This window comes from Azolla caroliniana, unplaced genomic scaffold, assembly GCF_043228905.1.
Source record: "Azolla caroliniana isolate FFs.n. ecotype wild unplaced genomic scaffold, voAzoCaro1.0.p SCAF_2, whole genome shotgun sequence".
In the NCBI taxonomy this organism is placed as follows: domain Eukaryota; kingdom Viridiplantae; phylum Streptophyta; class Polypodiopsida; order Salviniales; family Salviniaceae; genus Azolla; species Azolla caroliniana.
In genome coordinates this window covers 19290575-19362663 of record NW_028230437.1, presented here as the reverse complement: position 1 = coordinate 19362663, position 72089 = coordinate 19290575, and the positions used below count along the sequence as shown (strand labels likewise).

The following is a 72089-nucleotide window of genomic DNA, read 5'->3' as shown; positions in this document are numbered from 1 at the left end:
CTACAACATGAGCAATGTCTAGTCGTGTCATGACCATCACGTACATTAGGGAGCCGACAACCGGTGCGCAAGGTACCAACTTTATAATTTCCCCCTTCGGATTAGATGTTGAACAGTCTCGCTGAGATAGCCGAAGGCTAATGGGGAGCGGGGTCCAAGCCGATTTGGCTGATTGCATGTTGAAGCGTTCCAAGAAATGTTGAATGTAGTCGGCTTGAGACAAGAATAGTTGTCGTCGATTCTGGAGCCAACTTATCTTTATACCCAAGATATGTATTGCCAGACCTAGGTCCTTCAATGCAAACTTCAATCGCAGTTGCTGAACGAGATCGACAAGAACTCCGACATTCTGGCCGGAGAGAAGCATGTTGTCCACATAGAGGATGAGGAAGATGGGTGACCCATCTCGAGTCGTTTTCGAGAAAAGGCACTGGTTCTCATCACTCTTGAAGAAGCAGACTGATTGTATGAAGTCGTCGAACTTCTTATACCATTGTCTTGGGGCCAGTTTTAGACCATAGAGATTGTTCTTGAGTCAATAGACTAGATGTTCTTGGCTAATAATAACAAAGCCTTTTGGTTATTCCATATAGATCTCCTCCTCTAAGTCACCATGGAGGAATGTCGTTTTTACATCTAGCTGAATTAGCTCCAAGTCGTCAGCTGCCACTACACCGAGCAAAAAGCAAAGTGTCATCATTTTCACCACTAGTGAAATAACTTCGTCAAAGTCAACGCCATATTCTTGCCGGAAACCCTTCCCGACTAATTTGGCCTTGTACTTGGGACTTGCCGAATCTAATGTCTCTTTAAGTCGATAGACCCATTTACACAGAAGAACATGTCTATTTTTCGGCAATTCAACTAGGTCCCAACTTTGATTTTGCCTGTTGGGGTTCATCTCTAATTCCATTGCCAGATGCTATGTGGTAGAATTGGCACATGTTGATGCTTCTTCATATGACATTGGCTTGCTGGCGTCCGTGAAGAAATTTCCTGGAGAATATCTCTTCGGAGGCTGCGACAGTCTCTCAAATCTACGTGGTATGATTGGTCTAGCCAAATCGGGTAACGAAGTCGAAACATTCGATTGTGCCGAATCGGGATGATCTGAATTAGTGTTGGAGGATTTAGCTAATCGTGAAGCCGACCTCGTGTTTTGGGTTGGTCCATCAAAAAGATCCGACACGTCTGAAAAGACAACTCTTCAGACTTCGATTTGCCTTTTGTCTGTCTTATGCATGACCGGCTTGTTGAAAACTACGTCCGAACTTCGGACGATCTGTCTGTTTTCAAGGTCCTAGAGTTGGTAGCTGAAGTTGTCATTGTTGGAGTTTGAGACCGTCAGTATGGAAACAAGAACAACATCTATGCTAAGAAGATCACCAAGTTAACAAGTTAAAGCAAGATCAAGGAGACAGTGTGAGAAAGAGAGACAAGGAGGCACACAATGTAACAATCTTATTCCCAAAAGTTACAATACAAGAAATGGCACTATCAACCTCTAATGTTAGGTTACAAGTGTCAGTTTAAATACCAACTGAGTTAGGGCAACTGTCCTTTCCACTATTTACAAAAATAGCCTCAAACCTAGTATGTTCAAATGGGACAATGTGAATACGTCCAATATTTTCTAGATTTGACACTCCCCCCTAATGGGCGTATACAACAAAAATCTATAATCAAGAAAATAGACCAAAAATACAAATTTATACAAAGGGTTTTCAAACAAGTTGGGTTTTGTCCGAACTGTCAACATCTAGGAACAAACGATCGGGTCGACCGAGGTCGGAAGAGCTGAAACCAAATCAACTAGTCCAAAAAGGGAATTCCAATTGGAGAGTATGAAGTCGAGTCGGCTATGCCGATTGCCGATTGCCCGAAATGATCCCGTTTGTCCAACTCAATCAGACTGATTCTTTGTTACGCCCATCTGGTGTTGAAGGGATCAGAATAGATCCGTTGGGAGACACTTGGTCATCCCACCTGCAACATTATCGGCTGTAGGTATCTTCTCAAGGCCGATTTTCCATGAAATGATGTAGTACCGAATGAAGTGATACCTCATGTCTATATTCTTTGAGTTGTTGTGATGGACCGGATTTTGTGACAAAGCGATTGCACCTTGATTATCACTGTAGACAACTGGAGCTGAATCAAAGTCGGCTTGTTGAAATGTGCATGCTAGCCAACCGAGCCATAGAGCTTCCTTTGCTGTGTCGAAGGTGGCTATGTATTCGGCTTAAGTGGTTGAGGTCGCCGTGCACTCCTGGAGTTTCGACTTCCAAGAGATTGCTCCATTGCCGAACTTAAAGTAGTATCCATTTGTCGACTTTCACATGTTCACAAAACTGGCAAAGTCCAAGTCAGTATAGTTGACTATGCTTGAAGTATTGTTCAGGCCAAATAGGATGCCATAATCTTTTATGCCCACTAGATATATGAACACATGCTTGACTGAGTTCCAATGCGCTCAGCCAAGATTGTGTTAAAGCCTTACCATTACACTAACATATCATGAGTGTTACAAAAGTAGATATCTCACATAGAAAGATTATTTCACGCATATTTTTTTCTAGGAAAAAGCTTTAGTTAGAAGAAAAATGCATGATAGAAAAAAAAGTTACACATGCACATCTAGTGTGCATGAACACTATAGTCAATAAAAAACGCATAAGGTTAGAAAAAACATGATAACTTTTAGAAAAAAAAATATGTTAGAGAAAGCATATAGTCTATATAGATAGAGAATGCATGGAGTCCATAGTTAGAGAGATTGCTAAGACTCTCTCATCACTATATAAGGATGGGGAGCACAATGTAATAAGGAGGGTGGTGAATAAATAAATAAATTATGGGGTGAGATTAATATAATACTCGTGGGATTCACGAGGTTTTTGATTTTTCTTTTTCCAATCTATTCCAAAGTATAATTAGGGTTAAATATTAATAAAACTAAAAAACTATATTTGTGGGATTCAAGAAATTCTATCTTTCTTTCTTATAATCTATTTATATTCTTATTAGCCTTAAAATTCTTCCTCCTAGTCCAAAACCCCGGTGGTTCCCACCCGACTCATGCAACGATCCGGCGCCGAAAGGCACGACAATGCGCCTGTTCCACATGTTCGTCGACACTATTGGAAATCGGACCCATTGATCCACAATAAGATATGCTAAAACGTTGTCATGAGGATTTTCAGCTACAGTGAGAAACCCTAGTGGGAAGAATAAAATGGGAATGTGCAACATTGCACATGTACTTAATAAATTTGTAAATGGGAATAAGAAAAACAATGTATAAGGAAAGGGTAAAATGTAAGGTGCTAAAAGTGCACTACAAAGTTCGTGAAGTACAAATGTGATGTGCACTTAGGTGCACATGTACATTTAGACAAAGGGGAGTGCATGGGAGTAAGGGTGTAATAAGTAGGGGGCATAGTGGTGTGTGTGTGAAAATGAGAGGAGAGGGAGTTAAGGCCCCATCAATCTCTTCTCCTAAAATCAAGGCAAATATTCTTCTTCGAAAAGAGAGGAACATTAGGCCTATCCTTTTGTAATAAGCCTCACCTTTTTCCACTATAAAAGGGGGTGAGGGGGTCGCCATTTTGTCGTTTGAGGTAGACCCTTATGGCTTTAGTTCTTCTTTGTCTTATCCCTATTTTCGTTTTAGGGTTTTGGTTTTAGGTTCCCCTCCATATCGTTTCCATTTCTCTTGATTAGGGTTTAGGTCTTCTTATTCTTCTCCCTACCCAGTTAGGTTTGTTTCTAGTTGTGCTTGAGTCTGGCCTACGTGGCCGCGGTTGTAATCATATTGTGGCTTTCGTGCCCTATAATGGAATTAGCTTGATGAACCTTGTCTCAATCTAACTCTTTATCTTGTTAATCTTCGCACATTGTTCTTCTCATTTTGTGCTCGGAAGCTCGTAAGGTTAAGCTCCCATCCCCCCTCTTTTAGTCCCTAGTCCAAGACCCCCGTGGTCCCGCCAAAGCTAACATGCACTCGTGGATTTCCACGACCACGTACAAACGAAATGCAAAACAACAAAGTAGACAATGATGCACACGGTTTTACCCAGAACCCTAAACTGGGAAAATCACGGGGAACAGAGATCCACTATACAAGAGAATACAGAAAACAATTACAAATCTTCTCTGATGATCTCAGAGGATAACCCGTTCGGGGTTCTTAGCAAGTTCACTGAACTTTGCGACCGCTCTCTCGTTCACACTACTCTCAATTCTTTGTCATGGTCTACTACAGAGGCTCACACAACAACATTCTATTCTATAACTTTTCTGTTCTGTTCTACTCTAACTCGTATGTTTGCCCTAAGTCTATTTATCCTTATACACAATATAGGCTATTTACAAATATGTCTAGTATTATTATTATTTGTTAATAACACTAACAATCGATAATTAGCCGATTGATCGATTGGTCGATTCAACTAGTGGATGCTAGTGTCGACTGTCTAGTCGGCCTGACTAGTCGGTCATGTCTTCGACTTGGATCATTTGCAGTCAACTCTTCATGTCGACTCTCCCTGAGTCGACTCACCACGACATCGATTGTCGGCTCTTGGCCCGACCAATCAATTACTCCTTGTCTTCGACTGTCGGCTCTTGGCCCAACCAATCGACTACTCCATGTCTTCGACTGTAGGCTGTCGGTCCGACCAGTCCGCTCCTCCTATAGGAGGGAATTGTTCCTAACAAACTCTCCCTTCACTCCTATGGGTGAAGTCAGTTAGCCCTATCCTCTGTCGATAGATTCTAAGCCTGTCCATTTCTAGGTTCTTCGTCAACATGTCAAATCCATTGTCATTAGTATGGATCTTCACGAGAGTAAACTCTCCCTCCTACACTTTCCCCTGCAACCAATGGTATCTCCTCTGTATATGTTTGGTTTGGGAGTGGTACACAACATTCTTGGCTAGATGTATGGCACTTTGGTTGTCACAATGAAGCAAGACCTCCTTTTGCTTCATTCCCAACTCACTGAGAAAGCTTCTAATCCACATAAGCTCTTTTCCGGTCTCTACCGCTGCCATATACTTTGCCTTGGTGGTCGACAAGACCATAGACTTCTATAGTCGTGACTGCCACGACACTGCTCCCCCTGCATAGGTCATCACGTACCCTGAAGTGGATCGACTTGAGTCAACATCCCCCATGTCCGAATCGGTAAACCCTTCGAGCATAGGTTTTTTGACACCATACCTTAGGCATACCCTCAAGGTGTTTTTCAAGTACTTGAGTATCCATTTGACGACTGCCCAGTGTTCTCGTCCAAGATTACTCATATATCGGCTTACTGCCCCCACAATAAATGCTATGTTTGGTCTTGTGCAGACCATAACATACATTAAACTGCCAATAGTCAAGGCATATGGTACTTTTCTCATCTTGGCCTTTTCTTTCTCCCCTCTCTAGCATTGCTTTGTATTCATCTGGCAATTTGTCGGCAACACAGAGCTGTCTGACTTCGCTTTTGACATGTTGAATCTCTCTAAGATCTTTGTCACATACTTCTCTTGTGACAACCATAACACTTTCTTAGCTCTGTCCTGAACTGTGTGCATCCCTAAGATCTGCTTACTCGGTACAAGATCTTTCATGGCAAATGACTAGCCTAATGCTTTCTTCAAAATCACGATCCCCTTCATGTCTTGTCCAACTATCAACATGTCATCCACATATAATAAGAGAATTAAGAAGTCGCCTTCATCATACCTTTTGACGAACACATACTGATCTGCTTGTGTTTTTAGGAACCTATGTTCCACCATGAAGGACTCTCTCGAACTTCTTGTACCATTGGCGTGGAGCTTGTTTCAAACCATACAAGCTTTTCTTCAGTCCAAACACCAGGTTCTCTTTTCCTTTCTCCTCAAAGCCTTTGGGTTGGTGCATGTAGATTTCGTCATCCAACTCCCTGTGCAAGAATGTTATTTTGATATCTAACTGTTTGATCTCCAAGTCCATACTAGTAGCTATGCTCAAGACAATTCGGATTGATGTCATCTTCACGACTGGTGCAAATATTTCATCAATGTCGACACCCTTTTTCTGCTGAAAACCCTTCACCACAATGCGGGCTTTATATTTGGGTGTGTCGTCGACTTCTCCAACCTTCACCTTGTAGACCCATTTATTTCTAAGTGCTCTCTTACCTTTCGGTAATTCAACCAGGTCGTAGGTGTAATTCTCATGCAAGGGGCCCATCTCATCTTGCATTCCTGCTCAACCATTTCTCTTTGTGCTCGTCGCCAATGGCTTCATAATAGCACTCAGGCTCACCTTCATCAGTCAAGAGGGCGTATTGACTGGCATTTGTTGTTGGTGCTCTCCTTTCTTTGAGTGGGTATCTCCTTTCACTCGTCGTCAGCTCCGGTTCGGATGTCTCTACTGACTCTTCTCTCGGCTCGGGTTCATATGTGTTGATCGGACGTTGAGGGTTAGCCGATGTGATGTCAATCTTGTCGTACAAGAGCAAACGGAAAAGAAAATCGCAAATCCGGGAAGTAAGCACCAGGCTTCTTGTCAAAGAAAGAGGAGAAACTAAAATAGCTTATATTGATAAATCAAGATGATTACAAAAGTATAGCTTGTCTGTGTCATTACAATAGTATTTCACCTCTATTGTTATTCAAGATGATTACCATAGTATTTCTTGCCTTTTTGAGTACAATAGTATTTCTCGTCTACTCTTATCCCCCCCCTAATAAGATTACTCACCCCCCTTTTATACATGAGGAATGTGGGTGCATGAGTGCCAAGTGTCACCCATGCATGAGAAAAGTGGATGCATGAGTGCCAAGTGTCACCCATGGATGAGAAAAGTAGGTGCTTGAGTGGCAAGTGTTACCCATGTATTAGGAAGGTGGATGCATGAGTGCCAAGTGTCACCCATGCATAAGAGGCACCTACATTAGTGGATAATAGCTTTAATAGCTAAAATACTTGATAAAAATGTTCTTTGAATAAGTATTTAGCTTAGAAAGTGTGCAATAACTTTAATAGCTAAACTAGCTAATACTGATAATAACAAAGTGTGTTGATAATAGGTATTTACCTTTAAAAGTGGGTAATAGCTTTAATAATTAAAATAGCTAAAATACCTGATAGTAATAACCTGGGGGCTCCACTATATATAAAGAGGTTGTATCACGTGCGTTCACGACATCTTTTATAAACCCCTTATACATATATTTTTTACTATTTTAGATACCCTTCTGTAAAAAAACAACTAATAAAAATATCCCTTAGTGCCAATATATCTTTTGACAACAACTCATTTTAAATGCCCTTAAATAGAACACATGTATGTTTTATACATGTGTGTATGTATGTATTATATTGTATAGCATATGTTATATATTTGATGTATGGGTTGTGTGTATGTATGTATTGTATTGTATTCCATGTTTATTTATATATGTATTATATTGTATGTGTTGTATATCTTAGTTGTGTGGCATGTGTGTATGTATATATTGTTATGTGTATGTGTGTGGTGGCTCGCGTCTATTTGCACCTAAATCATAAATATCCTTTTACTAATAAAGACTCAAGAGTTCATTATTTGGTTTGATAGCTATTCTCTATTTAAACTCTATAAAATTTCATCAACAATCATGATTAATACTCCATCACTACAAGAAGTTCCTTCAAATGCTCAATAATTTCTCATATCACAACATTATTTAACGAGGAAGAGATTAATATATGACTGATTCAATATGTGAAGCTTATCAAGCAATATATGTGGTACATGGGTCAAGCCATATTTGACATACATATCAATCACACAATTGGCAATACAACATCTCTTTCTAGTACACCTTTTCCTTAGATTATATAGTTCGCAACAAACAAACACATGCAAAACCAACTTGTTATAATAAGGAAACACCTAAGGTTCAAATAATGTTTCAAACAAACAATAATTCAATAGACGAGAGGAAAGCAATGGAAATAGTTCTATATTACAACACACACGATTATTTATTTATCAATCTCCTCCCTTTACAATAAGTAGAATTTAGGACCTTGTATTCTCGTATGATGTAGCACCAAGAAAGATGAACACAATTTCATGTGATGATAAAAATCTACAAACACAATCACTGAAGAGTGAAGTGGGTGTGATTTGATGAATAGACACCCACTTGCCTCACAATGTAACATCTACTCCAATCGAGCTTGGTAGGGTCCTTCCCAAATAAAGCACCGCTGCCATGAGCTCCCCATGAGGCTTCTCAAGACCAAAGCGCTGAAGATCGGAGGAAGAATTAGCAGATCCCTCGAGGCAACCTCCATCCTCAAAAGTAGGGTGTTGCTTGGCACTCCAAGAGTCATTGTCGCTTCTGCAGATGGAGGTGAAGACGACCATAGATACAACTAAACCTTGTCTCTCTCTATCTCGTTCCTTCTGTGAGAAAAAGGAAAAGAAGCAACTACAAAGAAGAATCTCTCTCTCTCTCTCTCTCTCTCTCTCAGGCAGATTCTCACAAACAACTCATTTCAAAAATAGCTGAGAAATACACAGTTTGAATTGGGCACTTCTCAATGCAATCACAAATACTTAAAGAGTGGTCTAAACAGATAAAAAAAGACCTTCTACTTATGTAGCAACACCCATTTTCTTCCCTTTCTTCCTTTGAATCTTCTGTTGGTAGCACTCCAACTCTTTGCCCTCAAGAATATAGCCATCGGCTCTACCACATTGTCCAGGCTGAGAAGAAATGCAAGCAAGCAAACGGCCACTCGCAAATTGATCCTCAAGATGTGGATCTAGTTTTCGATCCTTGACACTCTCAGAAATTTTGTAGGCTACATGGTTGCTTTGCTTCCCCTTTTCTCCCTCACCAGGTGTCTCTCCTTCCTCAGATTCCTTCTTGCTGGCTCCTCTAGCCTCCTTAGGAGCCTTCTTCTTCTTCCTAATTTCAACACCATAGTGCTGACTATACCAATGTCTGAAGGGGGCAGCATCAATCTGGACAATTGCAGACTTGACGAGTGTCTGCGTCCGCACAAGCTCATTGTTCGAAGCATTGTAGTCGACATCAAGGATGTGTGCCTTCCATGTCATAGCCTAAGGATGATTATGCACGACTTTGTTTGTATCAAGGGCACCCAATTGGCACGAGATGAAGGACCAAAGAGAGGATTCTCGTTGAGAGGTTGGAATGAGAAATGATGAAGAAACTTGGTGACACACTTGCCATCTACGGTGTTCTTGGGGCAATTGTTGATATACATGGTGAGCAGAAATATGATCACATTCACGATGATAATGAGGGGAATGAGAAGGGATATCTCCTCTCCTTCGTCTCTTCCGGGAAATGCAGGGGCACACCAGAGTCTTGAACAAGGTATACATCTTTCTGACTCGTGAGCGATCTGTGGGTCATGGCTACTTTCTTCTCAAGATCTTCTCCTTCGTCTCTTTCGGGAAATGCAGGGGCACACCAGAGTCTTGAACAAGGTATACATCTTTCTGACTCGTGAGCGATCTGTGGGTCATGGCTACTTTCTTCTCAAGATCTTCTCCCATGCCGCTCAAGGGAATCCAATTCAAAGAGAAGCTCTCTCTCTCTCTCTGTTTGCTAGAGAGATTGGCAAAGAGCATGGGTAGGCTATGGGGTGCCTTAGAGCTCACTCTGCACCCAAAATAGAGTATCATCCATGGCTGGCAGAACCTCTCTCTCTCTCTCTCTCCCTTCCTTCCTCCCCCCCCCCCCACTTTTTGCTAAAACACATTGCAACGATTTTAAAAACATGTGTATGTTAAAAAACCTGCAATTTAACTAGCAATATGCTCGTCAAATATATGAAATGGACTGTTAACTCTTCTGCCATCGGAGGAAAACGAAGGATGAAGAGAATGTTGCGCAGATCACTGTAGACGAAGAGGAAGAGATGGCTGACACGGTACACCAGGGGAACTCTCACGCAGCGCCCCCGACAACTCCTCCACGGTCGGCCTTCATTGTCGTCTTCACACCGGAAGAAGAAGAGATATTGAAAAGAGAGGTAAGTCGTCTACATTCCTACTCAATAGTGTGTAGGATTATAGGTTTAAGGCCAAATAGAGGAGATTTGAGAGATCTCCTACAAGCGGCTTTCCAACATAGGATCGGAAAAATCGTCGATGTGCAATTTCTTGGACATGCTTTCTATCATTTAGAATTGGATACCGCTGAATCCGTTGTGGTAATGTTGAATGCAAATACGATTAACATTCGAAATGCAATAGCTTGTTTTATGCCGTGGAAACCGGGCTTTGATCCCGTCGAAATGTTGAATTCGGGGCATCGTTTGACCCCGATTTCCGTGGTTTTCCCAAGAATCCCTAAGGAATACATGGCTGTACTCCCATCAATTGCAGCAAGAATCGGCACGATTCTTCCTCCTCGAGAGGAGACAATAGGAATGAAATTAACGGGATACCCATCAATTCGAATACTAGTTTCCTCAATAGAAAATTTACCTACTCAGGTACTTTTACCATCGCTTACCGGGAACTCGACATTCATGCAAAAATTGGAGTATATAGGTATGCCTGGACAATGCTTTTATTGTAAACAGCAAGGCCATGTTTTGAAAGATTGCCCAAAAAAGAAGAACGGGGTTAGACCCCAGAATGGTACAAATAACGTGTATACAGACGTTAACCATGTTAATCTGGATAAGCAGCAACAATCTCATTTAGGTGGAGGAAGAGGAAAGGGGAAAAATGTTCAGCCATCCAAGGATGAAAAAGGGAAAAATATCCAAACATTCGAGGATGAGATATGGAAACCAATTGAAAAACGGCACTCAATACCCAATAAATGCATTGAATCTAAGGGTGCTCACGTAAGTATAGGCCGTTATGATGCCATACAGGAACTAGATAACTCTTTGTCTCAAAATGATGTTCAGATATGCCAAATTAGTAATGTTTTTGAACAATCTACTCCTAATAGAGAAGGGACTGAATCAGTTAATAATCTTGTTATGGCCACTCAGAGCAAAACAATGGAATCAAGTAAACAACATTTGAACTTGAGTAATGTATCGTGAAACCTTCACAGATCTACAAAACGTTCGTCTAGCTTGAGAGGGTTAAATGCGAACTTCATTCGCACAATCCCGATAAATTCTCAAGTAGAAAGTACTAGTGATTTTGCAATCAATCGATGGAATGCCACATATGGGTTTGAGTTTTTGAAATTTTTGGGAGACATAGTTGATAATGGCAGTGCATCAATACGTGTTCATGTTCTTTTCAAGACTATGCAATCTTTTGTAGGATTTTCTTTCCCTTTTTGTGGATATGCTAAACAAACATGGGTGGCAGCGGATGTTAGATTGGTTATTAGACAACAAACACTACACTTCGCAAAATATGTTAATTGTGACAATTTTGGGGAAGTATTATTAAGGGGACTAGAGGCAGCAACTATACAACTCTTGCCAGTGTCTGATGTGATGGGGCGAAGGCAAGTGGTGGTATCCTTAGATGCTGAGATCCTTCCAAATTGTGGATATACCTATATCCATGAAGATGGACTATCGGAAGGTCAAATATTGGCTAAAGCTCATCATCATTATAGAATGGTACGCGATACGATACCTTTACAATCGAAAAGTGGTGAACAAGATGGTAGTGAGGCCAATCTTGAGCCGTTAGCGAAAAACATGAAAATGGCATCACAGCAACCTAAGTTCCCTTAAATGCGAGTGATGTCATGGAATGTTCAGGGGTTAGGGGGCCCCTTATATAGACGATACAAGTATCGTCTCCGTCAAGAAATTAACAAATGCATAGTGGGTGGATCCCTCGACTTTCTTTTAATACAAGAACATCATTTAAATACTTTTAGAATTTCTCGGTATGGTTCTATTTTATCTGGAAATTGGGACATGTTTTGGTCCCCCGCGATAGGCAACACGGAAGTCCGTGGTGGGGTTTGTATGGCTATTTCTCAGAGGTGGATTCCATCCATTATACAAAAACAAGTGATCATTCCTGGAAGGGCTCAATATGTTATTATGCAAGAGGGGGAGATTATATGGGGACTCTTGAATATATATGCTCCTAATACTGCTTCTGCTAGGCAACAATTTTGGAAAGAATTATTAGAGCATCTGCCTCCCCTTGATCATTGGTGTATCGCTGGTGACTTCAATATGCTTGAGGACCCCATTGATAGAATGGGAGGTAGCTCAACTACGATACATGGCCATGAATTAGCAATGTGGGAACAATTGGTGTTCTCCTTACAAATTTTAGATGCTTCGCATGCTCCTTCGATGGTTCATACAAATACCTCTCTTTTATTTTCAAGATCAGATAGACGTGTAAATGGTACTAACTTAGCTCGATTGGATAGATTCTATGTATCTGGCAAATTTATTTCAGCAACTGGTACAATACATATAATGCCAGGGACTACCTTCTCTGATCATGCTCCAATGATTCTTTCAATATCAACCCAAAACCTTAAAGAATTCTCCAATATGAAGATTCCTGAAAATCTGCTGTTAGACAATAGCTTTTCCTTACAAGTGGCTCAATTATGGTCACAAAAGGATGTTGTACAGGAATCAATGGCGGTGCGGGTAGCTAATGGCTTACGATGTATTTCATAATTTTTTAGGGGTAAATCTAAGGAGAGGTTCTCTATGATCCAAGAAAAGGAGAAACGGTCTCGTACTTCTCTTGTTTCTCTACAACGATTACAAGAACGTTATCCACATTGTACTTGGATTGCTGAGAAAATTGGGTCAGCAAAACAAGAACTTGCTGTACTATTAGAAAAGCGTGCAGAATTTCAATACCATAATAGGGCATCTAGTTGGACCCAAATGGGTGATAAATGTACAACTGAATTTTTTCATGCAATGAAACCCAATCATAATGCGGTTTCAATCAAACAACTACAAGATGAGAATGGGACCATCTCATCTGACCCTAAAGTGATGAGAGAAATAGCCACACGATACTATTCCAGCCTACTATCAGCTATTTCATTCTCCGATGAGGATTTAATAAGTCGGTCTTGTGTATGGAATAAACTGAGTTCAAGAATAACACAGGGTATGAATGCCGGTCTTCAAGACGTTCTTACTCATGAGGAATTGAGTGAAGCACTCCAAGCTTTGCCTAAGAATAGTTGTCCAGGTATGGATGGATTAACCCCATCATTTTTCATTAAATATTGGGACTTGTTTAAATCAGATTTATGTACAGCATTCCAACAAATTCTTCGAGAGGGCACTATGCCTTCACATTTTACAGAAGGAATAATTTACCTTATCCCTAAATCAGAAGGTCCTTCATTGGACATCAAGAAATGGCGCCCAATTACATTACTGAATACGGTGTATAAAATCCTAGCTAAAGCGCTTAGTATAAGACTTGGTACTATAATGCCTATAGTTATACATCCGTCGCAAACAAGATTTATTCAGGAAAGGAGCATATTGGATAATGTGTATACATTTTGGGAATTTGCTGCCTTGGCAGCCAAATCTAATCAAGAGTTGGCCATTGTTATGCTTGATTTTGAGAAAGCTTATGATCGTGTTGACTGGGAATTTTTACAAGGTGTACTGGCTCGTTTTGGTTTCTCGAAAGAATGGATAAAAGGTATTTCTTCATTATATAATTCGGCACAAAGCAGAGTCTTACTGGTTGGGAATTATGGACCTTTGTTTACTATTTCTCGATCAGTTCGACAGGGTTGTCCTTTAGCTCCTTTCTTGTTTCTGTTTTTTGCTGAGGCAATGATTTCCTTTTTGAATGCTGGTGATATTGGTATACGCAGAATACGCATCCCATTCTCACATATAGAAGTAAGGGACGCTGAATTTGCAGATGACACTGCCCTATATTTAAAAGGTGATTTGGAAAATCTGCAGAAAACAGAATTGGCCATATCCACATTTTGTAAGGCTTCGGGTGCACTGGTTAATTGGAACAAGTCCTTTGCATTTTGGGTGGGGGATGTAGAGCCTCCTCTATGGAGTCCACACCCGCAATTTCGATGGATACCATCAGGTTGTCCAGTTTGATACTTAGGGTGTACGATAGGTATTGATCTTTCAATGGAAAATCAAGTGGCACCCCTCCTATTGTCACTGCAGAAAAAGTTGTTGTTATGGAGTTCAGCCAAGCTATCTTTTGCTGGTCGGATTGTAGTGGCTAATCAGGTTTTATTGGCTTCAACATGGTATGTTTTGTCATGTTGGATATTCTCCAAGTCATGTATTCTGAAAATACGTAGATTGGTTCGTAACTTCTTGTGGTCCGGTAAAACAGAAGGCAATGCTCGGTCCAAAGTGAAATGGGATGTTATTACCTTACCTCGCTCTAAAGGAGGATTAGGTATTATTGATCTAGTGGACCAATCAAGAGCATTGTTAAGTAAGTTGCTCGTTAGAGGATTTATGCCGGGGCAAGAGATATGGAAAGTATTATTGCTTGACCGTTGCTCAGATTGCTTTCCTCGCTTAGGTGCTCCCTGGTCGAAGGATGTGAATTGGATATTTAGGGAAAATTTCCGAGTACCTTCAGCCACTAGATGGGAAGACAAATTTATTAGGACATTATTTGCAGCATGGAAACAAGTACTACCTGGTTTGCTTCGCAATAAACCGAACCCCAAACATTATCTTGAGTATCTCAGACAAAAGATAGTTTGGAACCCGTTGTTTACAACATCAGATGGTTTTGTGTTGGGTTCTAGACAATGGTTATCGTGGGGAAAAATGACAGAAGGTCCCGCGAAAACAGTTCAGACTTGGAAAGAATTTTTATCGCGATCGTTGGAAGAACAAAAAGAAATCTTACGTAATATGCCTGGCGGACATATAATGTACCAACAAATTCAAGAAGCTATGAGTAGACAACCCATACCACCCAATAACACTAACCATAGATGGATTGGGGTTTTTTCAAGATTGGAAGTACTCTTGGCTGTTAAGGGTTATTCAAATGATAAGACATACCGGTTGTTTGAGGTGGATGAAACAAATCAATTGTCTCAGTCCGGGGAAATGGTGATAGATTACCCCTATGCCATTGAGCACAAGATAAGGATAATTGGATATGCCGATCGTAAATGGTATATTGATCCAATGATAGAGGAAATAAGGACACATTGGAAGCTGTGGGTGTTAGCTAAAAGACCGGTATTCAGATTAGATTGGGACCCAATTGACTATCATTGGACAGATCCTTACACGGGTAACAAGTTCAATTTTTTCCAATATTCTGTACAGTTGGGAAGACATGTACTTTCAGATACACGTGATGTGGTACCAGCTGCATCTCAATATTGGAATCAACAAGGTATTACTCCCCAATTCCTTGCAAAATTCTGGGCTATCTTATGGGCAAGAAAACAGCAACACAAAATATTACATGTACAGTGGTTAGTTGTACACAAGGCGTTGCCGGTTGGCACATGGTTGCATAGGATGGGAGTGTCTTCATGTTGTACTCGATGTCATTTACAAACGGAAACTCAAAAACATTGTTTATGGGAATGCATTGATTCTCAACAGATATGGCAACGGATCCTTAGAATTTTCGCTAATTATTTTCCCCCGTTGGTTCTCACTTGGGGCATGGTCGTTTGGACATCACTTGCCCGTGATGTGTTCCATTATGGCATCGAATCTATGGACCATGGGTTTTACACTAAAAATGGAAGTGTTCGTACATTATCACTGATGTCATTACAGTTTTCAGGAGTAAGGAAGGAAGTTCAGCCAATATGGGAGATATTGAGTAGTACCACTGTCTATCACATTTGGAAAGCTCGGTGTTCTCTCGTTTTCCATAATCTGAAAACACCACCTGCTGAAGTGATTTCAAATATTTGGTTAGAGATAGTTCATGCTTTGAAGGGTCAATGGGATGGTATAGTGGGAGATTCTAATGCTAAAATTGCTCAACGACATGAGTTTCTTATTATCTGGACAACTACTCCATTTGTGACATCCAGGTACACTACTCCTTATTGGCATTTTCAGCCACCGAAATGGTTGTTTCCCCCGCCGATTACATAGAGGTTTAAAATCTTGTAATTTGTTTATACTAATGACAGGATATCTTCTATAAATAAATAAATTAAAAAAAAAAAAAAAAAAAAACATGTGTATGTTGTATATATGTGCATATGTATATATGTATATGTTGTGTGTATGTATGTATGTATGTATGTATGTATGTATGTATGTATGTATGTACATATTGTATAATTGTATTGTATATATTACATGTATGGCATGTGTGTGTGTATACATATTGTATTGTATGTATTGTGTGTATGGCATGTTAGTATGTAGGGTACGTGTTATGTGCTTATGTGTATGTTCTACGTATGTGCATATATATGTATTGTATTGCATCTGTGTATGTATATATGTGTTATATGGGTGTGTACGTTCTATGCATGTGCTTAAGTATGTATTGTATGTATTATATGTATAGCATGTGTGTGTATGTATGTTTTATGTGTGTGTGTGTGTGTGTTCTATATATGTGCATATATATTTAGACAACCCGACCCTCTACTAAATATCCTCTGCCTGTGAATGTCGCATTATACTTAGCTTTCATTGCTATGAGTACTCCTTAGAGTATTGCCCCATGAATCTGTCTGTCCCCCGTAGCTGCCGAACATGTATTGGTCCAACTCCCAGAGCAGATGTTTCCAATTTTCTCGATCTTATCCCCATCTAGATGATGCTCTTGCACCATTATAACATCAGGCACTATTGCCTCAGTGCATCGCTGAATTTCAGCAGCTAATACATTCTTCCTCATGTGGAATTGGCTGCCACCAATTCCTTGTATATTCCATGTTAGCAAGCTAGGATTCATTTCAGCATATATCGTGCCTCTTTAGTGGCCCAACCAATGCATTTTAAGCTTCCACTAGGTTTGCTAAGATCATATCTTGGAGATTATCCTCTATGTGTGTATCACAAGTGTGTACGCATGTATGTGTTATATGTGTGTGTATGTTCTATACATGTGTGTGTGTTCTTTATTTCTACATATGTATGTATGTATTATGTATTGTATATATATAATGCCTCTATGTATGTGTGTGTGTGTGTGTATTTTCTATTGATGTACATATGTATGTATTGTATTGCATGTGTTGTATGTATGGCATGTGTGTGTGTGTGTGTGTTCTTTACATGTGCATATGTATATATTCTATGTTTGGCACGTGTGTATGTGTATATGTGTTATGTGTGTGTGTGTATTCATCCATACAATACAATACATACACACACACATACGACACACACCACATACATATATACACACATATACACATACACATACACATATACATGTATGTATGTGTGTATGTATGTACACATTGTATAGTATGTATGTATGCATGTATGTATGTACATGTATGGATGTAAATTGATAACATTTATTCATGTATCATTGTAGGCGTGTGTACGTATATACATGTAGCAATGTATGAATGAATATATGTATGTCCATGTATGAATGCACATATGTGTATATATGTAATATGTAATGTATTTATGTATGTATATTTTTGGGGTATTTTCGTGTTTAGTATGTGTATGGCTCATATGTGGATGCATGTTTGAAATATGCACATAATATGCATGCATATATCCAAGGTATGTGTAAGTATACATATATCTAATGTGTAAGTGTGCAGGCATGCATGTATGTATGTACATATGTATGTATAATATATATATATATATATATATGGTGATATGTGGAATATGTATGTATGTATCTGTATGCATATATGCACGTGTCAATGTACATGATTTAATGTGTCTGGATGTGTGTTTATAATATGTGTATAATATGTATGTATGCCGATGTATATATGTATTATTATAGTGTGTATGACCATGTGTGTGTCTATGTTTGTATATGTGGTGATATGTATGTACATATGTAATGTATGTATGTGTATGTAATATACATATATAATGTAATACGTATGTGTTTGGATGTATGTTTGTAAAATTTGTATATTTAAATGGTAGGCATATGTACGTATATATGTGTCGCAATTATGAATGAATGAATATATGTATGTATATGTATGAATGTACGTATGTGTATATATGTAATGTATTCATGTATGTATATTTTTAGGATATTTTCATTTTTAGTATGTGTATGGATCGTATATGGATATACATTTGTAATATGTACGTTATATGCACTCATATATCCGATGTGTGTGTATATATGTATGTATGTATGTAAGTATTGTAGGTTGTATGGTCCCATATAACCTATATATAATATATATATATGGCAATATGTGGAATATGTATGTACATATGTAATATATATGTAATGTATGTATGTGTATGTAAATTTGTCTATTGTGTAATATGTATGGATTATATGATATGTAGTATGTAATTTATTTATGTGTGTGTGTGTGTGTGTATATATATATATATATGGACCTTATTTATTGTATGTATGTAGATTTGTAATACATATAATATGTAATTGTACGTATTTATGTGTATGTGTATGTGCATATATAAGTTGTAATTTATTTATGTATGTATATCTTTTGTGTTTGGTATGTATATATATATTTGTATATAATTGTGTCCATAATAATATACATACTTGTGTAATATGTAATATACAATATATGTTTGTAAGAAAGAAAGAAAGATATATTAATGTCTTCTAAGAATGCATATGTATATATGTAATATGATTTTTTTATGCATGTATTAATGTCGGTAGACTGTCAATACATATGGCTTATTATAATATGTGTGTACCATGTATGCATTTGTATATATGTATTTATGTATGTGTATGTACATATGTACATATGATATTATATATTTGTATATATATTCATGTTTAGTTAGTAACACCGGGACATTTGAAACATGTAATATGTCGCATTCTCTTTTTCACATCTTGAGGAGATGTTAAAATATGCCTTATTTTAGCAGAATTTCAAAAAGGTACCACGCATGCGTACATGGTTCCTTAAAACATAGCAAAAATTTCAACTAAATAATTTTATGTCAAGAAAATCAATAGCCTTATATTTCATATGTCATTTTTTTTTGTGAAATTCTAAATTAACGGAATGGAATTATATGCAACTTTAATCATTTGAACTGTAATTGTGGCGAAGATAAAAATAGTTGCCCACGCCAAGAATCACATAGATGCTAATTTTATAATATAATCGCATATAATACGTCAAACTTTAAAACTTAATAGTGTTATAACTCTAGAAGGTAGAAGTCAAAGATAAACATTTAATACCCTTAAAATTGTAGACTTAGTCAAATTAGACATAAATCAAATACTAAAGATTATCCGCACACAACGTTTCTGGATGACCCATCTTTGCACTATTGATGGCCAAAATCATCTATAAAAACCCTTGCAGACTTTCCAAAGAAAGGTTGAAGAACATGTAAAACATTGATACCATTCAAATTATACACTTTGCCAAATAAACTCAAACTTTAAGTTTTAATTGTGTTCAAATGAAACAATAGTCACAAGTCAATGTCTATCATTTAATATCGTTCAAATAATACACCTAACCATAGAAATCAATCTATAAGCAAGTCAGGCAATGTGGGCTCTTCTGGATGAATGGACTCTTCTAAATTGTCCTCTGTAGCATTGATTGTTTGCTCCGCTGAACCATGCATATGTTCAAATTCTATTACATCTTCTAGGTCCACAAGGTCCCCTGCGTCTTCATCTATAGGTTCCATTGGCTCTCTCGAAGTCATCTGAAACCTCTCTGTTTCATTGATGTGCTTCGCTCCGACTTCTTGATCTTGATTCGGACAATCCCAGATCCCATATGGCTTATTATAATATGTGTGTACCATGTATGCATTTGTATATATGTATTTATGTATGTGTATGTACATATGTACATATGATATTATATATTTGTATATATATTCATGTTTAGTTAGTAACACCGGGACATTTGAAACATGTAATATGTCGCATTCTCTTTTTCACATCTTGAGGAGATGTTAAAATATGCCTTATTTTAGCAGAATTTCAAAAAGGTACCACGCATGCGTACATGGTTCCTTAAAACATAGCAAAAATTTCAACTAAATAATTTTATGTCAAGAAAATCAATAGCCTTATATTTCATATGTCATTTTTTTTTGTGAAATTCTAAATTAACGGAATGGAATTATATGCAACTTTAATCATTTGAACTGTAATTGTGGCGAAGATAAAAATAGTTGCCCACGCCAAGAATCACATAGATGCTAATTTTATAATATAATCGCATATAATACGTCAAACTTTAAAACTTAATAGTGTTATAACTCTAGAAGGTAGAAGTCAAAGATAAACATTTAATACCCTTAAAATTGTAGACTTAGTCAAATTAGACATAAATCAAATACTAAAGATTATCCGCACACAACGTTTCTGGATGACCCATCTTTGCACTATTGATGGCCAAAATCATCTATAAAAACCCTTGCAGACTTTCCAAAGAAAGGTTGAAGAACATGTAAAACATTGATACCATTCAAATTATACACTTTGCCAAATAAACTCAAACTTTAAGTTTTAATTGTGTTCAAATGAAACAATAGTCACAAGTCAATGTCTATCATTTAATATCGTTCAAATAATACACCTAACCATAGAAATCAATCTATAAGCAAGTCAGGCAATGTGGGCTCTTCTGGATGAATGGACTCTTCTAAATTGTCCTCTGTAGCATTGATTGTTTGCTCCGCTGAACCATGCATATGTTCAAATTCTATTACATCTTCTAGGTCCACAAGGTCCCCTGCGTCTTCATCTATAGGTTCCATTGGCTCTCTCGAAGTCATCTGAAACCTCTCTGTTTCATTGATGTGCTTCGCTCCGACTTCTTGATCTTGATTCGGACAATCCCAGATCCCATATGGCTTATTATAATATGTGTGTACCATGTATGCATTTGTATATATGTATTTATGTATGTGTATGTACATATGTACATATGATATTATATATTTGTATATATATTCATGTTTAGTTAGTAACACCGGGACATTTGAAACATGTAATATGTCGCATTCTCTTTTTCACATCTTGAGGAGATGTTAAAATATGCCTTATTTTAGCAGAATTTCAAAAAGGTACCACGCATGCGTACATGGTTCCTTAAAACATAGCAAAAATTTCAACTAAATAATTTTATGTCAAGAAAATCAATAGCCTTATATTTCATATGTCATTTTTTTTTGTGAAATTCTAAATTAACGGAATGGAATTATATGCAACTTTAATCATTTGAACTGTAATTGTGGCGAAGATAAAAATAGTTGCCCACGCCAAGAATCACATAGATGCTAATTTTATAATATAATCGCATATAATACGTCAAACTTTAAAACTTAATAGTGTTATAACTCTAGAAGGTAGAAGTCAAAGATAAACATTTAATACCCTTAAAATTGTAGACTTAGTCAAATTAGACATAAATCAAATACTAAAGATTATCCGCACACAACGTTTCTGGATGACCCATCTTTGCACTATTGATGGCCAAAATCATCTATAAAAACCCTTGCAGACTTTCCAAAGAAAGGTTGAAGAACATGTAAAACATTGATACCATTCAAATTATACACTTTGCCAAATAAACTCAAACTTTAAGTTTTAATTGTGTTCAAATGAAACAATAGTCACAAGTCAATGTCTATCATTTAATATCGTTCAAATAATACACCTAACCATAGAAATCAATCTATAAGCAAGTCAGGCAATGTGGGCTCTTCTGGATGAATGGACTCTTCTAAATTGTCCTCTGTAGCATTGATTGTTTGCTCCGCTGAACCATGCATATGTTCAAATTCTATTACATCTTCTAGGTCCACAAGGTCCCCTGCGTCTTCATCTATAGGTTCCATTGGCTCTCTCGAAGTCATCTGAAACCTCTCTGTTTCATTGATGTGCTTCGCTCCGACTTCTTGATCTTGATTCGGACAATCCCAGATCCCATATGGCTTATTATAATATGTGTGTACCATGTATGCATTTGTATATATGTATTTATGTATGTGTATGTACATATGTACATATGATATTATATATTTGTATATATATTCATGTTTAGTTAGTAACACCGGGACATTTGAAACATGTAATATGTCGCATTCTCTTTTTCACATCTTGAGGAGATGTTAAAATATGCCTTATTTTAGCAGAATTTCAAAAAGGTACCACGCATGCGTACATGGTTCCTTAAAACATAGCAAAAATTTCAACTAAATAATTTTATGTCAAGAAAATCAATAGCCTTATATTTCATATGTCATTTTTTTTTGTGAAATTCTAAATTAACGGAATGGAATTATATGCAACTTTAATCATTTGAACTGTAATTGTGGCGAAGATAAAAATAGTTGCCCACGCCAAGAATCACATAGATGCTAATTTTATAATATAATCGCATATAATACGTCAAACTTTAAAACTTAATAGTGTTATAACTCTAGAAGGTAGAAGTCAAAGATAAACATTTAATACCCTTAAAATTGTAGACTTAGTCAAATTAGACATAAATCAAATACTAAAGATTATCCGCACACAACGTTTCTGGATGACCCATCTTTGCACTATTGATGGCCAAAATCATCTATAAAAACCCTTGCAGACTTTCCAAAGAAAGGTTGAAGAACATGTAAAACATTGATACCATTCAAATTATACACTTTGCCAAATAAACTCAAACTTTAAGTTTTAATTGTGTTCAAATGAAACAATAGTCACAAGTCAATGTCTATCATTTAATATCGTTCAAATAATACACCTAACCATAGAAATCAATCTATAAGCAAGTCAGGCAATGTGGGCTCTTCTGGATGAATGGACTCTTCTAAATTGTCCTCTGTAGCATTGATTGTTTGCTCCGCTGAACCATGCATATGTTCAAATTCTATTACATCTTCTAGGTCCACAAGGTCCCCTGCGTCTTCATCTATAGGTTCCATTGGCTCTCTCGAAGTCATCTGAAACCTCTCTGTTTCATTGATGTGCTTCGCTCCGACTTCTTGATCTTGATTCGGACAATCCCAGATCCCATATGGCTTATTATAATATGTGTGTACCATGTATGCATTTGTATATATGTATTTATGTATGTGTATGTACATATGTACATATGATATTATATATTTGTATATATATTCATGTTTAGTTAGTAACACCGGGACATTTGAAACATGTAATATGTCGCATTCTCTTTTTCACATCTTGAGGAGATGTTAAAATATGCCTTATTTTAGCAGAATTTCAAAAAGGTACCACGCATGCGTACATGGTTCCTTAAAACATAGCAAAAATTTCAACTAAATAATTTTATGTCAAGAAAATCAATAGCCTTATATTTCATATGTCATTTTTTTTTGTGAAATTCTAAATTAACGGAATGGAATTATATGCAACTTTAATCATTTGAACTGTAATTGTGGCGAAGATAAAAATAGTTGCCCACGCCAAGAATCACATAGATGCTAATTTTATAATATAATCGCATATAATACGTCAAACTTTAAAACTTAATAGTGTTATAACTCTAGAAGGTAGAAGTCAAAGATAAACATTTAATACCCTTAAAATTGTAGACTTAGTCAAATTAGACATAAATCAAATACTAAAGATTATCCGCACACAACGTTTCTGGATGACCCATCTTTGCACTATTGATGGCCAAAATCATCTATAAAAACCCTTGCAGACTTTCCAAAGAAAGGTTGAAGAACATGTAAAACATTGATACCATTCAAATTATACACTTTGCCAAATAAACTCAAACTTTAAGTTTTAATTGTGTTCAAATGAAACAATAGTCACAAGTCAATGTCTATCATTTAATATCGTTCAAATAATACACCTAACCATAGAAATCAATCTATAAGCAAGTCAGGCAATGTGGGCTCTTCTGGATGAATGGACTCTTCTAAATTGTCCTCTGTAGCATTGATTGTTTGCTCCGCTGAACCATGCATATGTTCAAATTCTATTACATCTTCTAGGTCCACAAGGTCCCCTGCGTCTTCATCTATAGGTTCCATTGGCTCTCTCGAAGTCATCTGAAACCTCTCTGTTTCATTGATGTGCTTCGCTCCGACTTCTTGATCTTGATTCGGACAATCCCAGATCCCATATGGCTTATTATAATATGTGTGTACCATGTATGCATTTGTATATATGTATTTATGTATGTGTATGTACATATGTACATATGATATTATATATTTGTATATATATTCATGTTTAGTTAGTAACACCGGGACATTTGAAACATGTAATATGTCGCATTCTCTTTTTCACATCTTGAGGAGATGTTAAAATATGCCTTATTTTAGCAGAATTTCAAAAAGGTACCACGCATGCGTACATGGTTCCTTAAAACATAGCAAAAATTTCAACTAAATAATTTTATGTCAAGAAAATCAATAGCCTTATATTTCATATGTCATTTTTTTTTGTGAAATTCTAAATTAACGGAATGGAATTATATGCAACTTTAATCATTTGAACTGTAATTGTGGCGAAGATAAAAATAGTTGCCCACGCCAAGAATCACATAGATGCTAATTTTATAATATAATCGCATATAATACGTCAAACTTTAAAACTTAATAGTGTTATAACTCTAGAAGGTAGAAGTCAAAGATAAACATTTAATACCCTTAAAATTGTAGACTTAGTCAAATTAGACATAAATCAAATACTAAAGATTATCCGCACACAACGTTTCTGGATGACCCATCTTTGCACTATTGATGGCCAAAATCATCTATAAAAACCCTTGCAGACTTTCCAAAGAAAGGTTGAAGAACATGTAAAACATTGATACCATTCAAATTATACACTTTGCCAAATAAACTCAAACTTTAAGTTTTAATTGTGTTCAAATGAAACAATAGTCACAAGTCAATGTCTATCATTTAATATCGTTCAAATAATACACCTAACCATAGAAATCAATCTATAAGCAAGTCAGGCAATGTGGGCTCTTCTGGATGAATGGACTCTTCTAAATTGTCCTCTGTAGCATTGATTGTTTGCTCCGCTGAACCATGCATATGTTCAAATTCTATTACATCTTCTAGGTCCACAAGGTCCCCTGCGTCTTCATCTATAGGTTCCATTGGCTCTCTCGAAGTCATCTGAAACCTCTCTGTTTCATTGATGTGCTTCGCTCCGACTTCTTGATCTTGATTCGGACAATCCCAGATCCCATATGGCTTATTATAATATGTGTGTACCATGTATGCATTTGTATATATGTATTTATGTATGTGTATGTACATATGTACATATGATATTATATATTTGTATATATATTCATGTTTAGTTAGTAACACCGGGACATTTGAAACATGTAATATGTCGCATTCTCTTTTTCACATCTTGAGGAGATGTTAAAATATGCCTTATTTTAGCAGAATTTCAAAAAGGTACCACGCATGCGTACATGGTTCCTTAAAACATAGCAAAAATTTCAACTAAATAATTTTATGTCAAGAAAATCAATAGCCTTATATTTCATATGTCATTTTTTTTTGTGAAATTCTAAATTAACGGAATGGAATTATATGCAACTTTAATCATTTGAACTGTAATTGTGGCGAAGATAAAAATAGTTGCCCACGCCAAGAATCACATAGATGCTAATTTTATAATATAATCGCATATAATACGTCAAACTTTAAAACTTAATAGTGTTATAACTCTAGAAGGTAGAAGTCAAAGATAAACATTTAATACCCTTAAAATTGTAGACTTAGTCAAATTAGACATAAATCAAATACTAAAGATTATCCGCACACAACGTTTCTGGATGACCCATCTTTGCACTATTGATGGCCAAAATCATCTATAAAAACCCTTGCAGACTTTCCAAAGAAAGGTTGAAGAACATGTAAAACATTGATACCATTCAAATTATACACTTTGCCAAATAAACTCAAACTTTAAGTTTTAATTGTGTTCAAATGAAACAATAGTCACAAGTCAATGTCTATCATTTAATATCGTTCAAATAATACACCTAACCATAGAAATCAATCTATAAGCAAGTCAGGCAATGTGGGCTCTTCTGGATGAATGGACTCTTCTAAATTGTCCTCTGTAGCATTGATTGTTTGCTCCGCTGAACCATGCATATGTTCAAATTCTATTACATCTTCTAGGTCCACAAGGTCCCCTGCGTCTTCATCTATAGGTTCCATTGGCTCTCTCGAAGTCATCTGAAACCTCTCTGTTTCATTGATGTGCTTCGCTCCGACTTCTTGATCTTGATTCGGACAATCCCAGATCCCATATGGCTTATTATAATATGTGTGTACCATGTATGCATTTGTATATATGTATTTATGTATGTGTATGTACATATGTACATATGATATTATATATTTGTATATATATTCATGTTTAGTTAGTAACACCGGGACATTTGAAACATGTAATATGTCGCATTCTCTTTTTCACATCTTGAGGAGATGTTAAAATATGCCTTATTTTAGCAGAATTTCAAAAAGGTACCACGCATGCGTACATGGTTCCTTAAAACATAGCAAAAATTTCAACTAAATAATTTTATGTCAAGAAAATCAATAGCCTTATATTTCATATGTCATTTTTTTTTGTGAAATTCTAAATTAACGGAATGGAATTATATGCAACTTTAATCATTTGAACTGTAATTGTGGCGAAGATAAAAATAGTTGCCCACGCCAAGAATCACATAGATGCTAATTTTATAATATAATCGCATATAATACGTCAAACTTTAAAACTTAATAGTGTTATAACTCTAGAAGGTAGAAGTCAAAGATAAACATTTAATACCCTTAAAATTGTAGACTTAGTCAAATTAGACATAAATCAAATACTAAAGATTATCCGCACACAACGTTTCTGGATGACCCATCTTTGCACTATTGATGGCCAAAATCATCTATAAAAACCCTTGCAGACTTTCCAAAGAAAGGTTGAAGAACATGTAAAACATTGATACCATTCAAATTATACACTTTGCCAAATAAACTCAAACTTTAAGTTTTAATTGTGTTCAAATGAAACAATAGTCACAAGTCAATGTCTATCATTTAATATCGTTCAAATAATACACCTAACCATAGAAATCAATCTATAAGCAAGTCAGGCAATGTGGGCTCTTCTGGATGAATGGACTCTTCTAAATTGTCCTCTGTAGCATTGATTGTTTGCTCCGCTGAACCATGCATATGTTCAAATTCTATTACATCTTCTAGGTCCACAAGGTCCCCTGCGTCTTCATCTATAGGTTCCATTGGCTCTCTCGAAGTCATCTGAAACCTCTCTGTTTCATTGATGTGCTTCGCTCCGACTTCTTGATCTTGATTCGGACAATCCCAGATCCCATATGGCTTATTATAATATGTGTGTACCATGTATGCATTTGTATATATGTATTTATGTATGTGTATGTACATATGTACATATGATATTATATATTTGTATATATATTCATGTTTAGTTAGTAACACCGGGACATTTGAAACATGTAATATGTCGCATTCTCTTTTTCACATCTTGAGGAGATGTTAAAATATGCCTTATTTTAGCAGAATTTCAAAAAGGTACCACGCATGCGTACATGGTTCCTTAAAACATAGCAAAAATTTCAACTAAATAATTTTATGTCAAGAAAATCAATAGCCTTATATTTCATATGTCATTTTTTTTTGTGAAATTCTAAATTAACGGAATGGAATTATATGCAACTTTAATCATTTGAACTGTAATTGTGGCGAAGATAAAAATAGTTGCCCACGCCAAGAATCACATAGATGCTAATTTTATAATATAATCGCATATAATACGTCAAACTTTAAAACTTAATAGTGTTATAACTCTAGAAGGTAGAAGTCAAAGATAAACATTTAATACCCTTAAAATTGTAGACTTAGTCAAATTAGACATAAATCAAATACTAAAGATTATCCGCACACAACGTTTCTGGATGACCCATCTTTGCACTATTGATGGCCAAAATCATCTATAAAAACCCTTGCAGACTTTCCAAAGAAAGGTTGAAGAACATGTAAAACATTGATACCATTCAAATTATACACTTTGCCAAATAAACTCAAACTTTAAGTTTTAATTGTGTTCAAATGAAACAATAGTCACAAGTCAATGTCTATCATTTAATATCGTTCAAATAATACACCTAACCATAGAAATCAATCTATAAGCAAGTCAGGCAATGTGGGCTCTTCTGGATGAATGGACTCTTCTAAATTGTCCTCTGTAGCATTGATTGTTTGCTCCGCTGAACCATGCATATGTTCAAATTCTATTACATCTTCTAGGTCCACAAGGTCCCCTGCGTCTTCATCTATAGGTTCCATTGGCTCTCTCGAAGTCATCTGAAACCTCTCTGTTTCATTGATGTGCTTCGCTCCGACTTCTTGATCTTGATTCGGACAATCCCAGATCCCATATGGCTTATTATAATATGTGTGTACCATGTATGCATTTGTATATATGTATTTATGTATGTGTATGTACATATGTACATATGATATTATATATTTGTATATATATTCATGTTTAGTTAGTAACACCGGGACATTTGAAACATGTAATATGTCGCATTCTCTTTTTCACATCTTGAGGAGATGTTAAAATATGCCTTATTTTAGCAGAATTTCAAAAAGGTACCACGCATGCGTACATGGTTCCTTAAAACATAGCAAAAATTTCAACTAAATAATTTTATGTCAAGAAAATCAATAGCCTTATATTTCATATGTCATTTTTTTTTGTGAAATTCTAAATTAACGGAATGGAATTATATGCAACTTTAATCATTTGAACTGTAATTGTGGCGAAGATAAAAATAGTTGCCCACGCCAAGAATCACATAGATGCTAATTTTATAATATAATCGCATATAATACGTCAAACTTTAAAACTTAATAGTGTTATAACTCTAGAAGGTAGAAGTCAAAGATAAACATTTAATACCCTTAAAATTGTAGACTTAGTCAAATTAGACATAAATCAAATACTAAAGATTATCCGCACACAACGTTTCTGGATGACCCATCTTTGCACTATTGATGGCCAAAATCATCTATAAAAACCCTTGCAGACTTTCCAAAGAAAGGTTGAAGAACATGTAAAACATTGATACCATTCAAATTATACACTTTGCCAAATAAACTCAAACTTTAAGTTTTAATTGTGTTCAAATGAAACAATAGTCACAAGTCAATGTCTATCATTTAATATCGTTCAAATAATACACCTAACCATAGAAATCAATCTATAAGCAAGTCAGGCAATGTGGGCTCTTCTGGATGAATGGACTCTTCTAAATTGTCCTCTGTAGCATTGATTGTTTGCTCCGCTGAACCATGCATATGTTCAAATTCTATTACATCTTCTAGGTCCACAAGGTCCCCTGCGTCTTCATCTATAGGTTCCATTGGCTCTCTCGAAGTCATCTGAAACCTCTCTGTTTCATTGATGTGCTTCGCTCCGACTTCTTGATCTTGATTCGGACAATCCCAGATCCCATATGGCTTATTATAATATGTGTGTACCATGTATGCATTTGTATATATGTATTTATGTATGTGTATGTACATATGTACATATGATATTATATATTTGTATATATATTCATGTTTAGTTAGTAACACCGGGACATTTGAAACATGTAATATGTCGCATTCTCTTTTTCACATCTTGAGGAGATGTTAAAATATGCCTTATTTTAGCAGAATTTCAAAAAGGTACCACGCATGCGTACATGGTTCCTTAAAACATAGCAAAAATTTCAACTAAATAATTTTATGTCAAGAAAATCAATAGCCTTATATTTCATATGTCATTTTTTTTTGTGAAATTCTAAATTAACGGAATGGAATTATATGCAACTTTAATCATTTGAACTGTAATTGTGGCGAAGATAAAAATAGTTGCCCACGCCAAGAATCACATAGATGCTAATTTTATAATATAATCGCATATAATACGTCAAACTTTAAAACTTAATAGTGTTATAACTCTAGAAGGTAGAAGTCAAAGATAAACATTTAATACCCTTAAAATTGTAGACTTAGTCAAATTAGACATAAATCAAATACTAAAGATTATCCGCACACAACGTTTCTGGATGACCCATCTTTGCACTATTGATGGCCAAAATCATCTATAAAAACCCTTGCAGACTTTCCAAAGAAAGGTTGAAGAACATGTAAAACATTGATACCATTCAAATTATACACTTTGCCAAATAAACTCAAACTTTAAGTTTTAATTGTGTTCAAATGAAACAATAGTCACAAGTCAATGTCTATCATTTAATATCGTTCAAATAATACACCTAACCATAGAAATCAATCTATAAGCAAGTCAGGCAATGTGGGCTCTTCTGGATGAATGGACTCTTCTAAATTGTCCTCTGTAGCATTGATTGTTTGCTCCGCTGAACCATGCATATGTTCAAATTCTATTACATCTTCTAGGTCCACAAGGTCCCCTGCGTCTTCATCTATAGGTTCCATTGGCTCTCTCGAAGTCATCTGAAACCTCTCTGTTTCATTGATGTGCTTCGCTCCGACTTCTTGATCTTGATTCGGACAATCCCAGATCCCATATGGCTTATTATAATATGTGTGTACCATGTATGCATTTGTATATATGTATTTATGTATGTGTATGTACATATGTACATATGATATTATATATTTGTATATATATTCATGTTTAGTTAGTAACACCGGGACATTTGAAACATGTAATATGTCGCATTCTCTTTTTCACATCTTGAGGAGATGTTAAAATATGCCTTATTTTAGCAGAATTTCAAAAAGGTACCACGCATGCGTACATGGTTCCTTAAAACATAGCAAAAATTTCAACTAAATAATTTTATGTCAAGAAAATCAATAGCCTTATATTTCATATGTCATTTTTTTTTGTGAAATTCTAAATTAACGGAATGGAATTATATGCAACTTTAATCATTTGAACTGTAATTGTGGCGAAGATAAAAATAGTTGCCCACGCCAAGAATCACATAGATGCTAATTTTATAATATAATCGCATATAATACGTCAAACTTTAAAACTTAATAGTGTTATAACTCTAGAAGGTAGAAGTCAAAGATAAACATTTAATACCCTTAAAATTGTAGACTTAGTCAAATTAGACATAAATCAAATACTAAAGATTATCCGCACACAACGTTTCTGGATGACCCATCTTTGCACTATTGATGGCCAAAATCATCTATAAAAACCCTTGCAGACTTTCCAAAGAAAGGTTGAAGAACATGTAAAACATTGATACCATTCAAATTATACACTTTGCCAAATAAACTCAAACTTTAAGTTTTAATTGTGTTCAAATGAAACAATAGTCACAAGTCAATGTCTATCATTTAATATCGTTCAAATAATACACCTAACCATAGAAATCAATCTATAAGCAAGTCAGGCAATGTGGGCTCTTCTGGATGAATGGACTCTTCTAAATTGTCCTCTGTAGCATTGATTGTTTGCTCCGCTGAACCATGCATATGTTCAAATTCTATTACATCTTCTAGGTCCACAAGGTCCCCTGCGTCTTCATCTATAGGTTCCATTGGCTCTCTCGAAGTCATCTGAAACCTCTCTGTTTCATTGATGTGCTTCGCTCCGACTTCTTGATCTTGATTCGGACAATCCCAGATCCCATATGGCTTATTATAATATGTGTGTACCATGTATGCATTTGTATATATGTATTTATGTATGTGTATGTACATATGTACATATGATATTATATATTTGTATATATATTCATGTTTAGTTAGTAACACCGGGACATTTGAAACATGTAATATGTCGCATTCTCTTTTTCACATCTTGAGGAGATGTTAAAATATGCCTTATTTTAGCAGAATTTCAAAAAGGTACCACGCATGCGTACATGGTTCCTTAAAACATAGCAAAAATTTCAACTAAATAATTTTATGTCAAGAAAATCAATAGCCTTATATTTCATATGTCATTTTTTTTTGTGAAATTCTAAATTAACGGAATGGAATTATATGCAACTTTAATCATTTGAACTGTAATTGTGGCGAAGATAAAAATAGTTGCCCACGCCAAGAATCACATAGATGCTAATTTTATAATATAATCGCATATAATACGTCAAACTTTAAAACTTAATAGTGTTATAACTCTAGAAGGTAGAAGTCAAAGATAAACATTTAATACCCTTAAAATTGTAGACTTAGTCAAATTAGACATAAATCAAATACTAAAGATTATCCGCACACAACGTTTCTGGATGACCCATCTTTGCACTATTGATGGCCAAAATCATCTATAAAAACCCTTGCAGACTTTCCAAAGAAAGGTTGAAGAACATGTAAAACATTGATACCATTCAAATTATACACTTTGCCAAATAAACTCAAACTTTAAGTTTTAATTGTGTTCAAATGAAACAATAGTCACAAGTCAATGTCTATCATTTAATATCGTTCAAATAATACACCTAACCATAGAAATCAATCTATAAGCAAGTCAGGCAATGTGGGCTCTTCTGGATGAATGGACTCTTCTAAATTGTCCTCTGTAGCATTGATTGTTTGCTCCGCTGAACCATGCATATGTTCAAATTCTATTACATCTTCTAGGTCCACAAGGTCCCCTGCGTCTTCATCTATAGGTTCCATTGGCTCTCTCGAAGTCATCTGAAACCTCTCTGTTTCATTGATGTGCTTCGCTCCGACTTCTTGATCTTGATTCGGACAATCCCAGATCCCATATGGCTTATTATAATATGTGTGTACCATGTATGCATTTGTATATATGTATTTATGTATGTGTATGTACATATGTACATATGATATTATATATTTGTATATATATTCATGTTTAGTTAGTAACACCGGGACATTTGAAACATGTAATATGTCGCATTCTCTTTTTCACATCTTGAGGAGATGTTAAAATATGCCTTATTTTAGCAGAATTTCAAAAAGGTACCACGCATGCGTACATGGTTCCTTAAAACATAGCAAAAATTTCAACTAAATAATTTTATGTCAAGAAAATCAATAGCCTTATATTTCATATGTCATTTTTTTTTGTGAAATTCTAAATTAACGGAATGGAATTATATGCAACTTTAATCATTTGAACTGTAATTGTGGCGAAGATAAAAATAGTTGCCCACGCCAAGAATCACATAGATGCTAATTTTATAATATAATCGCATATAATACGTCAAACTTTAAAACTTAATAGTGTTATAACTCTAGAAGGTAGAAGTCAAAGATAAACATTTAATACCCTTAAAATTGTAGACTTAGTCAAATTAGACATAAATCAAATACTAAAGATTATCCGCACACAACGTTTCTGGATGACCCATCTTTGCACTATTGATGGCCAAAATCATCTATAAAAACCCTTGCAGACTTTCCAAAGAAAGGTTGAAGAACATGTAAAACATTGATACCATTCAAATTATACACTTTGCCAAATAAACTCAAACTTTAAGTTTTAATTGTGTTCAAATGAAACAATAGTCACAAGTCAATGTCTATCATTTAATATCGTTCAAATAATACACCTAACCATAGAAATCAATCTATAAGCAAGTCAGGCAATGTGGGCTCTTCTGGATGAATGGACTCTTCTAAATTGTCCTCTGTAGCATTGATTGTTTGCTCCGCTGAACCATGCATATGTTCAAATTCTATTACATCTTCTAGGTCCACAAGGTCCCCTGCGTCTTCATCTATAGGTTCCATTGGCTCTCTCGAAGTCATCTGAAACCTCTCTGTTTCATTGATGTGCTTCGCTCCGACTTCTTGATCTTGATTCGGACAATCCCAGATCCCATATGGCTTATTATAATATGTGTGTACCATGTATGCATTTGTATATATGTATTTATGTATGTGTATGTACATATGTACATATGATATTATATATTTGTATATATATTCATGTTTAGTTAGTAACACCGGGACATTTGAAACATGTAATATGTCGCATTCTCTTTTTCACATCTTGAGGAGATGTTAAAATATGCCTTATTTTAGCAGAATTTCAAAAAGGTACCACGCATGCGTACATGGTTCCTTAAAACATAGCAAAAATTTCAACTAAATAATTTTATGTCAAGAAAATCAATAGCCTTATATTTCATATGTCATTTTTTTTTGTGAAATTCTAAATTAACGGAATGGAATTATATGCAACTTTAATCATTTGAACTGTAATTGTGGCGAAGATAAAAATAGTTGCCCACGCCAAGAATCACATAGATGCTAATTTTATAATATAATCGCATATAATACGTCAAACTTTAAAACTTAATAGTGTTATAACTCTAGAAGGTAGAAGTCAAAGATAAACATTTAATACCCTTAAAATTGTAGACTTAGTCAAATTAGACATAAATCAAATACTAAAGATTATCCGCACACAACGTTTCTGGATGACCCATCTTTGCACTATTGATGGCCAAAATCATCTATAAAAACCCTTGCAGACTTTCCAAAGAAAGGTTGAAGAACATGTAAAACATTGATACCATTCAAATTATACACTTTGCCAAATAAACTCAAACTTTAAGTTTTAATTGTGTTCAAATGAAACAATAGTCACAAGTCAATGTCTATCATTTAATATCGTTCAAATAATACACCTAACCATAGAAATCAATCTATAAGCAAGTCAGGCAATGTGGGCTCTTCTGGATGAATGGACTCTTCTAAATTGTCCTCTGTAGCATTGATTGTTTGCTCCGCTGAACCATGCATATGTTCAAATTCTATTACATCTTCTAGGTCCACAAGGTCCCCTGCGTCTTCATCTATAGGTTCCATTGGCTCTCTCGAAGTCATCTGAAACCTCTCTGTTTCATTGATGTGCTTCGCTCCGACTTCTTGATCTTGATTCGGACAATCCCAGATCCCATATGGCTTATTATAATATGTGTGTACCATGTATGCATTTGTATATATGTATTTATGTATGTGTATGTACATATGTACATATGATATTATATATTTGTATATATATTCATGTTTAGTTAGTAACACCGGGACATTTGAAACATGTAATATGTCGCATTCTCTTTTTCACATCTTGAGGAGATGTTAAAATATGCCTTATTTTAGCAGAATTTCAAAAAGGTACCACGCATGCGTACATGGTTCCTTAAAACATAGCAAAAATTTCAACTAAATAATTTTATGTCAAGAAAATCAATAGCCTTATATTTCATATGTCATTTTTTTTTGTGAAATTCTAAATTAACGGAATGGAATTATATGCAACTTTAATCATTTGAACTGTAATTGTGGCGAAGATAAAAATAGTTGCCCACGCCAAGAATCACATAGATGCTAATTTTATAATATAATCGCATATAATACGTCAAACTTTAAAACTTAATAGTGTTATAACTCTAGAAGGTAGAAGTCAAAGATAAACATTTAATACCCTTAAAATTGTAGACTTAGTCAAATTAGACATAAATCAAATACTAAAGATTATCCGCACACAACGTTTCTGGATGACCCATCTTTGCACTATTGATGGCCAAAATCATCTATAAAAACCCTTGCAGACTTTCCAAAGAAAGGTTGAAGAACATGTAAAACATTGATACCATTCAAATTATACACTTTGCCAAATAAACTCAAACTTTAAGTTTTAATTGTGTTCAAATGAAACAATAGTCACAAGTCAATGTCTATCATTTAATATCGTTCAAATAATACACCTAACCATAGAAATCAATCTATAAGCAAGTCAGGCAATGTGGGCTCTTCTGGATGAATGGACTCTTCTAAATTGTCCTCTGTAGCATTGATTGTTTGCTCCGCTGAACCATGCATATGTTCAAATTCTATTACATCTTCTAGGTCCACAAGGTCCCCTGCGTCTTCATCTATAGGTTCCATTGGCTCTCTCGAAGTCATCTGAAACCTCTCTGTTTCATTGATGTGCTTCGCTCCGACTTCTTGATCTTGATTCGGACAATCCTAGATCCCATATGGCTTATTATAATATGTGTGTACCATGTATGCATTTGTATATATGTATTTATGTATGTGTATGTACATATGTACATATGATATTATATATTTGTATATATATTCATGTTTAGTTAGTAACACCGGGACATTTGAAACATGTAATATGTCGCATTCTCTTTTTCACATCTTGAGGAGATGTTAAAATATGCCTTATTTTAGCAGAATTTCAAAAAGGTACCACGCATGCGTACATGGTTCCTTAAAACATAGCAAAAATTTCAACTAAATAATTTTATGTCAAGAAAATCAATAGCCTTATATTTCATATGTCATTTTTTTTTGTGAAATTCTAAATTAACGGAATGGAATTATATGCAACTTTAATCATTTGAACTGTAATTGTGGCGAAGATAAAAATAGTTGCCCACGCCAAGAATCACATAGATGCTAATTTTATAATATAATCGCATATAATACGTCAAACTTTAAAACTTAATAGTGTTATAACTCTAGAAGGTAGAAGTCAAAGATAAACATTTAATACCCTTAAAATTGTAGACTTAGTCAAATTAGACATAAATCAAATACTAAAGATTATCCGCACACAACGTTTCTGGATGACCCATCTTTGCACTATTGATGGCCAAAATCATCTATAAAAACCCTTGCAGACTTTCCAAAGAAAGGTTGAAGAACATGTAAAACATTGATACCATTCAAATTATACACTTTGCCAAATAAACTCAAACTTTAAGTTTTAATTGTGTTCAAATGAAACAATAGTCACAAGTCAATGTCTATCATTTAATATCGTTCAAATAATACACCTAACCATAGAAATCAATCTATAAGCAAGTCAGGCAATGTGGGCTCTTCTGGATGAATGGACTCTTCTAAATTGTCCTCTGTAGCATTGATTGTTTGCTCCGCTGAACCATGCATATGTTCAAATTCTATTACATCTTCTAGGTCCACAAGGTCCCCTGCGTCTTCATCTATAGGTTCCATTGGCTCTCTCGAAGTCATCTGAAACCTCTCTGTTTCATTGATGTGCTTCGCTCCGACTTCTTGATCTTGATTCGGACAATCCTAGATCCCATATGGCTTATTATAATATGTGTGTACCATGTATGCATTTGTATATATGTATTTATGTATGTGTATGTACATATGTACATATGATATTATATATTTGTATATATATTCATGTTTAGTTAGTAACACCGGGACATTTGAAACATGTAATATGTCGCATTCTCTTTTTCACATCTTGAGGAGATGTTAAAATATGCCTTATTTTAGCAGAATTTCAAAAAGGTACCACGCATGCGTACATGGTTCCTTAAAACATAGCAAAAATTTCAACTAAATAATTTTATGTCAAGAAAATCAATAGCCTTATATTTCATATGTCATTTTTTTTTGTGAAATTCTAAATTAACGGAATGGAATTATATGCAACTTTAATCATTTGAACTGTAATTGTGGCGAAGATAAAAATAGTTGCCCACGCCAAGAATCACATAGATGCTAATTTTATAATATAATCGCATATAATACGTCAAACTTTAAAACTTAATAGTGTTATAACTCTAGAAGGTAGAAGTCAAAGATAAACATTTAATACCCTTAAAATTGTAGACTTAGTCAAATTAGACATAAATCAAATACTAAAGATTATCCGCACACAACGTTTCTGGATGACCCATCTTTGCACTATTGATGGCCAAAATCATCTATAAAAACCCTTGCAGACTTTCCAAAGAAAGGTTGAAGAACATGTAAAACATTGATACCATTCAAATTATACACTTTGCCAAATAAACTCAAACTTTAAGTTTTAATTGTGTTCAAATGAAACAATAGTCACAAGTCAATGTCTATCATTTAATATCGTTCAAATAATACACCTAACCATAGAAATCAATCTATAAGCAAGTCAGGCAATGTGGGCTCTTCTGGATGAATGGACTCTTCTAAATTGTCCTCTGTAGCATTGATTGTTTGCTCCGCTGAACCATGCATATGTTCAAATTCTATTACATCTTCTAGGTCCACAAGGTCCCCTGCGTCTTCATCTATAGGTTCCATTGGCTCTCTCGAAGTCATCTGAAACCTCTCTGTTTCATTGATGTGCTTCGCTCCGACTTCTTGATCTTGATTCGGACAATCCTAGATCCCATATGGCTTATTATAATATGTGTGTACCATGTATGCATTTGTATATATGTATTTATGTATGTGTATGTACATATGTACATATGATATTATATATTTGTATATATATTCATGTTTAGTTAGTAACACCGGGACATTTGAAACATGTAATATGTCGCATTCTCTTTTTCACATCTTGAGGAGATGTTAAAATATGCCTTATTTTAGCAGAATTTCAAAAAGGTACCACGCATGCGTACATGGTTCCTTAAAACATAGCAAAAATTTCAACTAAATAATTTTATGTCAAGAAAATCAATAGCCTTATATTTCATATGTCATTTTTTTTTGTGAAATTCTAAATTAACGGAATGGAATTATATGCAACTTTAATCATTTGAACTGTAATTGTGGCGAAGATAAAAATAGTTGCCCACGCCAAGAATCACATAGATGCTAATTTTATAATATAATCGCATATAATACGTCAAACTTTAAAACTTAATAGTGTTATAACTCTAGAAGGTAGAAGTCAAAGATAAACATTTAATACCCTTAAAATTGTAGACTTAGTCAAATTAGACATAAATCAAATACTAAAGATTATCCGCACACAACGTTTCTGGATGACCCATCTTTGCACTATTGATGGCCAAAATCATCTATAAAAACCCTTGCAGACTTTCCAAAGAAAGGTTGAAGAACATGTAAAACATTGATACCATTCAAATTATACACTTTGCCAAATAAACTCAAACTTTAAGTTTTAATTGTGTTCAAATGAAACAATAGTCACAAGTCAATGTCTATCATTTAATATCGTTCAAATAATACACCTAACCATAGAAATCAATCTATAAGCAAGTCAGGCAATGTGGGCTCTTCTGGATGAATGGACTCTTCTAAATTGTCCTCTGTAGCATTGATTGTTTGCTCCGCTGAACCATGCATATGTTCAAATTCTATTACATCTTCTAGGTCCACAAGGTCCCCTGCGTCTTCATCTATAGGTTCCATTGGCTCTCTCGAAGTCATCTGAAACCTCTCTGTTTCATTGATGTGCTTCGCTCCGACTTCTTGATCTTGATTCGGACAATCCCAGATCCCATATGGCTTATTATAATATGTGTGTACCATGTATGCATTTGTATATATGTATTTATGTATGTGTATGTACATATGTACATATGATATTATATATTTGTATATATATTCATGTTTAGTTAGTAACACCGGGACATTTGAAACATGTAATATGTCGCATTCTCTTTTTCACATCTTGAGGAGATGTTAAAATATGCCTTATTTTAGCAGAATTTCAAAAAGGTACCACGCATGCGTACATGGTTCCTTAAAACATAGCAAAAATTTCAACTAAATAATTTTATGTCAAGAAAATCAATAGCCTTATATTTCATATGTCATTTTTTTTTGTGAAATTCTAAATTAACGGAATGGAATTATATGCAACTTTAATCATTTGAACTGTAATTGTGGCGAAGATAAAAATAGTTGCCCACGCCAAGAATCACATAGATGCTAATTTTATAATATAATCGCATATAATACGTCAAACTTTAAAACTTAATAGTGTTATAACTCTAGAAGGTAGAAGTCAAAGATAAACATTTAATACCCTTAAAATTGTAGACTTAGTCAAATTAGACATAAATCAAATACTAAAGATTATCCGCACACAACGTTTCTGGATGACCCATCTTTGCACTATTGATGGCCAAAATCATCTATAAAAACCCTTGCAGACTTTCCAAAGAAAGGTTGAAGAACATGTAAAACATTGATACCATTCAAATTATACACTTTGCCAAATAAACTCAAACTTTAAGTTTTAATTGTGTTCAAATGAAACAATAGTCACAAGTCAATGTCTATCATTTAATATCGTTCAAATAATACACCTAACCATAGAAATCAATCTATAAGCAAGTCAGGCAATGTGGGCTCTTCTGGATGAATGGACTCTTCTAAATTGTCCTCTGTAGCATTGATTGTTTGCTCCGCTGAACCATGCATATGTTCAAATTCTATTACATCTTCTAGGTCCACAAGGTCCCCTGCGTCTTCATCTATAGGTTCCATTGGCTCTCTCGAAGTCATCTGAAACCTCTCTGTTTCATTGATGTGCTTCGCTCCGACTTCTTGATCTTGATCCGGACAATCCCAGATCCCATATGGCTTATTATAATATGTGTGTACCATGTATGCATTTGTATATATGTATTTATGTATGTGTATGTACATATGTACATATGATATTATATATTTGTATATATATTCATGTTTAGTTAGTAACACCGGAACATTTGAAACATGTAATATGTCGCATTCTCTTTTTCACATCTTGAGGAGATGTTAAAATATGCCTTATTTTAGCAGAATTTCAAAAAGGTACCACGCATGCGTACATGGTTCCTTAAAACATAGCAAAAATTTCAACTAAATAATTTTATGTCAAGAAAATCAATAGCCTTATATTTCATATGTCATTTTTTTTTGTGAAATTCTAAATTAACGGAATGGAATTATATGCAACTTTAATCATTTGAACTGTAATTGTGGCGAAGATAAAAATAGTTGCCCACGCCAAGAATCACATAGATGCTAATTTTATAATATAATCGCATATAATACGTCAAACTTTAAAACTTAATAGTGTTATAACTCTAGAAGGTAGAAGTCAAAGATAAACATTTAATACCCTTAAAATTGTAGACTTAGTCAAATTAGACATAAATCAAATACTAAAGATTATCCGCACACAACGTTTCTGGATGACCCATCTTTGCACTATTGATGGCCAAAATCATCTATAAAAACCCTTGCAGACTTTCCAAAGAAAGGTTGAAGAACATGTAAAACATTGATACCATTCAAATTATACACTTTGCCAAATAAACTCAAACTTTAAGTTTTAATTGTGTTCAAATGAAACAATAGTCACAAGTCAATGTCTATCATTTAATATCGTTCAAATAATACACCTAACCATAGAAATCAATCTATAAGCAAGTCAGGCAATGTGGGCTCTTCTGGATGAATGGACTCTTCTAAATTGTCCTCTGTAGCATTGATTGTTTGCTCCGCTGAACCATGCATATGTTCAAATTCTATTACATCTTCTAGGTCCACAAGGTCCCCTGCGTCTTCATCTATAGGTTCCATTGGCTCTCTCGAAGTCATCTGAAACCTCTCTGTTTCATTGATGTGCTTCGCTCCGACTTCTTGATCTTGATCCGGACAATCCCAGATCCCATATGGCTTATTATAATATGTGTGTACCATGTATGCATTTGTATATATGTATTTATGTATGTGTATGTACATATGTACATATGATATTATATATTTGTATATATATTCATGTTTAGTTAGTAACACCGGGACATTTGAAACATGTAATATGTCGCATTCTCTTTTTCACATCTTGAGGAGATGTTAAAATATGCCTTATTTTAGCAGAATTTCAAAAAGGTACCACGCATGCGTACATGGTTCCTTAAAACATAGCAAAAATTTCAACTAAATAATTTTATGTCAAGAAAATCAATAGCCTTATATTTCATATGTCATTTTTTTTTGTGAAATTCTAAATTAACGGAATGGAATTATATGCAACTTTAATCATTTGAACTGTAATTGTGGCGAAGATAAAAATAGTTGCCCACGCCAAGAATCACATAGATGCTAATTTTATAATATAATCGCATATAATACGTCAAACTTTAAAACTTAATAGTGTTATAACTCTAGAAGGTAGAAGTCAAAGATAAACATTTAATACCCTTAAAATTGTAGACTTAGTCAAATTAGACATAAATCAAATACTAAAGATTATCCGCACACAACGTTTCTGGATGACCCATCTTTGCACTATTGATGGCCAAAATCATCTATAAAAACCCTTGCAGACTTTCCAAAGAAAGGTTGAAGAACATGTAAAACATTGATACCATTCAAATTATACACTTTGCCAAATAAACTCAAACTTTAAGTTTTAATTGTGTTCAAATGAAACAATAGTCACAAGTCAATGTCTATCATTTAATATCGTTCAAATAATACACCTAACCATAGAAATCAATCTATAAGCAAGTCAGGCAATGTGGGCTCTTCTGGATGAATGGACTCTTCTAAATTGTCCTCTGTAGCATTGATTGTTTGCTCCGCTGAACCATGCATATGTTCAAATTCTATTACATCTTCTAGGTCCACAAGGTCCCCTGCGTCTTCATCTATAGGTTCCATTGGCTCTCTCGAAGTCATCTGAAACCTCTCTGTTTCATTGATGTGCTTCGCTCCGACTTCTTGATCTTGATCCGGACAATCCCAGATCCCATATGGCTTATTATAATATGTGTGTACCATGTATGCATTTGTATATATGTATTTATGTATGTGTATGTACATATGTACATATGATATTATATATTTGTATATATATTCATGTTTAGTTAGTAACACCGGGACATTTGAAACATGTAATATGTCGCATTCTCTTTTTCACATCTTGAGGAGATGTTAAAATATGCCTTATTTTAGCAGAATTTCAAAAAGGTACCACGCATGCGTACATGGTTCCTTAAAACATAGCAAAAATTTCAACTAAATAATTTTATGTCAAGAAAATCAATAGCCTTATATTTCATATGTCATTTTTTTTTGTGAAATTCTAAATTAACGGAATGGAATTATATGCAACTTTAATCATTTGAACTGTAATTGTGGCGAAGATAAAAATAGTTGCCCACGCCAAGAATCACATAGATGCTAATTTTATAATATAATCGCATATAATACGTCAAACTTTAAAACTTAATAGTGTTATAACTCTAGAAGGTAGAAGTCAAAGATAAACATTTAATACCCTTAAAATTGTAGACTTAGTCAAATTAGACATAAATCAAATACTAAAGATTATCCGCACACAACGTTTCTGGATGACCCATCTTTGCACTATTGATGGCCAAAATCATCTATAAAAACCCTTGCAGACTTTCCAAAGAAAGGTTGAAGAACATGTAAAACATTGATACCATTCAAATTATACACTTTGCCAAATAAACTCAAACTTTAAGTTTTAATTGTGTTCAAATGAAACAATAGTCACAAGTCAATGTCTATCATTTAATATCGTTCAAATAATACACCTAACCATAGAAATCAATCTATAAGCAAGTCAGGCAATGTGGGCTCTTCTGGATGAATGGACTCTTCTAAATTGTCCTCTGTAGCATTGATTGTTTGCTCCGCTGAACCATGCATATGTTCAAATTCTATTACATCTTCTAGGTCCACAAGGTCCCCTGCGTCTTCATCTATAGGTTCCATTGGCTCTCTCGAAGTCATCTGAAACCTCTCTGTTTCATTGATGTGCTTCGCTCCGACTTCTTGATCTTGATCCGGACAATCCCAGATCCCATATGGCTTATTATAATATGTGTGTACCATGTATGCATTTGTATATATGTATTTATGTATGTGTATGTACATATGTACATATGATATTATATATTTGTATATATATTCATGTTTAGTTAGTAACACCGGGACATTTGAAACATGTAATATGTCGCATTCTCTTTTTCACATCTTGAGGAGATGTTAAAATATGCCTTATTTTAGCAGAATTTCAAAAAGGTACCACGCATGCGTACATGGTTCCTTAAAACATAGCAAAAATTTCAACTAAATAATTTTATGTCAAGAAAATCAATAGCCTTATATTTCATATGTCATTTTTTTTTGTGAAATTCTAAATTAACGGAATGGAATTATATGCAACTTTAATCATTTGAACTGTAATTGTGGCGAAGATAAAAATAGTTGCCCACGCCAAGAATCACATAGATGCTAATTTTATAATATAATCGCATATAATACGTCAAACTTTAAAACTTAATAGTGTTATAACTCTAGAAGGTAGAAGTCAAAGATAAACATTTAATACCCTTAAAATTGTAGACTTAGTCAAATTAGACATAAATCAAATACTAAAGATTATCCGCACACAACGTTTCTGGATGACCCATCTTTGCACTATTGATGGCCAAAATCATCTATAAAAACCCTTGCAGACTTTCCAAAGAAAGGTTGAAGAACATGTAAAACATTGATACCATTCAAATTATACACTTTGCCAAATAAACTCAAACTTTAAGTTTTAATTGTGTTCAAATGAAACAATAGTCACAAGTCAATGTCTATCATTTAATATCGTTCAAATAATACACCTAACCATAGAAATCAATCTATAAGCAAGTCAGGCAATGTGGGCTCTTCTGGATGAATGGACTCTTCTAAATTGTCCTCTGTAGCATTGATTGTTTGCTCCGCTGAACCATGCATATGTTCAAATTCTATTACATCTTCTAGGTCCACAAGGTCCCCTGCGTCTTCATCTATAGGTTCCATTGGCTCTCTCGAAGTCATCTGAAACCTCTCTGTTTCATTGATGTGCTTCGCTCCGACTTCTTGATCTTGATCCGGACAATCCCAGATCCCATATGGCTTATTATAATATGTGTGTACCATGTATGCATTTGTATATATGTATTTATGTATGTGTATGTACATATGTACATATGATATTATATATTTGTATATATATTCATGTTTAGTTAGTAACACCGGGACATTTGAAACATGTAATATGTCGCATTCTCTTTTTCACATCTTGAGGAGATGTTAAAATATGCCTTATTTTAGCAGAATTTCAAAAAGGTACCACGCATGCGTACATGGTTCCTTAAAACATAGCAAAAATTTCAACTAAATAATTTTATGTCAAGAAAATCAATAGCCTTATATTTCATATGTCATTTTTTTTTGTGAAATTCTAAATTAACGGAATGGAATTATATGCAACTTTAATCATTTGAACTGTAATTGTGGCGAAGATAAAAATAGTTGCCCACGCCAAGAATCACATAGATGCTAATTTTATAATATAATCGCATATAATACGTCAAACTTTAAAACTTAATAGTGTTATAACTCTAGAAGGTAGAAGTCAAAGATAAACATTTAATACCCTTAAAATTGTAGACTTAGTCAAATTAGACATAAATCAAATACTAAAGATTATCCGCACACAACGTTTCTGGATGACCCATCTTTGCACTATTGATGGCCAAAATCATCTATAAAAACCCTTGCAGACTTTCCAAAGAAAGGTTGAAGAACATGTAAAACATTGATACCATTCAAATTATACACTTTGCCAAATAAACTCAAACTTTAAGTTTTAATTGTGTTCAAATGAAACAATAGTCACAAGTCAATGTCTATCATTTAATATCGTTCAAATAATACACCTAACCATAGAAATCAATCTATAAGCAAGTCAGGCAATGTGGGCTCTTCTGGATGAATGGACTCTTCTAAATTGTCCTCTGTAGCATTGATTGTTTGCTCCGCTGAACCATGCATATGTTCAAATTCTATTACATCTTCTAGGTCCACAAGGTCCCCTGCGTCTTCATCTATAGGTTCCATTGGCTCTCTCGAAGTCATCTGAAACCTCTCTGTTTCATTGATGTGCTTCGCTCCGACTTCTTGATCTTGATCCGGACAATCCCAGATCCCATATGGCTTATTATAATATGTGTGTACCATGTATGCATTTGTATATATGTATTTATGTATGTGTATGTACATATGTACATATGATATTATATATTTGTATATATATTCATGTTTAGTTAGTAACACCGGGACATTTGAAACATGTAATATGTCGCATTCTCTTTTTCACATCTTGAGGAGATGTTAAAATATGCCTTATTTTAGCAGAATTTCAAAAAGGTACCACGCATGCGTACATGGTTCCTTAAAACATAGCAAAAATTTCAACTAAATAATTTTATGTCAAGAAAATCAATAGCCTTATATTTCATATGTCATTTTTTTTTGTGAAATTCTAAATTAACGGAATGGAATTATATGCAACTTTAATCATTTGAACTGTAATTGTGGCGAAGATAAAAATAGTTGCCCACGCCAAGAATCACATAGATGCTAATTTTATAATATAATCGCATATAATACGTCAAACTTTAAAACTTAATAGTGTTATAACTCTAGAAGGTAGAAGTCAAAGATAAACATTTAATACCCTTAAAATTGTAGACTTAGTCAAATTAGACATAAATCAAATACTAAAGATTATCCGCACACAACGTTTCTGGATGACCCATCTTTGCACTATTGATGGCCAAAATCATCTATAAAAACCCTTGCAGACTTTCCAAAGAAAGGTTGAAGAACATGTAAAACATTGATACCATTCAAATTATACACTTTGCCAAATAAACTCAAACTTTAAGTTTTAATTGTGTTCAAATGAAACAATAGTCACAAGTCAATGTCTATCATTTAATATCGTTCAAATAATACACCTAACCATAGAAATCAATCTATAAGCAAGTCAGGCAATGTGGGCTCTTCTGGATGAATGGACTCTTCTAAATTGTCCTCTGTAGCATTGATTGTTTGCTCCGCTGAACCATGCATATGTTCAAATTCTATTACATCTTCTAGGTCCACAAGGTCCCCTGCGTCTTCATCTATAGGTTCCATTGGCTCTCTCGAAGTCATCTGAAACCTCTCTGTTTCATTGATGTGCTTCGCTCCGACTTCTTGATCTTGATCCGGACAATCCCAGATCCCATATGGCTTATTATAATATGTGTGTACCATGTATGCATTTGTATATATGTATTTATGTATGTGTATGTACATATGTACATATGATATTATATATTTGTATATATATTCATGTTTAGTTAGTAACACCGGGACATTTGAAACATGTAATATGTCGCATTCTCTTTTTCACATCTTGAGGAGATGTTAAAATATGCCTTATTTTAGCAGAATTTCAAAAAGGTACCACGCATGCGTACATGGTTCCTTAAAACATAGCAAAAATTTCAACTAAATAATTTTATGTCAAGAAAATCAATAGCCTTATATTTCATATGTCATTTTTTTTTGTGAAATTCTAAATTAACGGAATGGAATTATATGCAACTTTAATCATTTGAACTGTAATTGTGGCGAAGATAAAAATAGTTGCCCACGCCAAGAATCACATAGATGCTAATTTTATAATATAATCGCATATAATACGTCAAACTTTAAAACTTAATAGTGTTATAACTCTAGAAGGTAGAAGTCAAAGATAAACATTTAATACCCTTAAAATTGTAGACTTAGTCAAATTAGACATAAATCAAATACTAAAGATTATCCGCACACAACGTTTCTGGATGACCCATCTTTGCACTATTGATGGCCAAAATCATCTATAAAAACCCTTGCAGACTTTCCAAAGAAAGGTTGAAGAACATGTAAAACATTGATACCATTCAAATTATACACTTTGCCAAATAAACTCAAACTTTAAGTTTTAATTGTGTTCAAATGAAACAATAGTCACAAGTCAATGTCTATCATTTAATATCGTTCAAATAATACACCTAACCATAGAAATCAATCTATAAGCAAGTCAGGCAATGTGGGCTCTTCTGGATGAATGGACTCTTCTAAATTGTCCTCTGTAGCATTGATTGTTTGCTCCGCTGAACCATGCATATGTTCAAATTCTATTACATCTTCTAGGTCCACAAGGTCCCCTGCGTCTTCATCTATAGGTTCCATTGGCTCTCTCGAAGTCATCTGAAACCTCTCTGTTTCATTGATGTGCTTCGCTCCGACTTCTTGATCTTGATCCGGACAATCCCAGATCCCATATGGCTTATTATAATATGTGTGTACCATGTATGCATTTGTATATATGTATTTATGTATGTGTATGTACATATGTACATATGATATTATATATTTGTATATATATTCATGTTTAGTTAGTAACACCGGGACATTTGAAACATGTAATATGTCGCATTCTCTTTTTCACATCTTGAGGAGATGTTAAAATATGCCTTATTTTAGCAGAATTTCAAAAAGGTACCACGCATGCGTACATGGTTCCTTAAAACATAGCAAAAATTTCAACTAAATAATTTTATGTCAAGAAAATCAATAGCCTTATATTTCATATGTCATTTTTTTTTGTGAAATTCTAAATTAACGGAATGGAATTATATGCAACTTTAATCATTTGAACTGTAATTGTGGCGAAGATAAAAATAGTTGCCCACGCCAAGAATCACATAGATGCTAATTTTATAATATAATCGCATATAATACGTCAAACTTTAAAACTTAATAGTGTTATAACTCTAGAAGGTAGAAGTCAAAGATAAACATTTAATACCCTTAAAATTGTAGACTTAGTCAAATTAGACATAAATCAAATACTAAAGATTATCCGCACACAACGTTTCTGGATGACCCATCTTTGCACTATTGATGGCCAAAATCATCTATAAAAACCCTTGCAGACTTTCCAAAGAAAGGTTGAAGAACATGTAAAACATTGATACCATTCAAATTATACACTTTGCCAAATAAACTCAAACTTTAAGTTTTAATTGTGTTCAAATGAAACAATAGTCACAAGTCAATGTCTATCATTTAATATCGTTCAAATAATACACCTAACCATAGAAATCAATCTATAAGCAAGTCAGGCAATGTGGGCTCTTCTGGATGAATGGACTCTTCTAAATTGTCCTCTGTAGCATTGATTGTTTGCTCCGCTGAACCATGCATATGTTCAAATTCTATTACATCTTCTAGGTCCACAAGGTCCCCTGCGTCTTCATCTATAGGTTCCATTGGCTCTCTCGAAGTCATCTGAAACCTCTCTGTTTCATTGATGTGCTTCGCTCCGACTTCTTGATCTTGATCCGGACAATCCCAGATCCCATATGGCTTATTATAATATGTGTGTACCATGTATGCATTTGTATATATGTATTTATGTATGTGTATGTACATATGTACATATGATATTATATATTTGTATATATATTCATGTTTAGTTAGTAACACCGGGACATTTGAAACATGTAATATGTCGCATTCTCTTTTTCACATCTTGAGGAGATGTTAAAATATGCCTTATTTTAGCAGAATTTCAAAAAGGTACCACGCATGCGTACATGGTTCCTTAAAACATAGCAAAAATTTCAACTAAATAATTTTATGTCAAGAAAATCAATAGCCTTATATTTCATATGTCATTTTTTTTGTGAAATTCTAAATTAACGGAATGGAATTATATGCAACTTTAATCATTTGAACTGTAATTGTGGCGAAGATAAAAATAGTTGCCCACGCCAAGAATCACATAGATGCTAATTTTATAATATAATCGCATATAATACGTCAAACTTTAAAACTTAATAGTGTTATAACTCTAGAAGGTAGAAGTCAAAGATAAACATTTAATACCCTTAAAATTATAGACTTAGTCAAATTAGACATAAATCAAATACTAAAGATTATCCGCACACAACGTTTCTGGATGACCCATCTTTGCACTATTGATGGCCAAAATCATCTATAAAAACCCTTGCAGACTTTCCAAAGAAAGGTTGAAGAACATGTAAAACATTGATACCATTCAAATTATACACTTTGCCAAATAAACTCAAACTTTAAGTTTTAATTGTGTTCAAATGAAACAATAGTCACAAGTCAATGTCTATCATTTAATATCGTTCAAATAATACACCTAACCATAGAAATCAATCTATAAGCAAGTCAGGCAATGTGGGCTGTTCTGGATGAATGGACTCTTCTAAATTGTCCTCTGTAGCATTGATTGTTTGCTCCGTTGAACCATGCATATGTTCAAATTTTATTACATCTTCTAGGTCCACAAGGTCCCCTGCGTCTTCATCTATAGGTTCCATTGGCTCTCTCGAAGTCATCTGAAACCTCTCTGTTTCATTGATGTGCTTCGCTCCGACTTCTTGATCTTGATCCGGACAATCCCAGATTCCTTGGATCCTCATTTTGATGTAGTTAACTTGTTCAGGTCCTTCTCCAACGCGACACAGTTTCTGAACATTTTTAATGCACAAGCTGTAGTAGTACCTGATCGTAAAATAGAAGTGCAGAAGTCAAAATAACAATGAAAGTCTATAACTTAATCAAATTAACGAGACTAAACTTATATGACATATACCTGTGCCAGAGAACAAATCCAGAACCCAATCATCTAGGTTTGAGAAGAGCTCGATTAAGCGGTTGATCAATCTTTGAGGTTTTTGATAAGGGTTCACAAGGCTCTTTTCACCTGATACATGTCAAAGCTTCTTTGTCACAGCTGGGCACATTATATAATTTACAACGTTTCTTTCATTAACGTGTGCCCGAGCCTTCTTCTTCGTTATTACATCATAATAACCCACACTAAGATGCTCAACTGCACTAACCATACGATCGCCCGGGCTACGTGTAATATTTGTTTTAATCCTATTGAACCCAAAACAAATGAGTTAAAATTTGAATGGAACATATATAAACCACATATCTAAGAGAATATTATCAAAAAACAATGTATAACTCACCAATGCATATGCTCTGTTGCATGACATCGTGACTTTAAAGCAGTTGTGACTGACAATGATTGACCCATGCTATGAAATATGACTATCCTCCACAATGGTGCTAAGGTCAACTCTGCGAAGTCCTTTACCATCTTCTCAATCTGGGGGTACTTGAAAGGCACATCATCGAACATGGAACCCGTGATCCGGAATCCGTACGGTATATCAGCAATAAGTAATGTATAGTGCCTTTTTGGTAATATGTCGAGCATATTCACCACATCCCCCTGGAATACACTATAATGTAATTGTTTGAAAGGGTCAGCTCTATGCAAAAAACTTTTTACTGTTGCGAAGTCCTCCGACACTTCCAACTCCTTTCCCTTTGTCATTCTTTTTTCGTATTTAGCACGTTCCAAGTGCGTAATGAACGAACTTGGAATACCGTCATTACTATCACCAACTTTCTTTGATCGAGGTGGTTTCTGCAAAATTCATTTCCTGTAAGGAATATATCTGATAAATGATAATTGAATCTTTTCAAATTGAAAATACACATACCCATTCTCTAAATACAATGAAGAACTCTTCTAATGCCTTATATGATGATGTTATTGGGCAAGCTTGTTCGACTTCTTCCCAGGTTGGTAGGCACAATTTTTTCATCATCAATTCTTGTATCTTCATGTATACTTTATGACTAAAAATAAAATATTAAATGTGAAATCAATTATCAAAGGAAATGCACAAGAATAAAGAAAAACATTTCAATTTTACATACTTTTGTAACTCAGTCACCATCTCGTCCAAGCTAAACTCCTTGGCTGCAACTCGAGACAACACAGATATTAACAATCTATCGTCTTTAATTCCTTGTAGTGACCTCCAAGGTAGCAACTTCATATCTTCGGCCAACTCCTCAATAAATAAGTCACTTTTACGTGACTTTGTCTTCATCTCCACTTGTGGATCTACCTTGGCCTTCTTTGCCCGTTGACCTTTGACCTCCTTGCGCTCCCACATGCCAAATATTCTATCCTGGAGATCCCATACCTCACCTGTTCTAAAGGCAAGCTGAAACCATGAGTCATATTTCCGTAGCCCTTCAGATTTCGTACTCTCATCAACTGCAATACCCACTTCTAGTAAACATTGACGTCGTAAGCCAGGGTTCAACTTGGGTCCAAATCTTTGCAACGCATCCAAATACTCATGGTGAAAGAATCTGATGCGTTCGATACAAGACATCTTTTGTCTATAATCATTATCATTGTTGTGGTCCCATGCTAACAACTTGGCCTCTTCATGAGTAAGACCTGCATATACTTTACATTCTGCGTACTTAAAAAACGGAGTGAGCGGATATTCCTTGACGAGTTGACGTCGGGCTTCAACTGAATGAGATCCTTCGATAACATAATAAGTATAATCATCTGAAGAGCTATATTTAAAATCAGCAATTGTCAGACATTGTTCAGGGTCTACCATAACCAAAAAAGGTACGACGGTTGCATGTGGATTTATCTTCATTTTGCTTTTCAAATTTTGTACATGCACTACATGTGGCTCTCTAATCTCGAGCGTGCATCTTCTAGTTTCAGGGTCGATGGGTGGCCTTTGAATTGAAGAAATTGGTAGATGGAAGAGTTGACCTTTTCGCACTAGTTTGGTCCTAGCTATATTTTCTCTAATCCGGTTTTGCTCAGAAGTCAATACACCGGAAGATATTTGCCCTCCTGGAGGGACAATTTCAAGTTGTTGTTCATCGTCTTCTTTTTCCTCGAACTCCAAGACGTCGAGGTCCTCATCATTAGATATTTGTCGTTTTTGATATTTTTTATGTTCCGGTTTTGTTTTCCGAGACTTTTAGGCGGAGTCTCTGCTTCTGTGCTCATCATCTCTCCAGTAACATAAGGCCGAAGAGCTACAATAAGATTATTCTTTGTTTGCATATCTTTTCACAAAGATTTTGGGTGGCATACGTCAGGTACTAGGTTTCCTTCATCAACTTGCACTCGCCTTATACCACCTGAGCTCTCAACTTCGAGGAAGATAATGGACAAATCACTGTCTTCATATTCTAAATTACGAACTTTACCATAGGGGAAGGTCTTCCCTAATTCAAGCTTTCCTTTTCCTTCCGACGTGGCAAATATGAGGAGCAATACCCCATCTTCTTCAATGTAAGTGAGACTCCATTCTACATGTGAATAATTTTTTAGCTTATGCTCCGTGGACTTATCTTCCACGAGCATAATTTGTTTATTTTTCGTATTCCCTACGGATGATTTCGAGGTCCCATCACCTCCGGACTCGAATAATGATCGTCGAGACTTTTCTTTTAAAAAACTCTCCGAGTCATGTTTTGTCGGAGACCGGAACTTCAACTTGAAAGAGGGCACCTTCGGACGGGGCTCACTGGGGAAGAAAACAAAATATTTTCGTGAAATAAATGTAAAATATACGTGAATACACCAAAACACAACTAAATTCTCTTTAATACACCGTAGTACACGTAAAATACACATAAAACGCACCTAAATACACGTAAGTGCACCTAAATACCCTTAACTACATGTAAAACACACCTAAATACACTAAACCCTAAACAGAATACTCTCCAATACACCTAAGTACACGTAAAATAAACATAAAACACACCTAAATACACGTAAGTAGACCTAAACACACCTAAACACTACTAAATACATATAAATACACCTAAGTACATGTAACAGACACGTAAATACGACGAAATACACCTAAATATACATAAAATACATCTAAATATACCTAAAATAAAGCTAAAATAAAGCTAGCACGTCCTTTGAAATCCGATGCAGTGCATCGGATTTCAGAGGATTTCCTATCCTCTCCTCCCTAATCCGATGCACTGCATCGGATTTGGGAGGTTTTCTGATCATCTCCTCCCTAATCCGATGCACTGCATCGGATTAGAGAGGACATCCTCTGAAATCCGATGCATTGCATCGGATTTGGGAGGTTTTCTGATCATCTCCTCCCTAATCCGATGCACTGCATCGGATTAGAGAGGACATCCTCTGAAATCCGATGCATTGCATCGGATTTGGGAGGTTTTCTGATCATCTCCTCCCTAATCCGATGCACTGCATCGGATTAGAGAGGACATCCTCTGAAATCCGATGCATTGCATCGGATTTGGGAGGTTTTCTGATCATCTCCTCCCTAATCCGATGCAGTGCATCGGATTAGAGAGGACATCCTCTGAAATCCATTGCACTGCGTCGGATTTCAGAGGTTTTCTGATCATCTCCTCCCTAATCCGATGCACTGCATTGGATTTGGGAGGATATGATACGACATCCTCTGAAATCCAATGCATTGCATCAGATTTCAGAGGATATAATACGACATCCTTTGAAATCTGATGCATTTCATCGGATTAGGGAGGATTTTCTCCCTAATCCGATGCAGTGCATCGGATTTCAGAGGTTTCCTGATCATCTTCTCCCTAATCCGATGCACTACATTGGATTAGGGAGGATATGATACGACATCGTCTGAAATCCGATGCATTGCATCGGATTTCAGAGGATGTCGTATCTATGTGTGTTGTCTTAATTTCCTATCTACCCCCATGCAGTTCATCAAGTTAGCGAGGAAGTACTTTCTAATCCGATGCACTGCATCGAATTAGAGAGGACATTCTCTCAAGAAACCGAAGAAATTATACATACACCAAACTAATTATAATTAAAGTCACTCAATTTTATAGATAATAAAAAAGAATCTTTATGGTATCTTTAGGAATCTTTAAATTTGGGTAATAGAAGACTTACTTGCCAACTGTCTTGCTCGATTTCATGTTAGACTAGTTGTTGACAATGTGTTGATGAACACAGAAAACGATGACTTTTTCTAAAGAGTGCTCTGAGCTCTTGAAACGTGTAAGAGATAATGAGTGGTAGATCTCTATTTATATAGTTAACTTAAATTGTTTTTTTGGAAAATAAAATAATTATTTAAAAAAAAAGATTTTCTCTTAAAAAAATACAATATTACACAATAAATTATTATAAAAAATTTACAAAATTAAATAATAATATGATGTCAATATACCTTATCTTTTATCCCAAGATGTCTTCATATGGTTTATGTTCATAGACTAGATCTTCAATTCCTAAACTTCTACTTAAACAAGAGAAAGGTGTTAATTTAAGTTAGGCTTCAAGATGTCTTCTGCTTCGAGTAGATCATCCTTGTTTTCAGTGGACCCTTATGTTTTATCGAGTAACTCATATTTCTCAGTCGATGAGTACAAGGTCCCAAGTGTTTCAAAGGGTCCAGGTGAAAATGTTAGTTGTGATGTTGGTAATAACTCAAACTCACTTTTCTCAATTGACCCTTTCAAGAGGCCAGGACAAAGTGGTATACAAGATAGCAAAAGTTGTGCAAGCATTGACAAGGATGAAACCACATCTGGCGAAGCTTGCGTAACAAAGCCTCTCACATTCAAAAGAGTTCCTCGACAAGTTAGTGTAAAGAGATATAACTTTTTATGTTCTGATCGTCAAATTGTTTGTGATTCGAGCAAGACATGTTGTGGGAATCTATGTCTTAATAAATTTGGAAAGTCAAACTTACGAATAATGCGGGAGAAGTATCTATCACTTAATGGTGAGGAACAAGATACTTTTCTTATTTCACATATGCAGCTTGTAAGAGATCACGCCACTGGGGCTAGTTCAACGCACGTTGAATATTACCTTGCATTGAGGACTAAGTGTTGTAGAGTTGCTTTCAAAATTGCTCATAGCATTGGGAACATGAGGCTTCAGAGAATACAACTAAGATTGGTGAAGGGATCGTTTATACCTTTTGATATGAGTTCCTCTGGTAGTAAGGGTCTTATAGGGCGTCATTCTATTAATTGGATGGAGATATATTTCTCAAAGCAATGTGATATTATGCCCACTACTGGGAGATTGCACTTGTCTGATAATTTCACTCGTCGTGAGGTGTATCAAGAATGTAAAGACGACATGTTGTCACAAGGTGTACCTTACATACAGTATCGACATTTCAATCGATTATGGAGGTTACAATTTAACAATGTGGTTATACCGCGTAAAGTTCGAATGGGTGTTTGTTCAATATGTGCAAGTTTAAAGAGTATGGCAAAGGGTGGGAAATCAGATGATGAAATAAAGAATTACAAGAATCTATTGAAAGAACACCGTGAGAGTCAAGCATTGGAACGTTCTAAAGCTATGCACCACCGACGAAAAGCTCTCCAATCACCTGAAAGGTATATGTGTATGATTATTGATGGCATGGATCAGAAGAAGACTTGTTTGCCACACTTTCAAAGGTTGCCAAAGGATATTGGAGATGAATGCCTTGTACAAATGCATTTAGTAGGTTGCTTGTCATATTGTCAGACAATAAGGCCTTAAGTATTCTTAACTTATCCTAATATCCACAACAACCCTAATCTTACAGTTACAGTCATGCAAAGAGTGTTGCAGTCTTGGCCAGGTATACTCTCGCCTGTTCTATACGTGCAACTTGACAATACAGCTAGAGAAAACAAAAACTCGACTGTTTTCGGTTACTTAAGCATGCTAGTAGAGAAGGGTTTATTTAAGAAGATTAAGGTTAACTTCTTACTAGTTGGTCATACCCATGATCATATAGATCAAATGTTTAGTAGGTTCTCAAAGAAATTAGCACGATGTGATGCTTTCACGCTTCCTATGCTAACAATGTTGATCAGTGAAGCTTATACCCCGAAGCCCGAAGTACATCAGTTGAATGAAGTGTATGATTTTAAACGCTTCTGCATGGATGGTGATGGGGCTCAAGGTAGGGTTCTTGCACCTCTGAATAATATAAGTTTTAACCATGTCTTCCTCATAAAACGAAGTGATATGAGCCACAACACGATGATGTTGTATGCAAAACAATACTCATCTAGTTCACAATGGGAGCCACAAGAGGGTTGTAGGTTCTTACTTTATTTTCCAAATACAGAAATCCATGGTGCAGAACAAATGCCGTATGATGACCATAAAAAAATGGTTCATAGCAACTCAATTGATGAGAAAAAGATATATTGGATGCGATGCCTTGAAGAGAAACAAAGAAATATTGAGCACACCAAGAAGTATGCTGGTGATCAAGATGTTCAATGGTGGGATACCTTCTTTAACCATCAACATACAATTTTAAACAACTACATTGCCGGAGTATGGCCAATCCAAAATGCTTTCACATGGAACATTGGTATGCCGTCAATAGTTTCACCTGCTAACCATCAATTAATTGGTAATGTTGAACTCAATAATCTAGTTCGCCCATGACAGAGAGATATTTATGTGGGACCAAGAATATCGCGTACTGCAGAGGCAAGATGGCAAGGCAATTTGCATGAACTACAAGTTAGGATGTTAGTTGCAACATTAGCTGGAGATGATGAGTTGGGCCATCCATTTTGGATTGCTAAAATTTTGGATATAATGAAGGATGAATCAGGCAATCAAGTTAAGTCCATTGTGGTTCATTGGTATCACACCTCTTCACCAAATCCATTCTCTGGAAAGTACTCTTTAGAGATGGTTAAGGATGTTGAAGGCACAAGTAGAAAGCGAAGAAGAAAGAATCTACCAAGCACGTCTGTTCTTACATTGGATAATGTTGACATACTAGTGTATGACTTCTCCTTGACCAAAACAGGCCATCTAAGACAAACCACAATCAAGATATTAAAAGAGAAGATCCCAAATGCGGCTCCAACCACTACACAAAGACAAACAAGAAGCATGTCTCATAACCATGGTGATGTTGGATTGCAATTGGATGAAGACAATGCATTGGTTGCCAGTGATGATGAGGATGATACCTCACAAAGCTCTTCTAGTTCATCGGATGGGTCTAAAAATGATGGCATAGACTTGGAAAGCGGTAGTTTGGCACCTGATCTGTAGATATTGAATTGTACATCAAAATGTCAGTTAACGAATATGTATAAATATAGGTGGTAGTCATTTTGTACATTCTTTTGTAAGTTTGGCATGTCTATTATTTAGGCATTTTTTGAAAGACCTACAATTTTGGACATGCTTAAAATCAATATATTTTTGGGTCATTTTTGAAAATCCTTTACGCATGCGGCACCCCTTTTTGTCAATCGACCTATTTTGTGTCTTTTTTTGACGGATAGTTCTTAAAATGCGACATATTACCTGTTTCAAATGTCCCGGTGTTTAGTATGCATGTATATACATATTCATGGATGTAGTGTTTAAATGTAGGTATATATGCATGTATATATGTATGTATGTATGCTACTCCAAATTTAATTATTGTTTGCACAATATATTCTTTATTATCTCATTGAGATATCTAATATTTAATGGGCTTATGTAATTTTTTTCTCTAGCATAATTGATAGTACCCTTATGTAAATATATATTTTATGTATTTATTAATACCCTTATATATATACATTTTGTATCTCAATGGTTAATTTAAACCCCTTTTGATGAACTCACGTGCTATCATACAAGTTTTGATAGTGAAGCCCTTGGGAGTAATAATAGCAAAATGTGTTGATAACAATATTTAGTTTAAAAATATTTTACTTGATATTTGATTTTTTTCGTAGATTCAACTAGCTATTATCATCCTATGGCGATAATAAATGTGTGTTTAATAGGTATTTGGTTTTTAAAGTGGGTAATAACTTTAATAGCTTTAATAACTAAAATACCTGATAGTAATAATACCAAAATGTGTTGATAACAAGTATTTAGTTTTAAAATATTTTACTTGATATTAGATTTTTTTTGTAGATTCAACTAGCTATTATCATCCTATGGCGAGTGTTATTATTAAGTTATTAGCTATGCTTAGCTAAACAACCATTTACAAAGATTGGAATAAGTTTGTATAATTTGGTAGAGTTGATTTTCTCATCGTGGCACGAAAACATCATGACATCGACTCCGACTCGTATTCGTCGATCGACTTCCATAGGTCTGCCAACTCCGACTCATTTGGGTTGGTCGGTTGTTCCAAGTCGATTGAGTCAGATTCGGTTGTGCCGACTTGGTGTCTCCGAACAGCCGACTGTGTCGGTTTGCTTGGCCTTAATTCAATAATAGTGGTAGTTGATTGGGAAGTCGATTTCGACTTCTATTGCTTCCAGCCCTCAATCGTCTTGTCTTGCAAGAAGACTACATCCAGTCCCACAACCTATAACTGAACTCGTCCTCTGAGTATCCCATTAATATGCATTTTTTCGACTTGCTGTCAAGCTTCGTTGTGATCCTTAGCATATACACCAGACATCTGAACACCCTTAGGTGTTGGTAGGAGACATCCTTTCCTGTCCACACCCTCTGGGGGACATCACCTTTCAATGGCACTGAGGGAGACCGGTTTAGGGTTTAGGGTTTAAGTCACAAAGTACTGTCCACCTCGATGTGATGGAGCATCCACATAGCACACGTCGTTGTGTACTAGTTCCAGTGGCACTTCTCTTCTCCTTGGTGGTCTTGAGTGGAATGCTGCTCTGTTTTGCTTTCCGACTAAGCAGTCGACACACTTCTCCAAGTGTACTCCTTTCACTTCCGGGAGAAGTTCTTGGTCGGCCAAGATGTGCATTCCCTTTTCACTCATGTGGCCAAGCCTCTTATGCCGTAACACTCCACTCGAATCGGCTATGACATTTACTTCCAACTTGCACAGTTAGGCATACATCATATACAGTGTGCCCTCTTTCTGTGTTAGGGCCACAATGAGGTTTCCTCAACAAAACTTCCATTTGTTGTTACGAAAGCTACCATTGTAGCCTTCATCATCCGACCTTCCAGTCGATATCAGATTCGATCTGATATCAAGGACATGTCGAACTTCCCTCAGAACTAGTTGACAGCCTGCCGATGGTGACAGGCATACACTTCCTATGCCGTCTATCATGCGTTCCCCATTATCTCCCATCTTTACATAGCCATGATCACCGACTATGTAAGTCGAGAAACACTCTCTCGACAGAGTTATGTGGAAAGGTGCACCCGAGTCGATTACCCAGGTACACTCTTCACTTGCAAGATTTGTGCTGGCCTGCTCACAAATGAACTTGATCTCCTCTACACTTGTAACTATGGCCGATGTGCCCTTTTTATCAGGAATCTTCCTGGGTTCGACATTATTATCCATACCTTTGCTCTTCCTCACTTGTCGACAGTCCTTCTGAAAGTGTCCAGGCATTCCACAATAGAAGCATGTTAGTTTACCTCTGGACTTCGATCTGGCTTGGGACATGTCCCACCTTAGTGGACTCCTTTCTCAATTCCTTCCTCTGCTGGTATGTTGAGTCAGATTTGACTCTGATTGGGAAAGGATACCCTTGTCCTTCCTTCTTGTCTCCTCGTTCACGATGCTTGTCTTTACATCTTGAAGAGACAAGTTCTCTTCTTGACACAAGGTGTTCGGAGTCACCACCAGATTCTCCCAGGTGACTGGCAATGTACAGAGTAGCAAGATGGCCTGCATTACATCTTCAAGGGGAAACTTGGTTGCAACAAGTTGGTTTACATACCCCATGAATGTGCTTATGTGCTCGACTATGCTTTCTCCGTCCCTGTACTTCAGCCTCACAATCTTTCTCATCCAAGATGTTTTGTTGAGGGCATTCTTCCTCTCATATAGACCTGATAACTTTTGCCACATCTCGTAGGCATTTGTGTCGTTCGGCACATGCTGAAGGACAATTACATCGACACACTATCTGCTGGTAGCCATCACCTTCCTGTTTAGAAGTTTCCATTCAGGCTCTAATACCCCCGTGGGTATTTCTGCTCTATTGATGGGCTCGTACATGTCCTCGACTATGAGAAGGTCTTTCATCTTTATCTTCTAGTTTGCATAGTTCTGAGAGTTTAGAACTATCATGCCTGGGAAGCTACTCACACTTCCTTCCATCTTTCACCTTGCTCTGATACCAGTTTATTGGGAATCGAATATGTTGATCCACAATAAGATACGCTTAAATGTACATACGAAATGTAAAACAACAAAGTACACAATGATGCACACGGTTTTACGTGGAAACCCTAAACTGGGAAAATCACAAAGAGAATACAAAAAACGGTTACAAATATGCTTTGATGATCTTAGAGAATAACCCATTTAGGGTTCTTAGCAAGTTCACTAAACTTTGCCGCCGCTCTCTCGCCCACACTACTCTCTATACTACAGAGAGAGGCTACACAACAACCTTCTATTCTACAACTTTTATGTTTTGTTCTACTCTAACTCATATGTTTTCCTTAAGTGTATTTATACTTATACACTGTATGGGCTATTTAGAAATATTTCTAGTATTATTATTATCTACTAATAACACTAACAATCGACAATCAACCAACTGATCGACTAGTCGATTCAACTAGCCAACTCCAGTGTCAACTCTCTAGTTGGTCTGACGAGTCGACCTTCTCGTTGTTTACTCTGGGCTCGACATAGCCACAAACACCGGAGACTTCACCAAAGGGTGGTTGAGGGAATGATGTTATCCGACACAGATCCGATTCTAATACGAGTATTTTCTGGATACTCTCCGGATTATTAATACACAACCGATTAATGAAAACATGCATAAGATTATGAATGAAAGCGCAAATTCTGAACGGAAAGTAAGCAAGAGATACAATAGAATTAAAGTAGAACGCTCAAATTTGTATTACTTCCGTTGTTAATTACATCGATTCCCGGATCCTTTTATAAGCCTCCGATTGCAAATACAAAACGGTGCCTTACCGGTTACTGGCTATCAATCGGTCCGGATCCAATAATATTTCTAATTAATCTAATTATAATATCTGACTCTTCGCTTTCCACATTTATCCTTCGGATCATACTCCAATACATGGCACGCCCGTGGGACAATGCATTGCACATTGAACACACGGGTTAGCTCCTTCACTCTTCATCAAGTATGTCCAAAATACTTTGATCCAAGGGTTCGAGTGCTTCTTCGTTCTGTTGCTGCTATTGTCGCTCCTCCGATTGCTGCTATTCTTGCCCTGCTCCGACTCCCTCTAGCTGATCCATTCTAGCTTCCTTTTCATTTTCGGCTCTCACTGTCTGCTCCGTTCTAGCTGCTTCCGATTGCTTATCTGATTGCTCTTCAGGCTGTGGTTGTGGTCATGGCTCCGCTGCTAGCTCTTCATCACTGATGTTTATTGCCTCCACTTGCTTTTCCATATTTGCTCCCGCTCGTATCTCTCAAATTGCAATTGCGTGTCGAGTTGATTGTCTTCGAGCCTTTCGATGAGCTTTGAGACAATGTCTAAGTGATTTTCGGCCAAGGCAAAAAAATCATCCGCCAATTCCTCCTGGATGGTGACAGTGCTTTCCTCATCCATCTTGTAGAAATTGTCGCCGTCCTTTTTCCGGTCTTCCGCATCGGCCCGGAGTATCTGGAGTTCCACTAGTTTTCAGGACCAATCATTTCATACCGACGATGAACACTCTTCAATCTTTTTCTTCATTTGGTCCCTCCATGCTTTGATAATCATCCGGATTCTTTTGATGCCGAGCTTCTTGTTCTTGAGCTACTTGATGAGTTCGGCGGTCGCCTACGCCTGTACTTCATACTCCATAAATTGGGTCTGGTAGATTGTTTGCAACCTGTCCAAAACCATCTTTTCCCATTGCACTTTCTCGTAGAGCTGCGATTGGAGTTCCATTCTTTCCTTCACCGCTTCCTCCATTACCTTCGTCCTCATCTCAGCCATCATCTTCCCTTGATTTGTCAGCGCCTCCGTTTTTTCCTACAACTCCGTCCGAACCTCCTTAAGCTTTTCTTGTTGTCAGTCATAATCCGACCCTAGCTTCTTATGCTCCACTTCGAGTTACTTATGGTCCCTATGTAGCTTCTCGAAGTCTTCAGTGTCGTGAAAATCTGCTAGTAAGTGCGGATCGTGAAATGGAACCACCGGGGATTTAGAATGGAAGGATTTATGTCTAAATGATTTATGCGCTTTAAGTTTAAGATGAGATATATCCCTCGAATAAGAGTAAAATAGTATGAGAGATTTATTAATACTTAATTATAGTTATGCACAAAAAAATCTTTGAGTAAGAGATTATAAGAGATCGAATAATACTTAATTATGCTTATGACTAAGAATTCTTAGGGTAAGAGAGTATAAACAACACTTAATTATACTTATATGTAAACAAATTGAAAGTAAGAGAGTATGAGAGAGGAAACATGGAAGGTTTTTTATTACTAGATCATCAATCCAATGGACTTATTTTGTTACATGATTTTTATTTTATCTCCCCTTTTGGGGTATAAGAGTATGAGAGAGGAAACATAAATCTTTTCTTCTTCGAACTCCCATCCATCTCTCCCCTTTCTTATTAAGAATAGCTCTTATTTATAGGTTTTCTATGGCTTGCATTTATTTTTTCTCCTAAAAAAAAGCTTGTCTATATGAGTCGAGTTTTATTTCTATCAACTAAAATTTGGAAACAAATAAGAAAAAGTGGCCTTTCAACTAAAATTTGATGTAGTGCATTGGATTTCTGTTGAAAATCCAAAATTTCAATTTTTATTTATTTATTTATGGGAAAACAAAATACAAACAAAAAATCAAAAAATAAGAAAATTCGGAAAAGAAAAAGAAAAAGTGGACTTTCAACCGAAATCAGATGCAGTGCATTGGATTTCCGTTGAAAATACATTTTTTCAATTTTTATTTATTTATTTATGGGAAAAGTTAAAAAAATTAAAAAAAGAAATAAAAAAATAAGAAAATTTGGAAACAAATAGGAAAAAGTGGACTTTCAACTGAAATCTGATGAAGTGCACCGGATTTCCATTGAAAATCCATTTTTTGTATTTTTATTTATTTATTTATGGGAAAAAAAATAATATTCAGAAACAAATAAAAAAAGTGGACTTTCAACCAAAATCCGATGCAGTGCATGGGATTTCCATTGAAAATTCATTTTTTCAATATTTATTTATTTATTTATGGGAAAAATAAAAACTAAACTAAAATAATTACAAAAAATTCAAAACAAATTTAAAAAATAAGAAAATTTGGAAAAAAATAAAAAAGTGGAATTTCAACTAAAATCCAATGGACTACATCGAATTCCCATTGAAAATACATTTTTTCAATTTTTATTTATTTATTAATTGAAAAAATAAAAAAACATTTAAAAAAATTACAAAAAATAAGAAAATTCGGAAACAAATAAAATAAAAAGGACTTTCAATTGAAATCGGATGCAGTGCATCGGATTTCTATTGAAAATCCATTTTAATTTTTTTTTCATTTTTTAAAGATATTTTGAAAGTGGATTTTCAACTAAAATCCAATGCAGTATATCATATTTTAGTCTATATAGCTAGAATTCGATGCAATGCATTATGTCTCAGTTGAAAATGCAAGAGTATTTTTTTAGTGGAAAATTTAAAAAAAAATCAAAGACTTACAACAAGAATCTAATGCACTACATCCAATTCTAGATGTATAGAGTAAAATTCGACATTGTGCATCAGATCTAGATGGAATGAATCAGATTTCTGTTTGACATCAAAGGCTTACTATGAGAATCTACGAAAAATGAGAAAACATCTTTATGACATTTTTTAGATTCGAATGATTTTGGTAGAAGGTTTCTCTCACATAATCAAATACCGTAAACAGAAAGTACATAATTAAATATCATAACCAAAAAGGGAAGAAAAAAGAATGCATCAAGCACATCTACTCTTACATTGGATAATGTTTATATACTAGTGTATGACTTATCTTTGACCAAAACAAGTTATCTGCGACATGCCACAATGAAGATACTAAAAGAGGATCTCGAATGTGGCTTCAGACACAACACAAAGACAAACAAGAAGCATGAATCATAACCTCGATGAGGTTGGATTGCAATTGGATGAAGACAATGCATTAGTTGCCATTGATGATGCGGATGAGACCTCATAAACTCTTACTAGTTCATCTAATGGGTATGAAGATGATGGCATAAACTTGGAAAACGATTGTCCTGATACGTTAACTGTAAATACTGTATTGTACATCAGGATTTGGATTCATAAATTTCTATAAATATTGGTGTTAGTAATTTTGGACATTCATTTGTAAGTTTGGCCTGTCCATTATTTAGGCTTTTTTTGGAACACCTAAATTTTCGTACATGCTAGAAATCAATATATTTTTGGGTCATTTTTTAAAATCCTTTACGCATGCGGAACCCTTTTTTGTGAATCACCCTAATTTGTGTCATTTTTTGATGGACAATTCTCAAAATGAGACAGATTACCTGTTTCAAATGTCCCGGTGTTTATTGTATATTCTAGCATATATACATTCCAGAATATTCTAGAGACTTTAGTGTATTCAAGAAATATTCTATGGTGTATTCTAGACAGGTATATTCTAGAGATACTCAATCTTAGAACTTGTATAAATACTTGTAACCTCCTTGGTTCCTTTCGAGGGATTCAACACCAGTCATTGACACATCCATCTAGTACTCTTGTTTCATTCCATTTGTCTCCTTCCTCATCTATGTCTTCATGCTCTCCATAGCTTCCTAAGTTCACAGTCTCATCACTCACAACTTCTAGAGTTCCTAGCCTTGTCACTTTCAGTTCCACGTAGATAGCCTTATGGATTGTAGCCTCATCATCTTTGCTCCATCGTAGTCTGCGGTTGGTGTGTCTGTGACAGTTTGAATCCCCTCCAATGGGAAGCATCACCCATCTTCGTCATCACCCTTGCTTTGAGAGTTACCATCATCACCATCCTCACTTCTAGAGTTACCGTCATCAACATCCTTGCCTTTGACATCACCATTTTTAACATCTATTCGCCCAACCTTCATCGTCATCAACACTACTTTGTATGGTCTTTCATTATCATCATTGTCCCGCCCTCTTCATTGTAATTGTTATCATCTATAGGTATCATTTTGCATCATGATTTTGGCGAGGATTTCTTTCGATCGCTCACCTTCCTAGTTCTAGTGGGGGTTACAACTGCTCACTTTCCTAGTGGGAATCGAATCACTGCTTGCTTGCACTCCATTTTCATTTTAGTTCAAGTCTCACGCCACTTTCCTTTGGTGAGGATCACTTTTGGTCACTCACCTTCACAGTTCTGGTTGGGGTTACAACCACCCACTTTCTTGGTGGGGATCGAATCAATGCTTGCTTGCACTCCATTTTAGTTCAAGTTTCACTCCACTTTCCTTTGGTGAGGATCGCTTTTGGTCGCTCACCTTCTCAGTTCCAGTGGGGGTTACAACCACTCACTTTTCTGGTGGGGATGGAATCGTTACTCGCGTGCACTCCATTTTTCATTGTGGTCTACATTTCGCTCCACTTTCTTTTGACGAGGATCGATTTCGATCACTCACATTCTAGTTTCGGTGAGGACCGCATGGTTGCTCACTCTGGTTTGTGTTCTAGTTCTCAATGAGGACCACATGGTCACTCACATTCAAATTCCCGATGAGGGCCAAACATGGTCACTCATACCCGTTCGTGTTCGAGTTCCCGGTGAGGGCCGCATGGCCGCTCACTCCCGTTTGTGTTCATGTTCCAAGGGTTGCATGGTCACTCACTCCTATTCGTGCTTGAGTTCCCAGTGAGGGACGCACATGGTTGCTCATGCCCGTTCGTGTTCAAGTTCCTGGTGAGGGCCGCATGGTTGGTCACTCCCGTTCGTGTTCTAGTTCCTGGTAAGGGCCACACATGGTCGCTCACCTGTTCGTGTTTGAGTTCCCAGTGAGGGCCGCATGGTCTCTCACTCCTGTTCGTGTTCTAGTTCCCGATGAGGGCCACATGTTCGCTCATGCTCGTTCATGTTCCCGATGAGCACCGCACATGGTCACTCATGTATGTCGGTGTTCGAGTCTTCAGTGAGGGCCACATATGGTAGCTCACACCCGTCGGGGTTCTAATCTCCGGTGAGAACCGTACATGGTCACTCATGCCCGTCAAGTGTTCCCATCTCCGGTGAGCACCACACATGGTCGCTCACGTCCGTTGGTGTTCTAGTCTTCGGTGAGGACAACATATGGTTCCTCACTCCCATCATTGCTCCAATTCCCATCCACCCCTACACCACGCTTTCAAAAAGGCGACCGTAAAGAGGAGGATAATGTCATGACACAATGACATCAAATACATAGTTAGTGCGGATTGAAGCTGCAACCTCACATCTACAAGACGTCATGCTAAACCATCTGGATATGAACATATATTTGTATATAAGAGAGTGTTGTATATTCTAGTATATATACATTCCAGAATAATCTAGAGACTTTAATGTTACATTTTAGAAATATTCTACAGTGTATTCTACACAAGTATATTGTAGAGATATTTCCTAGGTATATATTCTAAAGATACTCAATCTCAAAACTTGTATAAATACTTGTAACCTTCTTGGTCCCTTTCAAGGGATTCAATACCAATCATTGACACATCAATCTAGTACTCTCATTTCATTCCATTTGTCTCCTTCTTTATCGATGTCTTCATGCTCTCCATGGCTTCCTAAGTTCATAGTCTCATCACTCACAGTTTCTAGAGTTCCTAGCCTCGTCGCTTTCAATTCCACGTTGATAGCCTTATGGATCGTAGCCTCGTCATCCATGCCCCGTCGTAGTTCGCGGTTGGTGTGTCTGTGACAGGCATAGATTGACATATTCGCATTCGTCGGGTTTCCCATTTGAATGCAAACGAATATGAATACGAATCGGTGGTCAAGTATTCGTTTAACTCAAAAAAATAAAAACTGTCTTTTTTTATTTTCTAGGATAAAAAAAACAGGAACTTGACAATAAATAGGGATAATAAAAGAGGGACTTATGGATTTGACACTACTAAATTTTTATAATAAATGTATAAGTTATAAGTTATAAGTATTCATTTTATTTTTAATAAATAAATAAAATAAAATAAAGGCTCATTAATTTCTAGCTTTTTATTCCCTCAAAATTTATGGATATTTTTATTTTGACATTAAAAATAGTACTTCAAACTAATCATATCTTCATAGTTCATACTAATCATATTTGTATAATAAATATAAAAATATTCATTTTTAAAAAATTAATTAATTAATTGATTAATTAAAATAAGTAGGGTTAATAGGATATCACTTAGAGGCATTAATTTATGTGATGCATGATCTTATGGTGAAAAATTATCAACATGGTAGACTACATCGTCTAAGACAAGAAGTGGAGAACTTTTCATGACCTTCATGAATCAAATGCACGACATAATGTTATAAGGTTAGAGGAAAATGGTATCATGTGTTACGATCCTCAAGAAATTGTGAAGAAATGCATAGAATATTATACACAATTGTTGGATGTAGAAGTGTGTATCGATGATAATGTTAAAAAAGATAGAGATGTATTTTTTAATGGAGTGAAAAATCATGTATCGCATGATGTGGCACAATCATTAGATGTTAATATTTCAGAGGATGAGGTGGAATATGTCATGTCACATCTTGCAAATCATAAGAGTCCTGGGTGGGATGGATTAACAAATGAAATCTTTAAGAAATATGTGCTTAAGTTAAAGGGGCCTTTTACGGTCTTATTTTAGAAGAAGTGCACATCAGTGGAAATGCCTCATTCTTGGAAGATTGGTTTGATAAAGCTTTGGCCGAAGGTGCCTTCTCCATCTTCCTTTGCTCAATGGAGCCCTATTTCATTGATGGGGGGAATGTACAAGATTTTTGCAAAAGTGGGTTTACCTTCTATTATTCATAATGCTCAATATGGGTTCTTCGCAAAAAGAGACATTTTACATAATATTTTAAATGTTCAAATGGCAATTGACTATGCAAAGGAGTCAAAACAAGAATTAGTGTTGCTACAATTGGATATCTAGAAAGCCTATGATAATGTAGATTGGTCATTTATCAATCGATTTATGTCTCATATGGGTTTTGGTGATCGTATGTCTAAGTTGATACACACATTAGGAGAGGGTTTGGTTTCACATGTGATGTTTAATGGAGACGTAACACAACCTATTTCTATTTAGAGATTAGTTAGACAAGAGTGAAACTTATTGAGTGGGCATCCAAAAGGTTGGAGGGTAGAACTTAAGGTGGTCCAATCGATTATCGTCTCTATGGTATCTTATTATCTTCCTTTGCTACCATGGTCGAAGAAAGCTCTTGAAATAGTGTCACACTAAATGCGAATGTTGTTATGGAAAAGAAACGGGAAAAGTGCATTGTCGTGGCTGGCATGGGATGATGTTTGTACTCCAAAACGTCTTGGTGGGACATCAATATTGAATCTATATGAGCATATGGTGTCTTGTCAAATTACTTTCATTCGATTCATGTTTTTGAAGGTGTACAAACTTGGATAGAAATGCTGGCATACTTTATAGAGAAGAACGGAATTAAGCTTGGAAATATGAAGGTTGAAGCTAATTGGTGGAATGTCATTAATTCTGAAAGGGATGTCAAATGTGCAGGGCCTCTGATAGTTAATCATTTGTTGACATCTAGGCAAAGTATGTTGGATTTTGTGGAATGACATCCTCCACAAGAAAGGGAATGTGCCAATTCATTACACATGGAGGTTTTTGCGACATTAAGGTTGTTGAGGTGGGAAGGTAAACAAATTCTTAACCTTCAATGTAATGGGATGGCTAGATTCGGTTTGATGATAGTCAAGGATGCTATGTTACTATCACAAAGAAGATTAATGGCCTTTCGAATAACAAGATTAACATTTTGTATTCCAAAAGGTTATAACTTTATTTGCGATAAGTTGCCAGAAATACATTCTTCGTATGAGTCAATTCCTAATTTAGATGGGGGATCTCAAGAGCTTGTTTGGAGGTTTGTTGGAAATAAATGATTGACCATGATTTCAACAACTGTTGCTTATCACAAGTTGATTGACAAACATAACTGGTTGAAAGGAAGAGTTATAAAGATATGGGGTTTTGGTAAGCCCATTACTTGGTGGTTTCATGTGATAAAGACAGGTTGGATTTCTCGATTGATGCTACGAGCTAAAGTATTTGGAGCTTTACCATTGGGGGATGCATTATAAAAAAGAAACATTACTAAATGATCGTGTTTCTTTTGTTTGGTGGAATTGGAACATAATTGTAGGCCTCGATTCCTTTCATGCCCGATGGCAAGGATGGTTTGGAGGTGTATCAGTTTAGTGTGGATGTCTCTAACTGGAGAAAGCATACCTTCCTTCAGTTAGGTTTTTGCACATATGGAGAACAATGAATCGATGTCTCATTTCCAAATTCTTTTTGAATTCTTGAGGTATTGGGGGCTATGGTTTAATTGGAATATGTGGAATGCCTTCACATTTGATTCACAACTTGGGGTGAGAAAATATGTTCTAAAGTTAAAAGGACTTCTTTTGTGGCAATTAACTGTGCTAGAGAAGTCACAAAATCTCAAGCATGATGAGAGAGAACTCTACAAGGTCACATATCATCATACTCACCATTTAAATTGGTGTGTAGGGTGGCATTGAGTTTGGAGTCATAGTAGCTTTAGATCCCTAGATAGATAGGAGGGTTATATACTTTATAGTTAGTCATGGTGGTGTTTTTTCTACGTAATGAAAGTCAAGATTTACGAGAGAGAGAGAGACCCTTCTCCAAAGATACATTATGTCCAACATTCTTATTAGACTTCTTCATCTTTCTAGAAACTATTGACCATTGTCCTTCATCCTCTAGAGTCTTTCCATCCTTCTCATTCACAATTTGTGGTTCCTTTGTTTGATCTGAAATTGTCAAAGTTTGAATCTTATCATGATTTGTAGGCTCTTCATGTACCACCTCCACTACATTATTTCTTTTTTGAGGACACTTAGCCATAAAATGGCCCAACACACCATAATGGAAACAATGTCCTGCAAATATATCCCATTTAAGCCGAAAATACATAGGTGGTATACCAGAGCATGCAATCTGTAAACAACTTGGCCTCTTTATAGCAATATTCCAAAGAATACACATCCGATATCGATTTTGAGCATTAGCACTAGGAGGCACCAAGATTTTTCCCAACTTTTCCATTGCGGACCGTAATATTGGCCAAACCACTTAATATGTGCACTCTACCTCAACCCATACGGGACACTCTTGTTTTAATATATCTTGGTATTCCACTAGTGACCTCCACGGAACAATATGAACCAAACTTTTTTCATAAAAAACTGGCAATTTATTTAGTAATTTCTCTTTATACTCTTGTGATACCAAAACAACCTCATAAAATCCACGAGGATTGGCATAAACATCCTGAACACAATCACAGATTCAACAAACAAATCCCATGCGGAATAAGCCATGGGCTCATCAAGAGGATTATCCAAAGAAATTATCTTTTGATAATAAAGGTAATTTGTATGTTCCTTGTAATAAACGGAAATCGGTGCCTTGTTCACATGAGGAGTCATCAGGGTCTGGAGTTTTGCATTCTCATAGTAATTCATATGCAATCTTAGGGGATTTATTTCAGGATATGGCAGAAACATTAGTAGTGAATGAGAAAGAGATTTCTCGAATAAAAGGAAAAAATAAAGTATGAAGATCACCACATGGAATGTGAGGGGTTTGTGTTCTAGATTTAGAATGCATGAGGTTTGGAGGATTGTGTTAAGTGAGCAATGGGATGTTTTATGTGCAATAGAGCATAAAGATCATCGTAATGTTGGTTTAATTAGTTGTTCTAAGGGTTATACATTATGTTATGCTGGCAAGGTTCATGGGAATTATTCTAGGATTGTCATGTTTATAAGAGATATATTTCACCCAAAAGTAATTGTTTCAGATGAATTTGGAAGATTTATTGTGGTAGAGATATGTTATGAAGGGCAAGTTCTTTGGTTAGTTGGTGTGTATGCATCAAATGTTTCACAAGAACGAAAGTTGTTATGGAGATCTCTGACCTCGTTGCTTGATAATGGTAGACCCGGTATATTGATGGGAGATTTTAATGTGTGTTGTGAGACAAATCAATCAACATCCATCCACTCTATTATGGATGGACCAGAGGCTCAAGAATGGAGAGATTTTGAGATTGAAATCATGTTAAGGGATGTATGGAAGTGGATTAAGGGAGATGAACCTGGTTATACCTTTCAATCGGATCAATATAAGGATACTTTGAGTAGGTTGGATCGAATGTATGTAACGCATACCGAAGGATTTTTACCAGAGATTTTGGATATTTCAGTGTCTTCTGGGTCAATTATATCAGATCATTTCCCATTAATTTTTGAATT

At 35.6% G+C, this 72089-nt stretch overlaps 1 protein-coding gene and 2 pseudogenes across 1 annotated transcript; 1 reads left to right on the top strand and 2 right to left on the bottom strand.

Annotated features, from left to right (window-relative positions):
* Window positions 1–8510: 8510 nt before the first annotated feature.
* Window positions 8511–9097, bottom strand: LOC147867490 (small ribosomal subunit protein eS8 pseudogene; annotated as a pseudogene).
* A 41419-nt stretch (window positions 9098–50516) lies between these two features.
* Window positions 50517–52247, bottom strand: LOC147867489 (uncharacterized). The gene is made up of 4 exons (XM_087339646.1): window positions 51541–52247; window positions 51321–51459; window positions 50781–51244; window positions 50517–50685 (listed from the first exon to the last, which is right to left on the bottom strand). The coding sequence occupies exons 1-4, from the start codon at window positions 52245–52247 to the stop codon at window positions 50517–50519; spliced, it is 1479 nt and encodes a 492-aa protein (XP_087195772.1).
* Window positions 52248–71137: 18890 nt separating this feature from the next.
* Window positions 71138–72089, top strand: part of LOC147867488 (uncharacterized) — a 2521-nt pseudogene continuing 1569 nt past the window's right edge.

Excerpts from the sequence above, each read along its gene's own strand:
- LOC147867489 (XM_087339646.1), bottom strand. The coding sequence starts at position 52,247 with ATGGTAGACCCTGAACAATGTCTGACAATTGCTGATTTTAAATATAGC. Across the intron at positions 51,460-51,540 it reads ATGGTGACTGAGTTACAAAA|TCATAAAGTATACATGAAGA; the intron begins GTATGTAAAATT and ends TTTTATTTTTAG. Across the intron at positions 50,686-50,780 it reads GCAACAGAGCATATGCATTG|GATTAAAACAAATATTACAC; the intron begins GTGAGTTATACA and ends TGGGTTCAATAG.